Below are 72,089 nucleotides of genomic sequence, written 5' to 3' on the forward strand. Positions count from 1 at the left end.
ATACTTGTCCAATATAATATATATTAATGATTTAGATTCAGGTTTGAGTAGCAACATTTGCAAATTTGCCGATGATACGAAAATCGGTAGGGAAATTAATTCGGAGGAGGACTCACTATCTCTTCAAGTTGATCTAGATAGGGTTTTGAAATGGTCGAAGGATTGGCAGATGCAGTTTAATGCTGATAAATGTAAAGTTCTGAGGTTAGGTAATGATGATAGAGTTACAAGATACGAGCCCGATCGTGTTGAGATTGCGAAGTCGGATTGCGAACGGGATCTGGGAGTTATGATTAGTAAGAATTTAAAACAAAAGGATCAATGCATAAATGTTGTGTGGTTCTCAAGCTATATCTTGCTCTAGTTAGGCCCCATTTAGATTATGCAGTTCAGTTTTGGTCGCCATATTATAGAATGGATATAAATTCACTTGAACGTGTCCAGCGTGGGATGACTAAGTTAATTCCCCAAATTAGAAATCTTTCATATGAAGAAAGATTAACAAAGCTTAAGTTGCATTCACTGTAAAGGCGAAGAGATAGGGGTGACATGATAGAGGTTTACAAGTAGATGAATGGACATAACAGGGGGGATATTAATAGGGTATTAAAAATATCAACTCAAGACAGAACACGAAACAATGGGTATAAATTGGATAAGTTTAGGTTTAGGAAAGACTTGGGTAAATACTGGTTCAGTAACAGGGTTGTTGATTTGTGGAACCAATTGCCGCGTAACGTGGTGGAGGTGGGGTCCCTCGATTGTTTCAAGCATGGGTTGGACATATATATGAGTGGGATTGGGTGGCTATAGATAGGAGCTGCCTCGTATGGGCCAATAGGCCTTCTGCAGTTACCTTTGTTCTTATGATCGTATGTTCTTATGATGGCTGGTAGGCATCCCACTCTCATTGGATGGCTGGTAGGCTTCCCACTCTCCCTGGATGGCTGGTAGGCTACCCACTCTTCTATGATGGCTGGTAGGCTTCCCACTCTCACCGGATGGCTGGTAGGCCTCCCACTCTCCCTGGATGGCTGGTAGGCTTCCCACTCTCCCTGGATGGCTGGTAGGCTTCCCACTCTCCCTGGATGGCTAGTAGGCTTAAGAACATAAGAACAAAGTTAACTGCAGAAGGCCTATTGGCCCATACGAGGCAGCTACTTTTTATAACCACCCAATCCCACTCATATACTTGTCCAACCCGCGCTTGAAACAATCGAGGGACCCCACCTCCACCACGTTACGCGGCAGTTGGTTCCACAAATCAACAACCCTGTTACTGAACCAGTATTTACCCAAGTCTTTCCTAAACCTAAACTTATCCAATTTATACCCATTGTTTCGTGCCACTCTCTGGTAGTGGATGGCTGGTAGGCTTCCCACTCCCCCTGGATGGCTGGTAGGCTTCCCACTCTCATTGGATGGCTGGTAGGCTTTCCACTCTCCCTATTTGGCTGGTAGACTTCCCACTCTCCCAGGATGGCTGGTAGGCTTTCCACTCTCCCAGGATGGCTGGTAGGCTTCCCACTCTCACTGGATGTCTTGTAGGCTTCGCACTCTCACTGGATGGCTGGTAGGCTTCCCACTCTCCCTGGATGGCCGGTAGGCTTCCCACTCTCATTGGATGGCTGGTAGGCTTTCCATTCTCCCTGGATGGCTGGTAGGCTTCCCACTCTCCCAGGATGGCTGGTAGGCTTTCCACTCTCCCAGGATTGCTGGTAGGCTTCCCACTCTTATTGGATGGCTTCCCACTCTCCTTGGATGGCTGGTAGGCTTCCCACTCTCCATGGATGGCTGGTAGGCTTCGCACTCTCACTGGATGGCCGGTAGGCTTCCCACTCTCATTGGATGGCCGGTAGGCTTCCCACTCTCATTGGATGGCTGGTAGGCTTTTCACTCTCCCTGGATGGCTGGTAGGCTTCCCACTCTCCATTGGATGGCTGGTAGGCTTTTCACTCTCCATGGACGGCTGGTAGGCTTCCCACTCTCATTGGATAGCCGGTAGGCTTCCCACTCTCCTTGGATGGCTGGTAGGCTTTTCACTCTCCATGGATGGCTGGTAGGCTTCCCACTCTCCCTGGATGGCTGGTAGGCTTCCCACTCTCATTGGATAGCCGGTAGGCTTCCCACTCTCCTTGGATGGCTTGTAGGCTTTTCACTCTCCATGGATGGCTGGTAGGCTTTCCACTCTCCCAGGATGGCTGGTAGGCTTCCCACTCTCCCTGGATGGCTGGTAGGCTTCCCACTCTCATTGGATAGCCGGTAGGCTTCCCACTCTCCTTGGATGGCTGGTAGGCTTTCCACTCTCCCTGGCTGGCTGGTAGGCTTCCCACTCTCCCAGGATGGTTGGTAGGCTTCCCACTCTCACTTCTGTGGAAGACAAATGGAAACTTTTCTGACACGTATAACACATGACTGCACGTTGATTCGGTATTTGTGTATTAGTTTCAGTTACCGCAAGATCGTTGTTTATGGCCATATTGCTTTTGATGCTGTTTGTCTCGTATGCTTGTGTGTGTGTGGAGGGGAGCTGCTCTATAGTTGCTGAATGTGCTTTATTTGTGTGTATAGTAAGGGCTTGTTTTACTTGTTATTTAATATTGCACTTGTAATGCAATATTAGTATTGTGGTAATAATATTACCACATTCAATATGTAAGACCAATTTGTTTGTTCCTGTTATCTCAACACTATTTAGCTGCCTACTTCAGTATAGATGTGGTGACCCCCGGGTGTTGAAGCAGTCGGCCTCTCGCTGGGGCCTTACAGTTTCATATTTAATGTTTACTTAATTTCCCTTGCTTGGTTGCGTTCTATTATGGTAATTTATTTCCAGTCTTCTAACTTATCAAAGTCGCGTTATTATGTGTTCATCCCTGTATTCTCTTGTTCACTGAGGGAACAACCTATGCTGTACCGTGTATCACTAGCGTAGGCCTAATGGTGCCACACTCCCTTCCCTGTCAGACGTCTTGGTCTAGCTCTTATCTCACTATAGTTCCCACTAGCTTACGCGGTATTTTCTAGCCCTTAAGATAATTGTGATCTTAATGTTACACGTTGTGACTACACTGCATGGTAGCTCTACCCTCCACTATCTTATATATACAACGATATTATAAATGTATGTGCATTCCGTTTGTGCATTCTTAATTCTTAAGAATGTAAGAACTCTTGTATGTGGTAGTTCCCGTGGCGCAGTTGTAAAACACTCGCTCAGCGATCCACGAGCGCTTGGGTTTGGGTTCGAATCGTAGCCGGGAAGGATTGACTGGGCACCAATCGTTACCAGTAGCCTCTGTTCACCTAGCAGTGAATGGGAATCTGGTTGTTAAACGATTTGGCGGCTCATATTCCAGGGAAAAATTTTGATTAAGGACCTGCTCGAAACGCAATGCTTGCCAGTGGCTTTATAAAAATGTTTGAACTCTTGTATATATAAAAAATGATAAAAAATATTACAAAAATAAAACTAATGCGATCTTTCCTGGCACTGTTTCCCGTTATTACTCTGTTGTCGTACACGCAAGTGGTGGGTTATTGGCTATTTAACACAATGTTATGGTTTATTGTGGTGAATTATTACCACGGTTATTTTGGTGGCTTATTATGGAGGGTGTTTGTGGTGGATAAGTAAGGAGGGGTCTTGAGGTGGATTTTTAGGGGGGTTACTCTTAAGGATTTCATGGGGGGATTATTGTCGTGGAATATGATTTAGGGTAATTGTGTTGGATAATTATGGAGGGTTATTCTGGTGGATTATTAGGATGAGTTTTTTTGGAGGATTATTAACAAACGGAATGCATCAGGAAGTGATGTGGGGGGGGGGGGGTAGACTCCATACACAGTTTGAAGTGTAGATATGATAGAGCCATATTGGCGCATCAGCCTTTGCACCAGTAGATTCACCGTTGAGATGCGGGACCAAAGCGCAAAATCTCCACCACCGCAATCACAATTAGGTGAGTACAACTAGGTGAGTACAATATACAAGACCATATGGTTGACAAACAAGCAGCTCCACAGTATTCATGACCACTTGACTGTCAGACAAGCAGCTTTACAGTATACATGACCTCATCTTTATTGGGGTAAATCTGCATAATATACATAACCACGTTATTGCTAGACAAGCTAATCACGAAAACATATGACCTTGTTGATGCAAGAGCACCAACTCCACATGACCACGTGGCTGTCAGTCCAGAGAGCTCTACAGTATACATGACTGTGTGATCACGTGGCTGTCAGTCCAGAGAGCTCTACAGTATACATGACTGTGTGATCACGTGGCTGCCAGTCCAGAGAGCTCTACAGTATACATGACTGTGTGATCACGTGGCTGCCAGTCCAGAGAGCTCTACAGTATACATGACTGTGTGATCACGTGGCTGCCAGTCCAGAGAGCTCTACAGTATACATGACTGTGTGATCATGTGGCTGTCAGTCCAGAGAGCTCTACAGTATACATGACTGTGTGATCACGTGGCTGTCAGTCCAGAGAGCTCTACAGTATACATGACTGTGTGATCACGTGGCTGCCAGTCCAGAGAGCTCTACAGTATACATGACTGTGTGATCACGTGGCTGCCAGTCCAGAGAGCTCTACAGTATACATGACTGTGTGATCATGTGGCTGTCAGTCCAGAGAGCTCTACAGTATACATGACTGTGTGATCACGTGGCTGTCAGTCCAGAGAGCTCTACAGTACACATGACTGTGTGATCACGTGGCTGCCAGTCCAGAGAGCTCTACAGTATACATGACTGTGTGATCACGTGGCTGCCAGTCCAGAGAGCTCTACAGTATACATGACTGTGTGATCACGTGGCTGCCAGTCCAGAGAGCTCTATAGTATACATGACTGTGTGATCATGTGGCTGCCAGTCCAGAGAGCTCTACAGTATACATGACTGTGTGATCACGTGGCTGCCAGTCCAGAGAGCTCTACAGTATACATGACTGTGTGATCATGTGGCTGCCAGTCCAGAGAGCTCTACAGTATACATGACTGTGTGATCACGTGGCTGCCAGTCCAGAGAGCTCTACAGTATACATGACTGTGTGATCACGTGGCTGCCAGTCCAGAGAGCTCTACAGTATACATGACTGTGTGATCACGTGGCTGCCAGTCCAGAGAGCTCTACAGTATACATGACTGTGTGATCATGTGGCTGCCTGACAATTAGCTTCACTGTCCACGTGATCATGTGATATATACAACGGTGTTTATGGCTGATCTTTTAATAAAAATATAACTCCTTTAAATGTTGATTAATGGTAATATTATTATACACACACGGGTGACCTCTGATGACCCAGAGGTCATAACAGTCGTGTCACGAGTGATCGCTTTCATTCTTACCATAACAGGAGTGTTGTATTAAGATTTCTCTTTTAAGTACCATGATGGCAGTTGTCACTCCTGTAAGGTTATCACTTCCTTCAGATGAATGTTCTTGGTGTCATTGGAAATTAAAGCGTATACATGGTCTCTCAGGGTCACTTAAGGTGAAGGTCTATATAATACTTGGTGAGTCTTGACTAATTAGGAAGAGTCACGGCCTCAGAGTGGGGTCTGCCGCCGGGGGCCGGACGGTCGTCAGCTCGAACCCAGACCCATCAAACATATTCTTCCTTTTCCATAATTCAGACTATTAATATAATTTCCTTAACACGCAAAATAAATGATAAAAAAACACGGAGCTGCAACATTATGCCAGATTAGAATCTTGACAGAGTACAATATACATGACTCTGTAGTGGTCAAATAAGCGGGTTCACAGTATACACGACAGTATACATGGTTGAAAATCTAACAGCTCCATATTATTCATAACCACTTGGGTGACAAAAAAAGTAACTCCACAGTATATATTACCACTTGGTTGTCTGACCAGCAGCTCTAAAAGTATACATGACCACTTATTTTTCAGACAAGCAGTTCCACAATATGCATGACCACTTGATTGTCAGACAAACAGCACAACTGTATACATGATCACTTAGTTGTCAGACAAGAAGCTGTTTAGTATGTATTCCTGACAACTTGGTTGTCAAACAAGCAGCTCCAGTGTTCATGACTACTCTACTTGGTTGTTGTCACGAATAGGTGTGGTGTGGGAATGACTTTTAAATGTTTTCTAATTTGAGGCTTTTATTTGAGATAAGAGAAATTCAAGGAATAAGGAAACAGACAAAACATGAAATATATATTTATATGTATAAGACACATTATATAACATATGGACATAATTGTACTCCTTACAACTCAAGGTCAATCTGAAGATAACAACTTGGTTAATTAAATTTCCAAACGGGCTCTGGATACCCTATGGCTCTTAGTACCAATACTGGAACTGTGCTCACAGCCACTACACCTGTCATCCGGTGACGCACATATATAAACCACAAAGAAACTTGGAGTCTTACGGGCTCACCATAGCCCGTGCTACATGGACACTTCGTTCTGAGTAGCTAAATCTGAAACAACAACAACTTCGAGTCTTTCACAAAACAGCTCTCTAGACTGCCTGAGTAGTCAACCCTATCTTGCATCCCTATTAGGATAAAACTATGGCTTATCTGATTATACGGCCGGAGAAAAAACCCTCAGTAAACAAGGTCGGGTCGTCAACGTTCCACCTCCCCTCAAGTCAAGATGGCATCCACCACTCTTGCGTCATCGCCCCTTAATACTCCATTCTTTAACATTACCATTCAAACCTTTATATGACTTCATTTACCATATTCCCAGTGCATGCTTTTTGATTGAGTCAATTTTTCCTTCACATAGTTTGGCTATTCAGGTACACATTATTCCTAAACAATCTCCAGCTGAGAAGGCACTACTTTGCGTGGCTGAGTATTACTTGTGACTCGCAGCCTCCCAGTTATCAGCTACAGCTTTATTTCATGAAAACATTCTCCAATGTGTCCACCAATTTATAATAACTAACCTCCACAAGAGGTAAGGTTCGTAACAGTTGTCAGACAAGCAGCTTCACAGTATCCATGACCACTTAGTTGTTAGACAAGCAGCTTCACAGTATACATGTCCACTTGGTTGTCATACAAACAGCTTCACAGTATACATGACCACTTACTTGATTTGAGAAACAATTAGCTAGTATTGGTATTGGTTATTATTGAAGGGTAATGTGGTGGATTATTATGGGATGTTTATTGTGATGGATTATGATGAAGGTGATTTGCTGGATTCTTATGAGGGTTATTGAGGTTGAATATTATAAACGGTATTGTGGTTTATTAATATGGAGTTATATTGTTGGGGATTATTTTTTAGAAGTTTCGTGGGCAGATTATTATGGAGTAATATTGTGAGGATTATGGAGGGTTATTTTGTTGGATTTTTGGAAGGATTAATGTAGGGGATTATTTAGAGTTATTGTCGTGGATTATTAAGGATAGCTATTTTGGTGGATTATCATGGAGGGTGATTGTTTTGGATTATTAAGCAGGAAATATGAAACTATTAAGTATTATAAGAAACTATTAAGAATGGTTATTTTGGTGGATTATTGCGAAATGTTATTGTGATTATACATTATTGTAGAATGCTATTTTGCTGGATTATTATAGAGGGTAATTGTGTTGGATTATTAGAGACAGTTGTTGATAAGGATTATTAGAGAGGATTCTTGATGAGGAATATCATAGAGGATTTTTTGTGGTATATTATCATGGACGATTATTGTGGTGAATTATTTCGAAGAGTTAATATGAGGGATTATTAAAGCGAGTTATTGTGGTGGAATATTAAGGATGACTATTTTGGTGTATTATTATGGAGGCTGATTGTTGCGGATTATTAAGGAGGTTATTTTGGGAAAATAATAATTGTCTATTTTTGTCGACAATTATGGAAGGTTATTATTGTTCATTAATATTAAACAGTTATTGTGATAGATTATTATGGAGGGTGATAGTGTAGGCTTATTACAGAACGATATATATGAGGATTATTGAGGCGTATTTTAGTGGATAATTCCTGAGGGTTATTGATCTGGATTATTAGATAAGGTTATTGTGGAGGGTTATTATGGTCATTTATTAATGGCAGTCTCTGTGGTTGATTAATATAGTATTATTGTGCAGGATTACTACAAAAGGAAAATTTTGTGGATTTATTGTGGAGTATGATTATTGTGGCTTCTAGTGGAGGGATATTTTGGTGCACTATTATGTAGGGTAACTGTGGTGGATTATTAATTTATGAAATGCAGTACGATGTGATGTGGTGGCGGCATACTCTTTTCACGCTTCCTGAGTCCAATAGGCTCAGGAACCTGTGCACCAGTTGATTGACAGTTGAGATGCGGGAACATGGAGCAGAAGCTGAACCCCCGCAATCAAAACTAGATAACTACAATAAAGTGAGTACAATATACAAATTCATATGGTTTACAAACAAGAAGCTCCACAGTATACATGACCACTTGCATATGTTTGAAAAAAAAAAAGTTCCACAGTATTCATGACCACTTAGTTGTCAAAGAAGCAGTTCCAAAGTATTCATGACAACATGGTTGTCAGACAAGCAGCTCCACAGAATACAAGAACACTTCGTTGTTAGACAAAGCCAAAAATATTTATGGACGGTTATTCGTGTGGTTTATATTTAGATGGCTACTTTTGTGGGTTATTGTCAAGGGTTATTGTTGTTGACTATTAGGTAGGGATATTGTAGATGATAATTATTAAAAGTTATTATTGCAATTTAATATGGATAGTTTTTATTGTGGCTTACTAAGTAGGATTATTTTTGTGAGCTATTTTTGTTGGATATTTTGAATGAATATTACAATGGGTTTCTTTGGTGGCTTATTAACAAATGGAGTGCATTAGGAAGTGATGTGGTGGGGGCTGACTCTATATACATTTTCACGTGTAGATATGATAGGCTCAGGCACCAGTTGATTGACAGTTGAGATGCGGGGGCCATGGAGCAGAAGCTCAATCCACGCAATCAAAACTAGGTGCGTACAATGTATAAGATCATATGTTAGACAAACAAGCAGCTCCACAGTATATATGACACGTTGCTTTTCAAACAAGCACCTCCACAGAATATGCAGACAATTTTCCATCAACATTATAGCATAACATGTTTTGGTAATTGTCTGTGAAAGCATACACTGTGTTTTCTGTGAAAGCTGTGAAAGCACTGAAAGAGCCAGGCATGTTTATTTTAAGAATAAGCAAAGTTCTCTTGAGACAGAGAGTGTGTCAAATCAGCATAATACGACCATTTTATGAACACCGTCCCAAAAAGCCTCCGTAAATGAATCCATATCAGGATATGTAATTACATATAACAGCTATAAGCATATCACTGTAATGTGCAAAAATAAATGTTATACTCAATAAATAATTGTTTAGCCAAATACGTTTGGTTAACAATTTTATAAATTGATCATTAAAAACAGCAGAGCAACCTATGCTAACCTTGGGGTAGATAGCATTAGTGTTCAGAAACTGTACGACAGTAGTAAACAATACTCCCCTGCCGGGTAGACACACTCCATGAAGTTTAAGCTACTTTATTTGCCGCCGCTTAACATCTGTGGACCTGATTGGTAGTGTAAACTGCACGTACAATGTGCATAATAAGCCAGACACTCTGTTTATTATGAAACAAGTGTGTTTTTTCCCATAAACTGTGAGTGGATTGTGATCAACACCGGACTCCCCAAGCCAGAAGCCGGCGGAGCCTAGACATCACCATTCCAACATCAGCAGTGAACGACCCAACAAGCTCTGGCCCAACAAGAATGCTATAGTCTTAGTACTATAAGACATAGCTCCGTACCTGCATTCTAACAAAATAAGAAGAGGTTGAAGGTGAAGTAACTAGAGATTGGATCCAATGTCTTCTTTGTGCCACTAACCCTACTAATATTGCAGGTGAGGTTCCACCATGATCTTACGAGCTCACCTCATTAAGTAAATTACTGGCCAAGAAAATAAAACCTTATTAACTAGGTTATCAATGTTTAATTAATGTTGATATAAAGCAAATGCTAAAAAATAAATTAAAGTATACATATGCAATAGATAAATTCATATAATTACCTAATCTTGTCATTGTTAATAATAATTCATATGTGGCAAGATACCAGATTAAAAGCATATGCTAAAATAATTAGTAACCGTATCAGAGCTAGCTGCATTACATATAATACCTTTTACCAAGTGGTAAGAGCAGATGTTTTCATTTCAACAGGTTAATGTAAGCAGCCCCATTTCTGTTGAATCACTCTGAAAAATGAGCCAATTTGGGAACACAGAATACAGTCCACTACCCCAAGAAGAAAACAAAAGTTTCCCAGTGGCTAGTTAGTTTCTTATTTTATGGAATCAGAAGTTTAAAAAGTTCCCATAATATACATGACCACTACGTTGTCAGACAAGCAGCTTCACAGTGTTCATGATCACTTGGTAGTCAGGCAAGCAGCTCCAAAGGTATACATGGGCATGTTGTTGCTAGATAAAGCAACATCACAGTGCACGTGACCTCTTGGTTTACCAGACATGTGGTTCTTCAGAATATAGAAAATTGTGGTTGCCTGACATACCACCTTCGTTGTACACGAATCGTTTGTGGTTTTTATACAAGCAGCTTCAAAGTATACATGACCACATCCTTACCAGGTTAATATCTGCGGAGAATACATTGCCACACAAACTAGTTACAAAAATATATGACATTGTGGATAAAAGAGCATCAATTCCAAATGACCACATAGCTGTCAGTCCAGAGAGCTCTACAGTATACATAACTGTGTGATCATGTTGCTCCTGACAATTAGCTTCACTGTACACATGATATCTACAACGATGTTTATGTCTGATCTCTCAATAAAAGAGTAAATCCTTCCAATGTTGATTAATGGTGTATATAAGTAAACACACACACACACGGGTGACCTCTGATGACCCAGAGGTCATAACAGTCGTGTCACGAGTGATCGCTTTCATTCTTACCATAACAGGAGTGTTGTATTAAGATTTCTCTGTTAAGTACCATGAGGGCAGTTTTCACTTCTGTAAGGTTATCGCTTTCATCAGACGAATGTTCTTGGTGTCACTGGAAATTAAAGCGTATACATGGTCTCTCGGGGTCACTTGAGGTGAAGGTCTATATAATACTTGGTGAGTCTTGACTAATTAGGAAGAGTCACGGCCTCAGAGTTGGGTCTGCCGCCGGTTGCCGGACGGTCGTCAGCTCGAGCCCAAAGAGGTGAATACTCTTCCTTTTTGCCTATTCAATCGATTAATAAAAATTCCTAACACACGGAATAAATTATAAATTAGACAAAAGGATCTGGGACTCGATGCCAGATTAGAGTTTTTACTCATAATATCTCATATGGGAATATATTAATAACGTATTCAATTACAAACAAAAAGCGGATTGCAATACAAAATAATTTTCTTGAGAAAGATTATTACGGAAGAATATTACTGCGAGTTATTACAGAAGGCTGTTATTGTAGGTGATATCATAAGCAATTTCTGCAGGCGGTTACAGGAAAATATTGCAAGACTCGATAACGGAAATAATTCTGCAAGTTATTTTGGTAGATAATTAATGCTAATATAATGATAAAAATAATGATAATTAATTAGATAATTGATAATTGGAACCTGACAGCTGTGTGGACAGCGCTCGGGATTCATTTTCCTGAGGTTCCGGGTTCGGTCCCCGGTAGAGGCGGAAACAAATGGGCAGAGTTTCTTTCACCCTGATGCATCTGTTCACCTGACAGTACATAGGTACCTGTGAGTTAGACAGCTGCTACGGGCTGCTTCCTGGGGGCGTGTAACAAAAATGAGGCCTGGTCGAGGACCCGGCCTCGGGGGCGTTAAGCCCTGAAATCATCTCAAGATAACCTCAAGATAAATGCTGGTTTATATTATGTTAAAGGAACATGTTATAAGGGCTAGTTTTATTAAGCATTATTACAATAACTACTTCAACAAATCTTATAACAAATCTAACAGCCCAATAAATACATTTGGTTTCTGTGGTTGATTAAAATTGATAGTTATTATTGTGGATATTCATTTAAGGGGTTACTCAATTCAAGATGGCATTTGCGAATGAAAGCAGATTGCAGACGGAGTTTTATCAAGTGTTAGGCAAAAGAATAGTCACCACGAACGTGTGGCGGCTGACGCAATCAACCCTTTGCTTGTTATACAAATTCTAAACTATAAATAATTAGATTATTAGTACGGTTAGTTAAATTAGTGTCTTAAAACAATGGAATTTATCTTATTGTATCAAGGGTTAGTATTTGGGGTGTCAGAAATTTTCGACATAACTCTGGGGGAGAGAAAACACGGGTCCCAGTTCAATGTTTAGTACTAACGTACCTGATGCTCTTTCCCGAAATTATAACTTAACCTATGTTAGTAAATTAGTGCGTCAGTACGTACATGATGAATGTCCTGGATCTGTGTGACAGGCATGAAGACCTTAAGTCATTTGATCCCGTCATCCCGGGTACATCTACCACTTCACAAAGTGGTCATGTATACGGTGGAGCTGCTTGCCTGACAACAAAGTGGTCATGTATACTGTGGAGCTGATTGCCTGACAACCATGTGGTCATGTATACTGTGGAGCTGATTGCCTGACAACCATGTGGTCATGTATACTGTGGAGCTGCTTGCCTGACAACCATGTGGTCATGTATACTGTGGAGCTGATTGCCTGACAACCATGTGGTCATGTATACTGTGGAGCTGATTGCCTGACAACCATGTGGTCATGTATACTGTGGAGCTGATTTCAGAACCCAGTATGGAATTGTATATTTTTACTACCAATTTGAACTTACCTCGTTGTGATTGCGGGGGTTGAACTTCTGCTCTTTGGTCCCGCATCTCAACTGTCAATCAACTGGTGCACAGGTTCCTGTTGGGTTCAGGAACCGTGTATGGAATGTGCCTCTACCACATCACTTCCTAATGCATTCCATTGAAATAATATTCCAAATTTACCCTTTACAATAATAGACTATAATCGTACTCAGTATTAATCCACCAAAATATCTTTTTGTAGTAATCCGACACAATAACACTGTAATAATCCACCATAGTAACTGCTGTAGGAAATATCCAAAACTTAATCATCATTTTAGGATCTCAATACATCATCTTTGTATTAATAATAGTAATTTAGTAATATTACTAACTTGAAGACTAACCCTAATAATTCTTTTCTTACTGCGTAATTAATTCGCCAGATATTTCCTACTTCGTGGCGTGGTTGTGTCAAGCAACTTAGCAGCAGAAAGATAACATTTACATTTCAGAGAATTAAGTTCTATTCTCCTTTACATATCAGTATTTCTTCCTAAGACGTATTAACTGACACTATGTCTACCAACGATCAAATAATATCGCGTCATTAGCTAAAGATCACTACTTAACAGTAATCTCTGTTATCCTAGAGTAAACATGGAGGAACGAATTTCTCCAGTCGTTTTCGTATACGTGAACACAGTTGCATCGTAATAATTATAGGACGAGAATGCAAATAATATTACCTTCCTTATGACCAACCCTAGCCTTAATATCTCGCGTGATTGAAAAATTATTAGGAGAAAAATTCCCCATATTTAATGTCCGTGCCTTTGCGCATGCGCAGGCGAGACTGGGGAAGGAGGAAGAAGGAGCACCAGCCATATTGCTGAAGCCAGGTGGTGTCCAGGAGCTCACACATTTACCGCCCCGTAAAAGTGTCATTGCACAGCAGCAAGTTCCAGGGTTCAGGAGCGACTCCGTCAACTACTAGACACCAGTCCCGGCGAGAGTAATTCTATTGAGACCTACAGAAATTTAGTTATTGGTGCACTAAGTAACGAAATTGAGTAGGTAGCTCGTCGTCAGGATACGAAACCAACAAAAAATAAAAGTTAGTCTCATATAATATTGTGCCCTCCACTTCACTCAGAAATAGTGGTATATTTAATTTGGTATTGGTTTCTTTTACATAACAAGAGGAGTAACAAGAGGAGAGATAGCTTCCCCTCCATGCGTGTTCTGGAACAGCATGTTTCCACAAGCGGGTTGATGTGTCTGGTCCCTTACGCGTACAGCTATTTTTCCAATACAGCTAAACAGCTGTTTATATTTAGTTATATTTACTAACATTCATTTAACTCTTGGTCTCAATATAATTATTTTATTTAATCACCATTTCATATTTGCCATTTAATTATTACTGATATTTTTATATCTCCACGATATATTTTGATTTGATTCTGCATCTAATTTATTGTGCTAGTAACATAGCAGTTTATTAGTACTATATTAACCCCTCCCCCAAAGAGTATGTGCAAGTCGGACTTTCCTACAACTGCCAATAATAATTAACCATAATAACCCTCCACAATAACGTTACCTGATTATCCATAAAAATAACCATCAAGAATATTCTTCCAAAATACTCCTCCTCAATAATTCATAAAAATATCCTTCTGTAATAATCCTAAACAATAATCCATCATAATAACAGTCTATAATAATAATACATAATAACCCTCCATAATTGTCGACTATAATAACTCTACCTAATAATTCAGAGCAATAACCCTCGAAAACAATACACTTAAATAAACCTAAAAAATAATACACTTAAATAACCCTCCGCAATCATCCTTCAAAATAACCCTCCCTATATAATTATATGCAATAACCATCCATATTAATCCACCACAAAAAACTATTATAATCCACAACAATAACCATCCATAATGATCCACCTCAATAAGCTATCCTTAAAATCCCCTTTAATAACTATCCAGAATTATTTCCTCAGAAACCTTTTTTATAATCCACAACTGTCACCCTCCATAATAATCTGCCAAAATGGCTCTCTTTAATAATCCACCAAAATTCCTTTCAGTAATAATCACCCCATATAAAGCCTTTGAAATAATTCACCACAATAATACTCTATGCTACTAAACCACAATAACTCTCCATAATACTCTGGCAGAGGTCTCCAGCAACACACTGGCAGGGGTCTCCAGCAACACACTGGCAGAGGTCTCCAGCAACACACTGGCAGGAGTCTCCAGCAACACACTGGCAGAGGTCTCCAGCAACACACTGGCAGGGGTCTCCAGCAACACACTGACAGGGGTCTCCAGCAACACACTGACAGGGGTCTCCAGCAACACACTGGCAGGGGTCTCCAGCAACACACTGACAGGGGTCTCCAGCAACACACTGGCAGGGGTCTCCAGCAACACACTGACAGGGGTCTCCAGCAACACACTGGCAGGGGTCTCCAGCAACACACTGGCAGGGGTCTCCAGCAACACACTGACAGGGGTCTCCAGCAACACACTGGCAGGGGTCTCCAGCAACACACTGGCAGGGGTCTCCAGCAACACACTGACAGGGGTCTCCAGCAACACACTGGCTGGGGTCTCCAGCAACACACTGGCAGGGGTCTCCAGCAACACACTGGCAGGGGTCTCCAGCAACACACTGACAGGGGTCTCCAGCAACACACTGGCAGGGGTCTCCAGCAACACACTTTCAGAGGTCTCCAGCAACACACTGGCAGGGGTCTCCAGCAACACACTGGCAGAGGTCTCCAGCAACACACTGACAGGGGTCTCCAGCAACACACTGGCAGGGGTCTCCAGCAACACACTGACAGGGGTCTCCAGCAACACACTGGCAGAGGTCTCCAGCAACACACTGACAGGGGTCTCCAGCAACACACTGACAGGGGTCTCCAGCAACACACTGACAGAGGTCTCCAGCAACACACTGACAGGGGTCTCCAGCAACACACTGGCAGGGGTCTCCAGCAACACACTGGCAGGGGTCTCCAGCAACACACTGGCAGGGGTCTCCAGCAACACACTGACAGGGGTCTCCAGCAACACACTGACAGGGGTCTCCAGCAACACACTGACAGAGGTCTCCAGCAACACACTGACAGGGGTCTCCAGCAACACACTGGCAGGGGTCTCCAGCAACACACTGACAGAGGTCTCCAGCAACACACTGACAGGGGTCTCCAGCAACACACTGGCAGAGGTCTCCAGCAACACACTGGCAGGGGTCTCCAGCAACACACTGGCAGAGGTCTCCAGCAACACACTGGCAGAGGTCTCCAGCAACACACTGGCAGGGGTCTCCAGCAACACACTGACAGGGGTCTCCAGCACCACACTGACAGGGGTCTCCAGCAACACACTGGCAGAGGTCTCCAGCAACACACTGACAGGGGTCTCCAGCAACACACTGGCAGAGGTCTCCAGCAACACACTGGCAGGGGTCTCCAGCAACACACTGGCAGGGGTCTCCAGCAACACACTGGCAGAGGTCTCCAGCAACACACTGACAGGGGTCTCCAGCAACACACTGACAGGGGTCTCCAGCAACACACTGGCAGATGTCTCCAGCAACACACTGACAGGGGTCTCCAGCAACACGCTGGCAGGGGTCTCCAGCAACACACTGGCAGGGGTCTCCAGCAACACACTGGCAGGGTCTCCAGCAACACACTGGCAGAGGTCTCAGGCAACACACTGACAGGGGTCTCCAGCAACACACTGACAGGGGTCTCCAGCAACACACTGGCAGAGGTCTCCAGCAACACACTGACAGAGGTCTCCAGCAACACACTGACAGGGGTCTCCAGCAACACACTTGACAGAGGTCTCCAGCAACACACTGACAGAGGTCTCCAGCAACACACTGGCAAGGGTCTCCAGCAACACACTGACAGGGGTCTCCAGCAACACACTGGCAAGGGTCTCCAGCAACACACTGGCAGGGGTCTCCATCAACACACTGGCAGGGGTCTCCAGCAACACACTGGCAGGGGTCTCCATCAACACACTGGCAAGGGTCTCCAGCAACACACTGGCAGGGGTCTCCATCAACACACTGGCAAGGGTCTCCAGCAACACACTGACAGGGGTCTCCAGCAACACACTGGCAAGGGTCTCCAGCAACACACTGGCAGGGGTGTCCATCAACACACTGGCAGGGGTCTCCAGCAACACACTGACAGGGGTCTCCAGCAACACACTGGCAAGGGTCTCCAGCAACACACTGACAGGGGTCTCCAGCAACACACTGACAGGGGTCTCCAGCAACACACTGACAGGGGTCTCCAGCAACACACTGACAGGGGTCTCTAGCAACACACTGACAGAGGTCTCCAGCAACACACTGACACAGGTCTCCAGCAACACACTGACAGAGGTCTCCAGCAACACACTGGCAGGGGTCTCCAGCAACACACTGCCAGGGGTCTCCAGCAACACACTGGCAGGGGTCTCCAGCAACACACTGACAGAGGTCTCCAGCAACACACTGACAGAGGTCTCCAGCAACACACTGACAGGGGGCTCCAGCAACACACTGGCAGAAGTCTACAGCAACACCACTGGCAAAGGTCTCCACCAACACCACTGGCAAAGGTCTCCAGCAACACACTTGCAGAGATCTCCAGCAACACACTGACAGAGGTCTCCAGCAAAATTCTGGCAGGGGTCTCCAGCAACACACTGGCAGGAGTCTCCAGCAACACACTGGCAGGGGTCTCCAGCAACACACTGGCAGGAGTCTCCAGCAACACACTGGCAGGGGTCTCCAGCAACACACTGGCAGGAGTCTCCAGCAACACACTGGCAGGGGTCTCCAGCAACACACTGGCAGGAGCCTGCAGCAACAGCTGGCGGAGGTCTCCAGCAACACACTGGCAGGGGTCTCCAGCAACACACTGGCAGGGGTCTCCAGCAACACACTGGCAGGGGTCTCCAGCAACACACTGACAGGGGTCTCCAGCAACACACTGGCAGGGGTCTCCAGCAACACACTGGCAGGGGTCTCCAGCAACACACTGGCAGAGGTCTCCAGCAACACACTGGCAAGGGTCTCTGTTATACTCAAATTCTGTCAGTTGAAATGTAACCAATCACAGGCAAGTAGGCCTCTGACGTCATGCCAGACAGAGGAGCATCAAGCATGCTCCCAGCAGCCTCAGTTATCCTCACAGACCCAGAGTAGGTGGACCTCGGCTGGCCAGTTATACACCTGTTTGCCTCACTCAATAAATATATACAGAAGCGACTACTGTGTCTACATTCAACCCGAACAAGGCAAACGAATACTGGTAGCAGCAGTGGGATCCAGAAATTTTTTTCTGGAAGCAAAAGTTCCAGTACCCAGCATCGCCTCGTGTTCCAGCCAAAACCGCCGCCACCGCCACCGCCATAAGCCGCCATCCTGCCACCCACGCATCAAATATTGTGCCAGACCGGGGTCCTGCCATCAACCACTACTCCAGGCTAACGTTTTAGAAGTAAGGGTCAATATTTTCCTGTGAGAACGCTCACTCATCAGTGAGGAGGAAGGAAGCTTCCCGCGCCAGCCATTTTTGAACCTCGCGCCACCACGTGGGAACCACCTATTACACCCACCACCACCACCACCGCCACCCAAGCTGACAGTATCAAGCTTCGTGAGGGTGCAAGCTACTGCAATCGTCGTCAGCCATCGTCGCAAGTATCAACTGGTTATTCCATCGTCGCAATATTGTCGTCGTCAGAATTTATCTTCGTGCTTCTAGCCTGAACAGTGTGGGGTCCCTGAGTCTCGCGCCACCGCCGCCAGGAGCGCTGCCGTCGCATCCAGTTTGTAAACACGCCTCACATGGGCCTCTTCAGATCTTCACGACGCTTCTCCTACTTTGGCTACTGGTGATCCTCATAAATTACAACCCTGAGATAAGTAATTGCTAGTTGAGAACAGCGTGCCAAGTGTTAAAAAGTGACTTATGTAATAATTCCCATAATATCCTGTGAATTAACCATTCAGTGACTTGTTAAATATTGGAGCCGGTTTAGTACTCCAGAGGCCCACAGTTTCTCTGAGACATTTCAATATTCCCTGCATATGATTCCATTATTCATTAATTGTTACTAGTGTCATTACTGAATTCAAAGGTGAGAGAAGTAAGAAATAATTGTTCTAGCAGTTTATTTTTGCATAAAAGAAATTTGTTTTTGAGATTTCCATAGACAATAGAACATAGAAATTTTTTTTTATATTTCTCCAGACCTAACTTGAAATTTATCCTTTAAGCATTTTAATTTAAACTTTTACCATAGGAGTTATATACATTCCTGTGTCCAGTTTATGTGCTACATCCATATTTCTTGCATTGCCACTTGTTGTGTTGAATCTTTTTAATGAAATTTTGCAATTGCATTTCCCAGTTTTTATTCTAAATTGCTGTGCTTAGTCTGGTTTAATTAATTTACATACATCTAATTCCAGTCATTTTTTTAATGAAAGATTGCTAAATTTAGTTTACAATTGCTTGTTCTTGATTATTTTCTTGCCTAGCCCAATTTAATAATTTTATTTCTGCCATTTTTACTTTAGCCAAGTTGATATTTTTTTGTGTTTATTTTTGTGTATACTATTTCTGATGCCAGGTGCACTTAATTATAATCTGCGTTCAAATATTACTTCCACGGCTGTGACAATGCCTACCACTGTTGAAACCCCTTCAGAATCAATGGGAACAGTTGCTCGTCCCAATGGCCAGAGATCAGCTCAGGAAATGGCTATTCCTCTTTTTGCTGGGGAATCGCGTTTATTAGAATCATGGTTTAGTAAGGTTGAAGCGAAAACAGTTGCACGTTTTTCTAAGCCTACTGATGCCGAATACTTAGCAATTGCACGGTCAGCCGTGGACACAACCAAAGGTGATGCACGTTTTGTTGTTGATGAGAAAGCCATTGTTAGCCTCCAGTCTTGGCCTGAATTTAAGGATTTCTTTCGCCGTCGCTTTGTTAATAAAGGAGACCTTGACCCATATAGGTTAGTCAAGAAAATTGCCAATGCCACCATGCAGCCTGGTGAATCGTTTAATGCGTTTACTAGCCGTCTCGATCAGTATCTGTATGCCTTAGTTTCTGCTATGAATAATTCAACTTGGTTAGATAAAGACAATAATCTGTCCCCTGAGGCTATGGCCAAAATGATAGCATTTGGTACTTTAATGCATTTTGCCCCCGAGCATACAAAACCAATCGTTGAGCAACAAAATTTTGGTGTTAAACATGAAATTGGTGAAGTGTTTGAGGCTATTAACAATGCCGCAGATAAACTAGCTCCCCGAAGTGTTCAACTGTTGCCACCCTCTGATGCTGTAAATGTAGTCACAAGCTCTCAGCATCCTCCCACAAATTCTCAAAACTCTTGGTCGCAGAAGCGTACCCATGCTCGTAGCCCCCAGTCAAATTCGCCGCCTCATAAAATGCCGAAACGCCATAGTCCACAACCATCCACTCCCTCATGTTGGCATTGTGGTAAGAGTAACCACCTTGCAAGGGACTGTTGGTCCGCCCCTAGATCATCACCTCCTAGACAATTCTCTCGGCCCCCTCATCAATCTAATCATTCTAGGTTTCCATATTGCACGTACCATAAACAAGTTGGTCACCACACTGCGGATTGTAGAGCTAGGCAAAGGACATCTCCACCTCGTAACTCCCATGGTCAGTCTTGGCGAGGCTCACAGCGTCCAAGACATTATCAGAACTCTCGTAATTACAACTCCCAGCCCAGCTATAATGCAACTTCAAATTATAATGCTCAGTCACAGAATGCTGGAGCTCAGAATGTTCACTCCATGTCGTCGGGAAACCCCCAAGGCCATCCGCTAACCAATTCAAGCTAGCCAATCCTAGTGCCCTCCCTGTGTATTCAGTAGCTACCCAAAATAGATTTGGACACTTGACAGAGGAGGACACTGACTCTAGACCAGTTGTAGATGTTGACGGATCCACAGTAAATTTGACACAAACAAGACGCAGATATCCCAGACAACATAAGTCAAAAATAGTAACTTGTCCAGTCTCAAGTGATGGTCCCCTTGTATCAGCCATTGTACATGGTAGAGTTTTAAAAGTTTTTCTTGACTCAGGTGCAAAAATTAATATTGTCAAGCCCTCAGCTCTTAGAGACATTGAAAGTATGCACCCTACTATTTTAAAACAGTCACACATACCTTTTCTAAGTGGTATTTCAGGAAATAAAGTAAAAGTTCAGGGTGAAATTGACCTCCCACTCAAGTTCAATGATGTCACATTGTCTATAACATGTTTAGTTGTTGACATTATTCATTTTCCTGGAGACATTCTCTTAGGTCTGTACACCATGATTGATGAAAATATTGCATTGTTTCCCCATCGTTGGAACATAAGTATCAAAGACCACGTCATACCCTTGTGTAGCATGTATCGACAGGGCCACGAGTTCAACCTTCAATCAGATTATGTTAATTTTGTTGACACCCGCCTTGCTAGCGTAGGTTTGTCAGATCATTGTCGTGGTAGCATACCCGAGAAAACAGGCACTCGATTGAAGCATAGTAGTTGTACAGTTGTTAAGGAGAATGAGTATCGGGACTTTCTGGAAGGGGACGCCCTAACGGATTCTCGTTGTCTCGCTCGCCTGGCAGCTTCCATCTCTGAAGTCAGTGGTTCCATGGCTACTGACACTGTGCTACACCCTCATTCTCTCACCAGAATAAGAGTTAAGGTTCAGGGAGTGCCTGAGTTGTCGGATGTGATTGCGGAAAGTGAAACATGTAAAGTGAATGGTACATTTGTTGAACCCTCCTGGCACACAGTGCAGGATGGTACTGTCTCACTTTTTATCGCGAACACAAGTAATGCCGATATCCATCTCCAGTCTGGTACCCATGTTGTAGATTTTGCCCATTACTCGTTACCGGTGCGAGTTGTGGATGATGTCTCCATGGATCATACTGTTTGTACACTCACACCAGGAGAACAGGGATCTCAGCCAGAGGTGCAAGCGCAACACCTCAGTCCTACTGATTTTCCTGACTCTGTGGCTCAGCTTTTGAAAATTTTGAACAAGAATAGAGCTGTTGTTGCTCTACCAGGAGAAAAATTAGGTCTCACTCCTCTCATTACACATAAAATTCCCCTTGAACAAGGAACTACGCCTATTTATGTACCAGCTTACCGTCTTCCCCATTCTCAGAGAGCAGAAGCAGATAGACTTGTAGAAGAAATGTTACAGAGTGATGTAATTGAATCGAGTAATTCGCCATGGAACGCTCCATTGATTCTTGTACCAAAGCGAGATGGGACTTGGAGACCTGTAATCGATTATCGCAAGCTTAACAGAGTAACAATACCTGATCGTTTCCCACTTCCAGTTCTAAATGATTTGTTGCAAAGTATTGGTCGAAACAAAGTATTCTCAACGTTAGATTTGTTGCAGGGATTCTGGCAAATCCCCCTTGATGAGGAAAGTAAACAATTGACAGCCTTTAGTACTCCCAATGGTCATTTTCATTTCAAAAGAATGCCGTTTGGTTTGCGTAGTAGTCCAATAACCTTTTCACGGCTCATGACAAATCTATTTCGTAGATTGATAGGAAGTACGCTTCTAGTTTACCTTGATGATCTCATAATCATGTCGCAAGATGTTCAGACTCATTTCCAGAACCTTGAAAAAGTACTTGCAAAGCTCGCTGAAGCTAATTTAAAAATAAAGCTTGCAAAATGTTCATTTTTAAAGCAAAAGATTAATTTCCTAGGTCATACAGTTACACCTTCAGGTATTACATTGAATGAATCAAAAATTATTGCTGCCCGTGATTTTCCAACACCTCGTACCGCAGAAGCCGTAAGACAGTTCACAGGTCTTGTAGGATTTTATCGTTCATTTATTGCTGGATTCTCTATTATAGCCGCTCCGCTTTACAAGTTGCAAAGAAAAGATGAACCCTTTGTTTGGGGAGAGGCCCAGGATCAGTCATTCAAAAAAACTCAAAGCAGCCTTGATTTCGTCACCTGTCCTTAGGTATCCAGATTTTTCTAAACCTTTTACGTTGGTTACAGATGCTAGTGACATAGGTCTAGGTGCTGCATTACTTCAAACAGAAGGTCACAGAGATCACGCAATAGCTTATGCTAGCCGCACATTATCCAAAGAAGAGAAAAATTATAGTGCAACAGAACGAGAAGCCTTGGCAGTTGTTTGGGCACTTAAACATTTCAAGGATACAATTTATAATTACCCAGTTCATGTTCTTACAGATCACCAACCATTAATTCCCTTGTTCAAAAATAAGAATCCAGTTGGAAAGTTTGCTAGATATTTGCTCACAATTCAAGAATTCAATCCCACATTTGGATATATTCCAGGAAAGCAAAATGTTGTAGCCGATGCGTTTTCTCGACACGTAGCTGCGATTCAGTTAAATTACCCAGCATTAGATGCTACAGTAGTAGAAACGGAACAAAGACAAGACCCCATATGGGCACCTGTCATTAAATTTTTGACTAAGCAAGACACTCGCCCGATTCATAAACCGCCAGTACCATTGAAAGAACTAGTTATGTTGGACAATTTACTGTGTAGAGTAGTAAAGCTAGGGACAGCCCCGAGGAAATGTTGTCAGTTAGTTGTTCCAGCTGTCTTGGTACCAACTGTGTTAAAAATTATCCATGATGCTCCTGCAAGTGCACATCCAGGAAAGGATCGTACACTCCAACAAGGTCGATTGAAATATTTTTGGCCAAAAATGGCTAAGGAGATTGCTCATTATGTTGACAGATGTTTAACTTGTTTACAGCACAAGGGACATGTTTCAGGACCTAATCCAATTCAGGTGTACCCAGCAACTAAAGCTCCTTGGGAACGAATATCGATGGATTTATTGACAAATTTTGCGGAAACAGAGAAAGGGAACAAACATTTGCTTGTAATGGTCGATAATTTTTCACGGTTTTGCGAACTAGTTCCTATCCCGAACAAAACAGCAGAAACCATAGCCAGCGCATTCCATGACCAAATAATTTGTAGATATAGTATGCCTAAAGTAATCCTTTCAGATAATGGTCCGGAATTCAGTAATAGTATTCTAACTAGCTTGTGTGATTTATATAACATCAAAAAATGTAGCATCATGCCTTATCATCCGGCAAGTAATGGACTAGCTGAACGTACTAACAGGAAAGTGTTAGATGCCTTGAGAGTCACGTTGAATTTTGATAACAACAATTGGGATGATTTTATACCCTTAATTCAGTGTGCTATAAATTCTTCAATTAATGTTTCTACTGGTGACACACCTCACGCTATTCTTTATGGTACAGATAAGATCCTCCCTAATGAATTGATTAACGTACCTCCTACTCCCTTATATAACGTAGATGATTTTGTTCAAGTGAAGCGTAGACAAATGCAATTAGTATTCAAGAAAATACGAGAACAACTGTCCAAAGCAACAGCCGAGTTCACTCTAGCAAGGAATGCACGAGCTAAACCCAATAAAATAACTATTGGATCTGTAGTAATGATACTTAACCAACACAGGTCTGGTCCTATGTACAAGTTAACTAAGAAATTTTTGGGTCCATATAAGGTAATCGAGCTTATTAAAGGTAACAAATACAGACTTAAGAACTTGTTAACAGGAGAGTATATAAATGAACATTTAGACCACATGAAGTTAGCTAAAATGACTGTTGACGAGACTGATGAGGAAGATGACAATGAACTTACCCAGACAGATACTCCTACTCGGACACCACCTCCTGTGGTTGACAGACCACTGGATGTTCAGCAACCCCATACTAGCAATTATAATCTTAGATCTAGACCTCTCGTTTCAACCGTGCACTCACCACACGTCCATTGGCTAGATGTTAACGAGGATATCTCTCAAGATGATAGTTTGTCACATGAAGTTTCATCCGTTCCGGACCTTCAGTCAGAGCCAGAGTTGTATAGTGCTCTGGATGAGCTAGGTGTAGATATCCGCAGAATTTATAATTGATTGCACTCTGCAGTTATTCTGTTTGTTTTGAAAAAAAAAAAAATCATTTGCAGTATTTCTACCACATGTGTCTTATTATTACCATTATATATAATGTATAGTTTTTCTCAACTTTATTTTGTTATAAATTAGATGCCATTGTTAAGTCTACTACCATTTGTATTTTTACAGTGCTTGTCATAAGAGTTATTATTGTTCTAGCAACCACATTGTGGCCAGAGAATCCTGACTGCTATCACGCAGATGTTAGTCTTCTTGATCCAGGTCTTGTATATGCTTGTAAATATATTGCACATTATATATATTGTACATTGGTCTTGTAAATATATTGTATTATTTCCGAAAAAAAAAAAGAAAAAAAAAAAAAAAAATTATCTATCTTGAAATTCAATTGTGGTTGTTAGGTCAGAACTTTGTTCTATTAATGTAATAATTGTTTAATTTTGTATGGTTTTCAAGCACATGCCATTGACACATGTTAATAATTTTGTTTAGGCAATACCTTGAGTTGTATTGTTCATATCTGATCAGTAGACATACACATGTTCTTAATACTCTGATTTAATCAAAGCATTGTTACCATGATTTTCACCTATTATGATGAATTTTTTTTTTTGGTGCATATATGCCGAGTTGTTTGTATTACGCACACCTGATCTTCTTTCAATGTTTTATTATGCAAATTTCACATGTAAGCCATTATTGTATGCCACCGAGGTCCTTTCAGTATCATTGTAACTATATAGCTAGCCAGAGCTTGTCGACAAGGGACGTCGACTTGGTAGCGTGTCCGAGCGGTGTTATACTCAAATTCTGTCAGTTGAAATGTAACCAATCACAGGCAAGTAGGCCTCTGACGTCATGCCAGACAGAGGAGCATCAAGCATGCTCCCAGCAGCCTCAGTTATCCTCACAGACCCAGAGTAGGTGGACCTCGGCTGGCCAGTTATACACCTGTTTGCCTCACTCAATAAATATATACAGAAGCGACTACTGTGTCTACATTCAACCCGAACAAGGCAAACGAATATCTCCAGCAACACACTGGCAGGGGTCTCCAGCAACACACTGGCAGGGGTCTCCAGCAACACACTGACAGAGGTCTCCAGCAACACACTGGCAGAGGTCTCCAGCAACACACTGGCAAGGGTCTCCAGCAACACACTGACAGGGGTCTCCAGCAACACACTGGCAAGGGTCTCCAGCAACACACTGACAGAGGTCTCCAGCAACACACTGACAGGGGTCTCCAGCAACACACTGGCAAGGGTCTCCAGCAACACACTGGCAGGGGTCTCCAGCAACACACTGACAGAGGTCTCCAGCAACACACTGGCAGAGGTCTCCAGCAACACACTGACAGGGGTCTCCAGCAACACACTGGCAAGGGTCTCCAGCAACACACTGGCAAGGGTCTCCAGCAACACACTGACAGGGGTCTCCAGCAACACACTGGCAGGGGTCTCCAGCAACACACTGGCAAGGGTCTCCAGCAACACACTGACAGGGGTCTCCAGCAACACACTGACAGGGGTCTCCAGCAACACACTGGCAAGGGTCTCCAGCAACACACTGACAGAGGTCTCCAGCAACACACTGACAGGGGTCTCCAGCAACACACTGGCAAGGGTCTCCAGCAACACACTGGCAAGGGTCTCCAGCAACACACTGACAGGGGTCTCCAGCAACACACTGGCAGGGGTCTCCAGCAACACACTGGCAGGGGTCTCCAGCAACACACTGGCAGGGGTCTCCAGCAACACACTGACAGGGGTCTCCAGCAACACACTGGCAAACTTCCACACAGACTCCAATTATAACAAGCCTTAACAGACGAACATAAATCTCGTAACTCAACATGGCAATCTCGGGGAACATCAGTCCAATAACCAATACTAAGTACCACAGACAAATCACAGTCTGCACCAACTCGGCCACATGTTCCCACTGACACACCTCTTAAGATCAGGACTGCGCTAAGTGAACTGATTCCATTCCACCAAGATATCACCCAAACCACTAATGAGGACAAAATGTGATTAGTAAGACGGAAACTACACAGAGGTCAATAAGATCACAGCCTTCCATCGAGGAACAGAAAATGGGGTTGGGTGTGCTCAACAGATGGCGTCGACATCGTCACATACCTCAATAATTATCCTTTATTATTTCCTACAATTACCTCCTTAACAAACCACAACAATTACCCAATATAGTAATGCACTAACATAACACGCCTTAATAATAATCCAGCACAATAACTCTGTATTATTCCATCACAATGACATTATAATAATCCCCATATTAAACCTTCCAAATAATCCACCAAAATAATTCTCTGTAACAATAAACGACAATAATCCTTATAATTATCCACCGAAATTAACCTCCAAAGTAATCCACCTCAATATCACTCAATAATAATCAATTGTAATAAACTTGCCTATGAATCCCTCAAAATAACCCTTCATAATAATCACTCACAATATCCCTCCATTAATCGGCCAACAAAACCCCTGCATAATAACTACAATAACCCTCCATATTAATCAACCACAATAACCATTCATAATATTCAACCCTAATAACCCTTATAATAATCCACCAAAATGACCCTTATCATAATCCAGCACAATAAACATTCCATAATAATCGGCTTCAATAACCTTCAATAATTACCATTACCAATACCAGCTTCTTGTCTAACAACCAAGTGGTCATGAATACTGAGGAGCTGTTTGTCAATCACATGGTATTGTATATTGTACTCACCTAGTTGCGCTGGATGGGAGTTGAGCTTTTGCCGTTTGGTGACGCATCTATACTGTCAATCAACTGGTGCACAGATTCCTGAGCCTAATGGGTTCTATCATTTTTTTGTTTGAAGCTGTGTATGGAGACTGTCCCCACCACATCACTTTCAAAAGTATTCCATTTGTTATTAATCCCCCAAGGTAAATCTCCATAATAATCCACCAAAACATTTACCCTCAATAATCCACAAAATTATCTTCAATAATAATCCACTAGAATAACTGTCCATAATGATTAACAAAATCAATACTACATAATTTACTACTATAATAACCCTGCCTAATACTCCAAAAGAATTACCCTCCACAATAATCAACCAAAATCCTCAATATTAATCCAGCAAAAGCACTTTCTACAGTAATCCAATACAGTAACACTCCATAATAAACTACAACGTTAGCTGACAATAATAATTGTTAGGTTTAAGGTATATTTTTTGATTAAGGTCACTTAAGTTTATGTTCTTATGTCAAGAGCCGATACTTATTTGTGTATAATTTATGCAATTATTATATTCATGATACCTATACCCGGTGTGAAGCCAAGGTCGGTATAAGGTATGTAATGTGTATATATATATGACACCTATACCCGGTGTGACGTCATGGTCGGTATATGGTATGTAATGTTTATATTTATGGCACCTATACCCGGTGTGACGTCATGGTCGGTATAAGGTATGTAATGTTTATATTTATGGCACCTATACCCGGTGTGACGTCATGGTCGGTATAAGGTATGTAATGTTTATATTTATGGCACCTATACCCGGTGTGACGTCATGGTCGGTATATGGTATGTAATGTTTATATTCATGGCACCTATACCCGGTGTGACGTCATGGTCGGTATAAGGTATGTAATGTTTATATTCATGGCACCTATACCCGGTGTGACGTCATGGTCGGAATAAGGTATGTAATGTTTATATTCATGGCACCTATACCCGGTGTGACGTCATGGTCGGTATAAGGTATGTAATGTTTATATTCATGGCACCTATACCCGGTGTGACGTCATGGTCGGTATAAGGTATGTAATGTTTATATTTATGGCACCTATACCTGGTGTGACGTCATGGTCGGTATAAGGTATGTAATGTTTATATTTATGGCACCTATACCCGGTGTGACGTCATGGTCGGTATATGGTATGTAATGTTTATATTCATGACACCTATACCCGGTGTGACGTCATGGTCGGTATAAGGTATGTAATGTTTATATTCATGGCACCTATACCCGGTGTGACGTCATGGTCGGTTGTCAATAAACACCATGTGGGTCATACGAGCATTTCCCTTCCCGCCTAATTATAACAATAATAATCCATAATAACCCTCCGTAACTATCCACTACAATACCCCACGTAATAATCTGCATCAATAACCATCCACAATAATCCACCAAAATAACGTACCACAATATTCCACAAAATAACCCTCTAAATACATATTACCAGAAAATAACCCTCTAAATACATATTACCACAAAATAACCCTCTAAATACATATTACCACAAAATAACCCTCTAAATACATATTACCAGAAAATAACCCTCTAAATACATATTACCACAAAATAACCCTCTAAATACATATTACCACAAAATAACCCTCTAAATACAAATTAACACAATAACCGTCCATAGTAATTCACTACAAAAACATTTTAAAATAATCCACATCAATTACTCCATAAATTGATCCACCAAAATAAACATCTATAATAATCCAACAAAATACCCCTCCATAATTATTCAGCAAAATAAACCCTCATTGATAAACCTCAACAATAACCCTCTCTAATAATCCTCACAATAACCTTCAGTAATAATTCACCAAAATATCCCTCATAATAATCCACAATAATGGACCTCGATTATAATTCAACAGAATAATCCTCCATAATAATCCATCACAATACCATTCAATATAATCCACCACAATAACCCACCATAATAATTTTCAACAATAACCTTCTTTATACTCCAACACAATCACTTCAGTAATAATCCACTAAAATCCTAATAATCCATTAAAATAAACCATCATAATAATTTAACAGAATAGTCATCCATAATAATCTATCACAATAACCTTGCATAATATTCGACCACATCCATCAACAATTACTTTAGAGAATAACCTCATTAATAATCCACTACAATCACCCTCCATAATAATCAACCCAAAAAAATTAATAATAATCCACCACAATAACCCTTCATAATAATCATAAAAAATAATCCTCTCCAATAACCCAACACATTAACCCTCCATAATAACCCACCAAAATAACCGTACAGAATAATCCACCAAAATAACCATACATAATAACCCACCAAAATAAATCTCTGTAATAATCCCACAGAACATTCTTCCATAGTAATATATCAAAATAACCCTTCACATTAATCCTTCTCAACATCCCTCCATTATAATTTCACATAATAACACTCCATAATAATTTCACATAATAACACTCCATAATAATTTCACATAATAACACTCCATAATAATTTCACATAATAACACTCCTTAAGAATAACACATAATAACCTCCTTAATCCCTCACAATTACCCCTTCATAATAATCATGAACAATAACCCTCTCTGATAACCCACCACATTAACCATCCATAATAATCCATGATAATAACCCTCCACAATGAACAACCGAAAGAATAATCGATAACAACCAGCACAATAACCATCCAAAATAACCCTCAACAATAACCTTCTGATAATATCAATAACATATACAAATAAACATCCATAATAATCCTTCACATCCATAATACCCCCTCCCCTTCGTAATAATCCACCACAATAAACCTCCACAATAATCCACCACAATAAATCTCCATAAAAATCAACCACAATATCACTGAAAAATAACCATTGAAAATAAACATGAAGATAATAATCCACCACATTAACCTTTCTTAAAAACCAATAACCCTTCATAATAATCTTCTACAATATCTCTCCATAAAAATTATAACTAAAGCCGTCGATAATAATTCTCCACTTTAACCTTAAAAATAATTTCCTACAATAACCCTCCATTAAAATTCACAACAATAACCCATATAATAAATCACAACAATAAGCCTAATTACAATCAATCACTATAACCCTCCCTAATTATTAACCACAATAATCCCCCATAATTAAAATTCACAATAGTAATTTGCAATTTTTAATCAACAAAAATCATACATATATATTCCGCTGTTAGAGTTGTCGATTTGTCGAAATAGTTTGTTGTAATAACGCCAATGCATAACCATAACTTCTTAATAACTAGAAGTAATAACCAACGTTAACTATCTGTCAAAATAACTTGTAGAATTCTTGTTATCGCGTTTTGCAATATTTTACTGAAAAATCCTGCAGAAATTGTTTATCATATCACCTACAATAACATTCTTTTGTAATAACTCGCATTAATAACCTTTTGAAAAAATCTTTCTTAAGAAAATTATATCTGATTGCAAGCCGTTTTTGTTTGTTATTGAATACGTTAATAACATTATCTCAAATGAGATATTATGATTGACAACTCTAATATGACATCGTGTTTGAGATCCTTATATATATTTTATAATTTATTCCATGTGTTCGGAATTTTATTAAAAGGTTGTATAGAGAAAAAGGAATAGTTGTTAGGAATTTTATTAAAAGGTTGTATAGAGAAAAAGGAATAGTCACAAGAACTTTGGGCTGGAGCTGACGACCGTCCGGCTACCGGCGGCAGACCCCACTCTGAGGCCGTGACTCTTCCTAATTAGTCAAGACTCACCAAATATTATATAGACCTTCTCCTCACGTGACCCTGAGTGACCATTCATCTGAATTCATCTGGATGTAGTAGTTTGAGTGGGGAGGGAGGGAGACGTGTCTGCCTGCGCTCCGGAATAAAGCCGCATCACTCCATTTTTTGGGGTCATAGAAATAGAAGTCAGATCACAGACATCATCAAGTGCATAGTGACTCGTACGAAAATAAAGTGCAGTGATTAACATTAGAACTTTATGTAAAATAGAGATTAAACGCCACACAGGTCAACGTGGGAGAGTGCCACGAGGCCATGTTCACAAATGTTCATGTAAGGATAGGCGATATATTTGGACTATAGTAAACAGTGATTCAGTGAAGTTGCAGTGAAGTGTAACACGACACACATAAAAGTTGAAACGTAGGAATATTGTCATGTGAAAAAGTGGAGATGTATAAGAGAGTGCCAAAATCAGGCAACCCCCTTCAACGTGTATACAATAGCCACAAGGTGACCAGGGTTAGAGTCGTCCTCAGTGAGAATATACTGTGAATTTATACTGAAATGCGGGAATGTGAATCTAGAAATAAATATTAGAGTAAGTCAATAGAGGAAGCCAGAAAGTAAGTATAAAATTCCTATGGTAATGGATACAGCCAATAAGTCTTAATGGTTTAAGAACAATGACGTGGTAACTGGACACATCCACCCAGAGACCTGAGGGGAAGGTTACGGTCAACAACAACAGCTACTTGTTCTCCTGTACATGCGATAAGTACCTGCTTGACTTGGGAGTAACTCCTCTACGTAGGATAAGTACCTGCTGGACTCTTTATATACGATAATTTCCTGCACATAAGGGTTAATCATATAAATTTAAATATATACATATACTGTAATATTAGAAATAGTAAAATACTGAGGACAGTGAACTAAATAATTAAATACTAAGGACACCAAATAGGAAACTGGCACCTCTACACTGGTGGTGACGGTGACCCAGGGAACAGCCAGGGAGTTAAGCCACCCACTAAACTCCAGGTTGCCATCTCCAGTACATCCTGGTGCATGATGCTGGGTAGGGTTTGAGATATTGGGAAGAGACAAATCGGTCTTACAAATTAGATGTTGTAATACACACTTGCAAGATTAGATAAGTACAAGAGCTTGGCATTCGTGCATTCGTCACTCGCAACACCATTCCAAGCGTACAGCAAAACAAGGCAAAAAGGCAGTAAACAAACTAATTTGTGGTCACTGTAATAAAACCTTAAAGTCGAAGACAACGGGAATTGAATGTTATATATGTAAAGGAGTGAGTTACACCACGGGACTGAGAGCTGGCCATTTGCTCTGGTTATGTGAAAATTACCTGCCATCTTGGAATATCCTAAAAAAAACTAGACATCATGAAGCTTGACCAGAAAATATAGTTCATTAAAAGCTTACCGGCCATCCAAAAAGAGTGGGGAACGAACAACAATAATTCTAATAGACAGGGGGCTGAGACTATAGTCAGGGAGGAAACTGAACCGGAAACTCAGGCAGTTGTAAACTCTGATTCAGTATACCTGGATGCAGACGACAGTAGACTAGAAAGTGTAGCAGACAGCAATGACAGCTCGATAGGTTCAGACACTACAACGGTCCCTGTTAGAGTGAGTCAGACCAGAAGGACAGACTTATGCAAATTTTATGCAAAGGGCATATGCAGACATAGATGTGCTGGTAATAAGAAAAGATTAGAATGCAGTTACCACCATCCAAAAAAAATGTTCAAAAATGCTTAGGAAAAGACAGTATCGATAATATAGGTTTTTCCATCCTGACATGCGCCAAACCTCACTCGAGAACTGAAAATGCTATGACCTCAGCTGCCCATACTTTCACGTGAATGGCACGGAACGCTACATAAAGAGTGGCAAGCAAGATAATAAATTTGGAGGAAACTCAATAATTTTTTATACCAATCCGGAAGAGATTTCAAAGAGAAGAACATAGAGAATGTATGGAACTGTATGCCAGACCCACTTACATATCAGAATCACAGATACAACTACACACCAAAAAGAAACTACAACTTCGACACGCAACTGCCTTACAACAATCAGCACTGGTCAGAACAAACTCAATATGTCCACGCATAATGGACTTGCCAAAAAAGTCTCCCAGTCAAACTATCCCAAACAGAGTAGCCTCATTCATCTTTGCCAACATACAAGGACTAAATGCAAGAACAAAAAACAAAGTATAATTCATAAACTGTACTTTGTAAATGAATTCATAAATTAAATAGCCTCCTCACGGAGTCAAATGCAGTATTCGGAGCATTGTCCGAAACCCATGCAGGGGAATTCTTGGACAGTGAGATCTGGATACCAGGATAGAATCTATACAGGTGTGATAGGGTAATTAACTCACATGGAGGAGTGGGTCTGTATATTAGGGAAGACCTTGTATGCTCAGAGATCCTTAACGTTACAAATGAGGTGGTAGAGGTACTGGGAGTAAAAATAGAGAAAATGAACTTAGTTATTATTATAATACTAGCAGTACCCGGCCATAGCAACCTTCCCTGCCCCACAGTCTTCCCCACCATTCCCCCTTCACCCGTCTCCTCGGCCTCCAAACCATTCCCCACTCCACCGTCCCCTTGTCTTCCCACTATTCCACACTCCACCATACCCTCTTCCTTCCCATTATGCCCCACTCCCCTGTCCCTTTGTCCTCCCCACCATTCTCCTATTCCCCCCATCCCCTCGTCCCCACCATCCCAAAACCCCCGTCCCCTCATCCTTCCCCACCATTACCCCCTCCCTTGTCCCCTCGTCCTCACCACCATCACTCAATTCCATCCCCTCGTCATCCCCACTCCTTCATCCGATGCCTTCCTCAAATGATTTGATGTTCCCATCAGAAAATTGGGAACATCAAGTGATCTGATGTTCCCTTCACTGAAATATAAGATAAACATTTAAAAAATTAAATGAAAATATATATAAATTAAAAAGCTATGCTCACAAATGAACGGTATGGTAAACAACACTGCTCAATTCCAATGCAATTCACACAAAATAATTAAATCAAAATGAAAATAAATAAAAATCTATGAAAATTCAATTTATCAATGCAATCAGAAATGGAATTGTAACATATTTAGTATAGCATGAGTGTTGTTCTTACATGCAAAAGATAGTGCTGTTTTTCAAGAAAAGTTTTACCTGTCACAGGTGTGGCATTTATACTTAAACTTACGAAATGAAAGGTATGGTAAACGACACAGCTCAATTCCAACACAAAATAATTCCATAAATTAAAATAATTCAATATCACACAAAATAATTCAATAAAAAAATAAAATAAATCGAAATCTTTGAAAATAAACTTTATCAATGCATTTGGAAACATTAAAATGGAATTTGTGACATATTTAGTATAGCGTGTATGTTGCTATTATGTGCAATAGATGGCGCTGTTTTTCAAAAACGCACGTTTTTACCTGTCACAGGGGTGGCATCTATATAGTAGGTATATAAAAAAAACGCGCTAATTCAAATGCAACGTTGTATCAAAATTTCAAAGCAATCGGTGAAGAACTTTCGGATATTACAGCGTGTGTTGCTCTTACGTCTAACAGATGGCGCTGTTCTTCAAAAAAAGAATGTTTTTTTCCTGTCACAGGTGAGGCATGTATATAGTAGATATATAAAAAGACGCGCCTATTCGAATGCAACGTTGTGTGAAAATTTCAAAGAAATCGGTAAAGAGGTTTCGAAGATTTTCCTCACATGAAAAAAACAGTTTTTCAGAAAAAGCATGTTTTTTTTACTGTCACAGACGTGACATCTATATGGTATGTATATAAAAACCTGGCCGGATGCGAATGGAACGTTGTGTGAAAATTTTCAATGCAATCGGTGAAGAACTTTTGGAGATTAGCGGTTATGCACAAACGAGCATTTCCATTTTGATTTAAATAGATACAAATCGCCAGATGCATCGGCTGAGGAATTCGAAGAACAGATAAACAGAATAGAGAATAGCCTTGATAATTTGACGAACCCGATACCTGATATTATCTTATTAGGTGACTTCAACTTGCCAAGTCTAAGATGGTAAATAACAAACAATAATATTATACCAGGAAATCTATCGGGGCATAACCAACCACAGATTAGAGAACTGCTTAGATTCTGTGACAAATTTTCACTGAACCAGCCCAATCACAGCCAACGAGAAATGGAAATACTCTAAGTCTGGTCTTTATAAACAATGAAGACATAATCAGGGACATTACGATATCAGATACCACATACTCAGATCACAAGCTCATTGAAGTGCTAACTACCATCAATACTCAGAATAGACCTAAAACAATGATCAAGCGAGACGGATTATTCAATAAATTCAATTTAAATATTAAAAGAATAGACTTGGAGACAATAAACAGGGAACTTACAAACAGTTCTTGGTAAGCTGTTCTAAGTAATAAAAATTCTTCAGAATGAATAGAAAAACTGACTTCGGAAGCATATCAAGTCTGTCTAAAACATGTTCCTTTGAGGAAAGCCGGAAAGAGGTCCAACGTAGCAAGAGAACATAGATTACATTATAAAAGAAAGAAAAAATAACGGAAATGCTTAAGCAGACACAACTTTTCCTACAAAGAAGGAATAATTTAAACAGGAAGACTGAAAAAATCGAGCAGAAATTGAAAAACTCATATCAGATTAAAGACAGGCAGCTAGAACAGAAAGCAATACAGGAAATAAAGAAAAACTGAAAATATTTTTTCACATATGCAAAATCCAAAGCAAAAACTACTGTCTGTATTGGACCTTTTTTTTACGAGTGAAGGTTCATACACGGAGGATGACAAAGAAATTAGTGAAATCCTAAAAAGCAGTATGAGGACATGTTTAGCACTCCAATAAACAGCATGAAAGTGGAAGATCCCGACAATAACTTTATTCGAGATATCCAAACCCCCTGTAAATATAACTGATATCAACACGAGCGTGGCAGATTTTGAAAGAAAAAAATGAAAACATGCCCATGCACTCAGCCCCGGGTCCAGATTCGTGAAATTCAATATTTATAAAGAAATGCAAGGTGCCAGTAGCACAGGCACTCGGTATAGTGTGGAGGAAGAGCTTAAACACGGGTTAGATACGAGATGCGCTTAAAACAGCAGACATAGTCCCTCAATACAAAGGAGGGAGTAAAGCATTGACAAAGAATTACAGACCAGATACACTAACCTCCCATATAATAAACGTATTTGAGAGAGTGATTATGAGTCAGGTCACCAGTTTCATAATTAGGTCATAATCCAATGACCTTCACAACCCAGGCCAACATGGATTTCGAGCGGGAAGATCATGCCTCTCACAGCTACTTGACCACTACGACAAAGTCACTGAGGCATTAGAAGAAAAACAGAATGTAGATTTTGTATACACGAACTTCGCAAAGGCATTCGATAAATGTGACCATTGAGTACTCGCACACAAAATGCGGTAAATGGGAATAACCGGTAAAGTAGGACGCTGGATACTCGGCTTTCTGTCGAACAGAAAGCAAGGAGTAAGAGTCAACTAAATAATAAAATCGTGTCGATGCGCAGTTAAAAGCTCGGTACCTCATGGTACAGTCCATGCACCACTGCTTTTCCTGATTCTCATATCAGATATAGACAAAAATACAAGTCCCAGCTTCGTATCACATCCTTTGCAGATTACACAAATATCAGCATGGAAATTACCTCTGCTATAGACATTGAAAAACTTCAAGCAGATATTAATAACGTTTTCGACTGGGTAACAGAAAATAACATGATGTTTAACAGTGATAAATTTCATATACTCAGGTATGGTAAAAATGAGGACCTTAAACATAATACAGGGTTTAAAACACAATCAAATGTGCCCATAGTAGGAAAGCAGCATCTAAAGGATTTGAGAATAATGATGTCTGACGACCTAACGTTTAGGGAGAATAACCAAGGAAATATTGCGACAGCCAGAAAAATGATAGGATGGATTACGAGAACTTTCAAATCCAGGGATCCCATCACAATGGTTGTACTCTTCAAGTCACTTGTGCTGTCTCATCTTGAATACTGGTCATTTCTCACTTCCTCCTTCATAACAGGAGAGATTGCTGAAAAAGAGGGAATTCAGAGATTATATTTGGCACGCTTAGACGCGATAAAGCACCTACATTATTGGGATCGTCTCAAAGCACTCCTAATGTACTCACTAGAAAGGAGACGGGAGAGATATCAAATAATATACACGTGGTAAATACTGGAGGACCAGGTCCCAAATCTACACAGTAAAATAACGTACTGGAATGAACGATGTGGACGAAAATGCAGAATAGAACCAGTGAAGAGCTGAGGTGCCATAGGCAAAATCAAAGAACACTGTATAAACATCCGAGGTCCACGGTTGTTCAACATCCTCCCACCAAACATAAGAATTATTGCCGGAACAACTGTGGATCATCTACAAGAGAAAACCGGATCATTTTCTCCAAGGACAGGTTATCGCTTCCTTCAGATGAATGTTCTTGGTGTCACTGGATATTAAATCGTAAACATGGCCTCTCGGGGTCCCTTGAGGTGAAGGTCTATATAATACTTGGTGACTCTTGAATAATTAGGAAGAGTCACGGCCTCAGAGTGGGATCTGCCTCCGGTGGCCTGACGGTCGTCACCTCGAGCCCAAGAAAGATCTCTTCCTTTTTATATTTTCAAAATATTAATCAAATTTACTAACAAAAGAAGTCAATTATCAAATAGACTGATGGATCGCGAACACGATGCCAGATTAGAATTTTGGCTCATAATATCTCAAATGGAGAAACATTATAAATAACAAACATTATCAATAACCTCCATTAATAACAAGCACAAATTGGGGTTGCAATAACTAATAATTTTCTTGAGAAAGATAATTACGGATAATTATAGAAGGCTGTGATTGCTGGTGTTATGATAAGATATTTTTGCAGGTCTTATAGAAAAATTTTGCACAATGCGATAACAGCAAGAATTCTGCAAGATATGTTGTCAAATAATTAATCAATAACAAGAAGTAATAACCAGCCTTATTTAACAGGAACAAAATTTCGGAACTGGTTATGTTGGCAGTTATTACAACAGACTATTACGACATGCATTATGACAACGTTAACAGCAGAAGTAGGGGGTAAGAGCCACAGAGGATTTTTTTCTGGGGGAAAAAATCCCCTGTGGATCTTGGGGGTTTTCAGGTAAATTTAGAAAATCCCCTGTGGATCTTGGGGGGTTTTCAGGTAAATTTAGAAAATCCCCTGTGGATCTTAGGGGGTTTCAGGTGAATTTGGGCGGTCACAGATTTGGGATTAAGGATTTCTTATGAGTGAGTAATTTCTGAGATTTTAGAAGTTTGTTAAAGTTCTTATGATGTAAAATAATGTCATACGAGTTTGATAAAGTTCTTATGAGTGAGTAATTTCTGAGATTTTAGAAGTTTGTTAAAGTTCTTATCATGAAATAATGGCATACGACTTTTGTTAAAAGTTCTTATTTGTTTCTTACATAGAAACTAGTATATTGCCATATATCTGAATCATTTCACTGCCCCCTCCCCCCACCCCTTCATCTCCTGCTCGTACATCACACCCCTCCCTCCCCCCTTACCTCGCAATCTGTCGCCTCACCTGTGTTTACTTTAGACCGTCAGCCAGACGCGGCCTTCAGGTTACCTCTTATCTTATCTTATCTTCTCCATAATATCTGGACCGCCCCTCTCTCTCTCTCTCTCTCTCCTCTTCATATTATTCTCTCTTTCTATTTTTCTGACATCGTAATGTTTTATTCCTTTTTTCATTAACCAGTCAGTTTTACACAAATCAACCGAAGCATCTCAATGTAACCTTTATTACTGAAACTGCCTCCGAGACTATCTAAGCTGGCACCAGCTACCTGCTCCAGGCTATCTGCCCGAGGCAATCATCACCTGATTACCTGCCCTGTCATCTACCAGTCATTGTCAGCGTTCGCCACCGTAATAATTTATATATATATACATTAGGCGTTAATAAAACATATTTATTTATTTATAATTCATTTAGTCATCTAATTCTTAGTTTACACAATTTATAATAAACGACTCATTTAGCCCGAAGTTCTAAGAAGCTCGCTCCTCAATCCGCTTGTATAATATCCGTCCTATTCACTCTTCATCTCTGTAAATAAAGAATAACAGTTTCAGATAGCGTCTACACATGTACAATATTTATCAGACACTTAAAACCTCGAAACAAATGTACTCACCATTTTCCGTTAGATAATTTTGTTATAGCCTCATTCAGCCAGTCGTCTCCAAGCACATTTTCCAACAAATATCGCTCTTATCATAACACAGCGTTTCATAGCAGCTCGGCATATTTTTAAATAAAGCATAAGATAGCCTCATTACGTTCCTATCATTCTCCTATATTACGTTCCTATATTCTCCGTAAGTAAAACTAGTTTCAAATAGCTTTATTGCAGTTTTTAGATCCTTGTTTGAAAGATGGTAACAGAAAAACATCGCATATAGCCCACATACGTAAGTATTTAAACTCTGAAGTCTCTCTGTAAACGTGTATACATCACAGTCTTTATAATAATTTAAAAACTCCGAAATGTATGGCGAATACACATTTATTCCATATGGATCTAGTATAACTATTTTCCGTTTAGATTTATATACAGCAATCCAGTGACCCATTACTTCCTTAGAGTCTCTTCCTAAGGTATTTATTATAAACATAATCGGTTTATCCCGTATTTGCTTCATTATTCTATATATATCCGTCGCTATATAGCATCCAATATATTTAGCTTTACTACCTTTCATATCGTTCAATGCCGTATTAATTTGTTTGCAGTTCATGCTCTTGTATCACACACAACTCGCCTATCGGAATAAATTCTCAATACTCCCGTTGTAATTCCGAATAAAATAATAACTTTTTTTGATTTCACTGGAACAGCAAATTCTAATGTAATTCTCAGGTTTCCCGAAGCCTCTATAGGAAGGGTATCTCTCAATTCCTCAGGCGTTAGTCTAAATGCCAGTAACGTTCTTCCTTTTATAAATGAATTATATGTCAAGGTATTGCAAGCATTAAAGCCTACTGTATTTTGAGTCTCGTAGTATAGTTTCGAACATTTATTCGGGAACTTGCAAGTTATATTAAATAAGTTTGTCCCATCACGTGTAATATATACATTAGATAAATCGCAGTGATCGAAATAAATTGGATTAAGTGTATACGCTCCTGATATTGCTTCCATATCCATCATCATAATAAGTAATTTATCTGGGATAATGCTCCCCCATGGCTGGTCAATACTTAATCTCTGCTGCCCATTACCAAGAATGAACGTCTTGTGGAGTGTCTTATCAAACGTATATGTAACTGGCGTATTTTGTTCAGCCAGAGCTCTATTAATAGCCTCCAATCCAGATGCAAATGGAGTTATCCGATCAATCCACATTCTAGCTAGTTTTATGTTAAACTTATATCCAGATTCAATACTTTTATAACCCACGGATCACTGTTAAGTTCTAATCTCAAACGAATATCAATTCCATCCAAAAGATATTCGCTCAAAGTTGTAATGTCCAATAGCAGTTTAAAGCAACAATTTACTCCCTCAGTTTTTAACTTTACAAATCTAGATTTAAGGTCTTCTGAGGCATTCTTAAAATAATCTACATCATATTTTTCAGGAAAAACATCATTATAGAAATACGTCAGTTCTTTAAATCTTTCAGCTTTACATTCAGAAAGCGTTGTCATTAGCTTTACATATGATAAATATGAAAATAGTGAATTAGTTTCCACCACTTGCTCATTTAAATAAACAGTTACAGCTTTAAACATTGTCTGGGACAAACCATTGACTATTGATGCATTTTTAATATCCGCTAAAGCCGTAATTCCGTCAGGTCCCGTTAATTCAACCATCAGTTCTAGCGTCAAGCTCGAAAGATCAATAAATTGTCCCTTAACTCCCGGGATACGGAATTCAATATAAGAGTCTTTAAATTTATTGTTAATACTTGAATTCACAGGTAAAATATCCTGTGTCTGTCTTGAAAATATCGTACTTTCAACCATTCTATGCGGATTAACTTTAGGAAAGCCATCGCTTATAGCAGCTGTATAATTTTCTAAAGGAACTTGCAATGCTGCACTAGGAGCATTTACACTCATCATGTCTGCGTCTAGCATACAACTAGTACTGTTTTATGAAAACACGTCTTTATATCTATCCATTTTCTTTATATAGGCAGGTCTTTTCGTTTTTCTTTTCGTTATTCGGCCACCTGCTAACAATTTAGGACCTATACTTTTCAATGTTTCCATACCGCGTTTTCTAATTGAATCTTTCAAAGTACCTTGACCAGCATTTATATCCTGCAAAACATTCTGTCCCATTGTCAATGCTGCTGGCATGATAGTTTTTAATAGGAAAGGAGTTGCTCTACGAGCTAGACCAGTTAAGAAACTTAATATTCCACCTCCTCTTAAATGTCTTCTATCAAAAACAGTAATATCGCCCAGTGCTCCACCTCTCTTCCCTCGAGGAGCGATAAATCGCCCTACCTCGTCAACAGACAGCGGTACAAACCCGACCCTCATGTTTAAACAGGCCAGGAGAGAATGATAAACTCCCTCTACTCACGCCATTATATATCAACGGGTCTAATATGTAATACTGCAATCGTACATCCATCCTTTTCAAAATATACAGGCTCCCCATCTTGATCTGTTAATCTAATACTGATGCCATCAATATTAGTCGTATTTAAAGGTTTATATAATTTCCTGTGTGTTACATTACTTTGAAACGAAACAACATCCAAGATATTTACAATCTGATTACCAAACATGGTGGGCTGCACCTTATCACAATATACACACAAGAAATCTATACGGCCTCCCGGCCTAGGATGATAATAGCATGTATCTTGTACAGATAACCTGTTATTAGGTAGTTTATTCATAATAACAATATCATAAGCTTTACCTACTTCAGCTCCAATAACTTTACATATATTTCGACCGAAAGATAAAGAAATTCGAACAACTAATTTTCCATCCTTTGTAATAAATAATTTTAACAACTTCTCACTAAATGCTGCATTAAACTTAATTCGATTAATACTCGAATCATATTTCATATAAACGTCCCCGTGATCTGGGAAATTATAATTAAGTACGGGTCCTATAAAACTCAGTGAACCTTTTGAAAATATGGTAGAAATTTCTCTATTTAAAATAGTCGTTAGCTCTATGCAATTATCACTGGCTAAAATATCCGACTTTAAAGTGAAAGATGTATTCACCGTACTCAAATCAGATAATTTTTTATTAGACACTAGAAGTTGAACTGAAATAAAACTTTCCGGGTCATTCCTCCTAACAGCGAAATAAGATGGAGGCAGGAATATATTCTTAAGGCACACTTCATAAACTTTATTCGGGTCTAAAGGCAGCTGATTATGTAATCTATTTTCAAAAGCATTGGGAGCATTGTTTTTAAATACATCAGTATCAGAGTTACTCGCTGTACATATAACGTAACTATCCATCCTGTAGACTAATAGTAAATGAAAAAAAATAAACAGAAACTCACCTTAATATGGTATCCAGGTAGACTCTCCTTCATCTCCAGCCTTGATCTTCCTCTTCAAACTCGGAGAAAACACTTGATTTTTCGCATCTACATTTCTAAATAAATTCTTAGGTGTAGAGGTCAAAGAAAAAAACAACTTTGCTATGGGCAGTTTATCTTCTGGGAATAACAATTTCGGAGTGCACATCCTGCCTATAACGTCATCAACAATATTGATCCCAGTAACTGGCGATGTAATGTTCCCTTCCTCATCCCACTTCACAAGTCCAGTTGTATTAAAATAATTTAACAAGGAGACAGCAAAATCATAATCCTTAAGCTTTAATCTTAAGTCTATCAAGTGTTGTATAACAGGATTTGTTCTCACTGTCATCGTAGGCTTCTCAACACTTACTGCCGTAGGCTTCTGTTGATCAATAGCTTTTCGTGGTACAAGATAGAATTCTTTCATTATTCCTTATTAAATAGCCTTGAAATAAAATTTATAGCTATGGGAAGTAAAATGCCCAATAAATTACCTCCTCTTTTACTTGTTAATATGTCTTTCTTGAGTGAAATAGCCTTATTCTTACAGGCTAATGTATGGAGTAGAGCTCTATATTTAGAAAGTCTCTTTAAAATAGGCTTCCCAACTTCAATTTTATTTTTTAAGAAATTATTAAATATTTCCGATAAGCAAAGTATATGTTCCTTTTTAAGAGTCTTAATTAACTTTTTCCTAGAATTATAACCTAATCTAGCTAATAGTTCAATAAATCCACGATACTTGCTAACTAAGGGCTGCTTCTTCATAGTTTCTTCACGTCATCTGAATTCACCCACTGATCAAATGAACTGTCGTAACCGACGTATCTAACTTTATATAAAGTAGTATTACCAACTTTACGTTTACTTATAATTCTCTCAATTTCAAATGTATCTGACAAGTAGGTGGGAGTCAACTCCTCTCTATAAAATCCGCCTTCTATAAGTATATTATTTAAGTCCTTTAGATAATATAAAGGCGCGGGTTGTTTAGTATCAATTTGAGCAATTGTAAATATTTCCTTAGTGTTCTGTTGATGAAAACCTCTTTTGAACTTTGAAATACGATTAGATAAGGCAAGCCGTATTGTATCTCCTACAGACAGATGATTACTGATGCGTGGCTTAGTCTGCTGCTCTCCTTTATACATGAGCTTAAATTGCCTAGTCACATCTTGAGGCGAAGATAAAGCGTGTACATCAATAGGTATTTTCCCCTTTAATCCTCTATGTGGTGTTCTATTATACGTTTTAACCATATCAGGTAAAACATTTATATAGGTTAAGGTGTTATAAGCCGCTAAATATTTATATATCTTAGTTTTCAATGTTCTTATAAATCTCTCTGCAATGCTGGCTTTATTTTCCTGAGAAAATACACTGTACAGATCAATGTTTTTACTGTCTAACAATCGTTTCATATATTTATTATAGAATTCACCGCCCTTATCAGTGTTAAGCTTCCTTACACCTTTTGATGAAGGTAAATCCAGAGTAGCTTTCATGGCTTCACTTACACTCTGACCTGATTTAGTGGATAGTGGAACTACATGTGCAAACCTTGAAAATATATCAACACAAACTAATAAATATTTAATATCATTGTTGTGCTTAGCTAACAATGTCATATCAGCCAAGTCACTGGTAAAGAAAGCTACAGGGCTAGGTGCTAAGATACGTCTTCGTTTAAATTTACGTTTTTTTAATAGATGTAAGGTATATGCATTAGACGTTTTTAAATAGTCTTTCACATCTTTTATAGTTAATTCAGGGATTGTTTTCTTTGCTGTCTTATACAATTTTAAAACGCCACCAAACCCACCTATGGACTTGGGGTCATTGTATATCTTATTAAGAGTTTGTGTAATGTTCACCATTGATACACTATTTCATATGGGGGTTCATTTACAATATTTCCCCTAAATATTATGGATTCAGGTGTTTTAGCGCCCAAGTCAACAAGTAAATACCCATACTGTCGAGAAATCACTTTCTTATATATATCTAAAAATTTCTTGGCATCTTGTTTTTCGAATATTTGTCTGCCTAATGTTTCTATCTGGGACAAGTCTCTTGATTTAAGCAGAATAAAATGAGAAGCATTTAAACTTATAGATCTAGAAAATTTCCCACTGAAAAATATATTTTGGGTTATAAAAATAACAGAGATGTTCTCATGCCGTCCCTTAGTAAATATATCACTTACTATTTTAGAGTTTGTAGATTCAACATACAAGTCATCATAAACAACTAATATATGAGATGTGTCCTCTGGATCACGATCGTCTAAAGGGTTTACAATTTCAGAGTAAAAAGATATCTTATGTTTAATAAGTGGATTAGTTCTCAACTCTTTATACCCGCTTCCACAGATAATTATTTTTGCAAAGTTCTGCTGATATTTCTCTATCATTTTAGCACATAAATAGCTCTTCCCACCATTTGAAAATCCAGCAATAATAATTCTTGACGGTTCACTAAATATATTCAACTGGGATTCAGTAATAGCTTTTTTCTGCCCTTCCATGTTGCTAGGATTCAATAGACTAACTACAAATATATAATGAAAGGAGTATTTAAACGAAATCTACATTCGAGTTTTTATTTTAAACATAGCCAATAAAATCATAGTCATAACATATCCAATACAGTAATAAAAAATCATAGAATATACAATATCAAAATAACAGGCATTAAATCATAGTCATTTTCATATCAAATACAGTAACAAATCATGCCAATACAGTAACAAAATAAATTATAGTCATAACATAGCAATTTGAACATAGCAATTTGATCATATCCAATACAGTAATAAAATCATAGAATATACAATATCAAAATATCATAGACATTTGAATATAGTCATTTCATATCAAATACAGTAAGAAAATCATAGCCAATACAGTAACAAAATAAATCATAGTCATAACATAGCCATTTGATCATATCCAATACAGTAAGAAAATCATAGCCAATACAATATTATAGACATTTGAATATATTACAGTAACAAATCATAGCCAGTACCGTACCAAAATAAATCATAGTCAATAGAATATAGTTATAGATAATACACAGACAATACAGTAACAGACTTAGTTGTTGTTAGGGAATAATTGCTGAGCGACTCTATCCCGCTTTTCCCAAAGATTAAAAATGGGGAACAATTGACGTCTTGGTTGGGGATTATCTACAATTACTGGATCCTCTACCTCTACCTGAACCTCTTCCTGCACCTGTACCTCTTCCTCTACCTGTACCTCTTCCTGTACCTCACGCTCTGGAATGTCTGGGTGACCGTACGCTAATGACTCTGTGGGACTAATGAGGTACCTCTTGTCATCAAAAGCTGACAGACCACGCTTAGTTGTTTTACACGTGCATATCTGTCCATTAACATTACGAATGGATCGGCATACAAAATTAAAAGTTGTATTTGTCTCTAGTGTGTTCTGAAAAGATGCATGTGTTATTTTCTTTTGTTGGTGATAAGGAATCCCTTTACATTTACATAAATGTTCTTTATGAAGGGTTAGGAGAGAGTAAGTTTTAGGCTTGAGTGCAATTAATTCAGTTATAATTTTCTGCTTTACTTCTGACTTGAGGAGTCCTAGTTCACCTTTGCGAGTAGCAGAATACATGGGATGATCTTTGTCAAAATTACTGAAATCCATATAATCTACTAGAGGAGCTTTTGTCATTTCTTGGAAAGCATCTTTACAGGTCAGAGTAAATATGAATGAGTCTGTATCCGTATAAATTTGTCTAGCTCTCTCCCCATAATGGGCTTTAACTACATTATACCAGAACTCGTATAAACGCCTCTTGGCTATCTGCAAGATTTGATATCCCATGTAAGAAGGAGTGGTAACTTTAAGGATGTCTTTCATTACTGTACAGAGAACCCTATCTGGACCCAAAGAGACAGCTCGTTTATACAAAGGGTTTCTTGCATGAGTTAAGAATGAATGTTTTGTCGTTACTAGATGGTGAGTATTAGCATATCTAGATATATTTGTCATTGATTTCCCGTACAGACTATTACTTATGAGTTTAAAGGCTTTTTCTTTAACTTTACAGGTGGTATTGGCTCGTTCTCGAATGTTGGTTGAAATAAAATCTTTTAAATAGGGAGCCTGTTTAAATTCATAGATTGTTTTTACTCGTTCAACTTCTAGTCCAAGTTTTAATAGCAATTGCAGGAAATCAAGGCTTACTAAGTAGTTGTTTTGGGGCAAGTGGGATGCAATTAACTTAGTATTTTTAGGTGGGAGTTTACGTTTTTCATCATTAAGGGTTTTCTTACTGTACTCTGACAAAAACTCCTCAGTTATATTAGTATGAGACAGTACAAGGGGCAGATCATCAGTATACCTGGCTACCTCGGGAGATACATGTTTTGTATCGCATAAAATCCAATAGCCTTTGTCTTTATCACAGGGGATATGTTGTAACCCTTGCCCTAATAAGGTATCCCGCTCAAGGTCAGTTAATTGTCTAATCCTTCCCTGGGGAAGTACCTCAGCCATGCACGCTGCATATAGGCTGTTGAAGTCGAGGTACAAAATGTGAGTATCGTCATCAGAGCTAGGGTTAGATGTAGTGTGTTCGTTAACAGCCTTTGTAAATTGTCTTATGGAAGATGTGAACCCCCCTCTAAGATTCCTTCTCAACAAATCATATACATTCTGATCATACACATAGTCAAGTACAACTTTTGATTTAAATAAGAACGCGTCCCAAGCGTAACTAGGAAGTGATACATAGAAAACAATATCTAGTTCATAAATTTCTTTCAGTGATGTTCGCCAAAGTGTAAATATATCAACTTACATTCCCACGTCAACTTTTAAATATAACATGAGGTAATCCTTGATGTTTGTACAGTTCCCTATATTAAATTCTTTAAGAGCATTGTTATAATCTTCTTCAGACAGTGGAGCGTCATGTAAAACATTGTAAAACTTATCTCGAGATGGGAGCTGAGGTTCGTCTAACACGTCCATGGAAGAAATATAATCATAACATAGGCTTTGTTTACCTTTAATTAACAGAGCTTTAGCTTCATCGGATACGCCATTTAGTATGTGTTCAGTGTACTTGGTGGGTTTCTTACTGGCAACGTGCTCTTTTGCTAAGGTTCCTAATGACCCATTAAGGAGAGCTAGGCTATCTAGGAATTTAAGGTCACCTATGATGACTTGCATAAATTTCAATCCTTCCTTGGTTAGAATTTCTACATCGCGGTGAGGATTTTTGGGCAGTTCTTTAAGTATAATTCCAAGATCATAGGCAGCATTATGGGAAAATGTGGTCAAGTATCTACGAGCATTTTTACATTGTAAATTGCAACGAGCACAATAAGCACCTAAGTAATTATTTTCCTGAATAGCATGATTATGATGTCTATGTTTATCTTTCTTATTCTTGAAAGTTTGATGACACAATTGACACGTATTTTGTCTTTGAAACATTCTTTCCTGTTCTCTAGACAAGTTCTTAGGGAAGTTGGGGAGCTGAGCATGAATAGCTTTCCATGAGGCTTCTAGCTTTGTAATAAAATGATTAACCGCGTCTGGACCTACGTATGAATACGTTTCTACGACATTGAATTCCCTGTCTAAAATCATGTAAGCATAAGCAATTGCTTTATGCTTACATTCCACCATGCCTCTAGGATTTTGACGGTCAAAAAGACATTCAAAATCGTAATAGGCGGTGTGAGTTGGGCTATAGGTCCTACCGTAATTTTTAAAACTGATTTTATCATTATTATTATAGAACGAAAATACTTGGGATACAGTGCATGACTCTTCGTGAGCCTGAATTTCATCTAAGGGAGCATGCAAAAGACAAATTTTGCAGAATTTGTGAGTGTTAGGAATATTATACTGATTATGGTTAATATTCTTTACAAATTTATCAAAGTCCTTGATCAGACAGAGATGCTTGCCTTCTAATAACAACAAAGGGACTTTATCGGCATACTTTTCCTGGCTTTTCCTAGCTAAACTAAGATAGTATCTGTTACTTTCATGAGTTACTGTATAAATATAAATAGAAATTTTGTTAGGCTTCTCTATTTTCTTAAGGTTATCGAATGATACGGGGAATCTGATTTCATCTGCCCATACTACGAATCTTCTACACCATCGAAGGTTTTTGTAATGATGTCTAACGTTATTCATAGTCCTGCCCAATGCTAAGTTTTTATACGCTGCAATGCACTGTAACAAACACTCATCTCCTTCACTTTCAGGATTAAATACTGATTCTTTACCCTTTAATTTTGCAGGATATGGTACGTAAGATCCAAGGTGCATAGGGTGGCGAATATATGAAAAATTAATGGCAAAGCCTGACATGGAATGAATTCCTACACTTGAGGATTGGACATTTTTTAGGCATTCGTCAATTTTAGCAGACATTTCGTCAACCCATGAATTTACAAGAACTTCCACCTCTTCCTGTGTAACAGTCTGAGTTTCTCCTCTAATTGAAAATACTTCGTCTAATATTTCATATTGATCGTCGGCATGATTAAGTTTTTGCAAAATTAGGCTTACGTCAGGGTAAATGTGAAATGAGGGAGGGAATTCTTCCTGTATTTGTCTGAACTGATTGTCTATATATTCTATAAAAAATTCCCTATACCTATTTATATATAAGCTGGGGTCAGCGTCTAAATGACCGGGAATGGAGAACGAATGTCTCGAGAATGATCCTTCGCAATGGTTAATGACTTCTAACACTCGCGGAACAACGTTATCTAAGTTAAGTACCTCTGGGGAATCTGGAGCGTTGACTTCTTCATCTGATATGTCGTGAACAGGGGGTTGATTGTCTTCTTCTTCTTCATCTGAGGATGCCTGCTGGTTGCCGTCTGGTGCATCTTCTTCTAGCTCCTGGGACAGCTGGGGTTGACTGCGTACAGGCGTGCTCCACTCAGAGGGTTGGGTTGAATCCAGGGGCGATTCTGTAATATAATATTAGCAATGAATAAACGTTAAGAGGAAAGCAAATTTGAAAACATTAAGAGGATTTGAAAACCTTAATAGGAAAACAATGTTTGTAAATTTAAGAGGAAAATATCGTCTAAATAAAAGGATTTATTATTAAGAGGAAAAACAAAAGTCTAAATAAGATGAAAAACAGAATTACAGATAAATAATAATATTACTTACGAGCTGGGATGTTGATTCCACCAAGTATGAGATTCTCTTGATCACGAATAGGAACTCCTATTCGTGATTCGTAATGGAAACATTTTTCTGTATGAGTACATATTACTTATTTATACACTTGTTTAAAAAAATATATATAATTATTAACTTTTTAAATTACGAAAATTATTGTGAAAACGTACGGTTATTTATGATGCGACGGCGTTTGGGTGGAGGTTCAATGACGTTTCTGGCATCGGTGGGAGGTTCCTGGTTAACGGACCAACGACAGTACGGGCAGGAAGTAGAACCATGAACTGAAATAAGAATAATATATATAAATTGACTGTCTGTATGTATGTATGTGTGTTTCAGATATATATTTTCTTTGAAAGTTTATTGAATGTGCGAGAAAAAGCGGTACTTACGATTTGCACAATAGAGTTGTCCACAGCTGGTACAGGTTACGTCAAAATGTCCAGGCGGTGTAGGCCCGTTGCATCCTATACAGTACAGTCTGCATTCTTGAAGAGCGTTGATAGACATTTCACCTAGGCATGTTAAACACCGTGTTTGACACACATGCCTGATTTCGTTGTTGAGAGGAGACAGGCACAGGGGACACACTGACATGATGACGATATGACTGGGCTGGGGAAACCTTGTGAACAGGATGAAGATTGAATGATGACTGAAAGTGTAGGCCTCTAAGACTTTGGCCTTAGGCGATCTGAGGGGGCCCCTGAATGAGCGTAATAACGATAGTGAGCCCCTGAGTGAGCGTTTGGCTGTTTTATTCATAGCGAGAATGATTGGCGAATACTGGGAATAAACTCTTTTATTATACATTGAGTAAACTAAGAATTAGATGACTAAATAAATTATAAATAAATAAATATGTTTTATTAACGCCTAATGTATATATATATAAATTATTACGGTGGCAAACGCTGACAATGACTGGGCAGGTAATCAGGTGATGATTGCCTCGGGCAGATAGCCTGGAGCAGGTAGCTGGTGCCAGCTTAGATAGTCTCGGAGGCAGTTTCAGTAATAAAGGTTACATTGAGATGCTTCGGTTGATTTGTGTAAAACTGACTGGTTAATGAAAAAAGGAATAAAACATTACGATGTCAGAAAAATAGGAAGAGAGAATAATATGAAGAGGAGAGAGAGAGAGAGAGAGAGGGGCGGTCCAGATATTATGGAGAAGATAAGATAAGATAAGAGGTAACCTGAAGGCCGCGTCTGGCTGACGGTCTAAAGTGAACACAGGTGAGGCGACAGATTGCGAGGTAAGGGGGGAGGGAGGGGTGTGATGTACGAGCAGGAGATGAAGGGGTGGGGGGAGGGGGCAGTGAAATGATTCAGATATATGGCAATATACTAGTTTCTAAGTAAGAAACAAATAAGAACTTTTAACAAAAGTCGTATGACATTATTTCATGATAAGAACTTTAACAAACTTCTAAAATCTCAGAAATTACTCACTCATAAGAACTTTATCAAACTCGTATGACATTATTTTACATCATAAGAACTTTAACACACTTCTAAAATCTCAGAAATTACTCACTCATAAGAAATCCTTAATCCCAAATCTGTGACCGCCCAAATTCACCTGAAACCCCCTAAGATCCACAGGGGATTTTCTAAATTTACCTGAAAACCCCCAAGATCCACAGGGGATTTTTTCCCCCAGAAAAAAAAAATCCTCTGTGGCTCTTACCCCCTACTACTAACAGCGAAGTACTAAGTTGGGTTTCTGTGGTTGATTGAAATTTATAGTTATTATGGTCGATTATTTTGAGTGTTATTGAGGTGAATTTTATGGGAGGGTTATTGTAGTAAATATATTTTATATATAAAGAGGTGAATTTACTTTCATGGAATTATTATGCCGGGTAACTTTGGTTGATTAATAAAAAATGGAATTAATTAGGAAGTGATGTGATGGAGGCCGATTACGTACACTGTTTGAAATTTATATATTATAGAGCATAATAGGCTAAGGAACCTGTTTTCCAGTTGACTGACAGTAGAGATGCGAGCCCAAAGAGCAGAAGTTCAATCCCCACAATCACAAGAAGGCGAGTGCATTATAGTGAGAACAAAAACATGGTTCTGTGGTTGTCAGACAAGCACCTCCACTGTATACATGACCACTTGGTTGTCAGACAAGCAGCTGCACAGTATTCATGACTACTTGGTTGTCAGACAAGCAGTTCCACAGTATTCATCACCACTTGGTTGACAGATAAGCAGCTCAACAGTGTTCATGATCACTTGGTTGTCAGAAAAGCACCTCCAAAGAATGCATGGCAACTTGGATGTCAGACAAACAGCTCCACAGTATTCTCGTCCACTTGATTATCAGACAAACAGCTCCACGGTACATATGACCACTTGGTTGTTAGAAATGCTAATTACAAAAATACGTAACATTGTGGATGTAAGACTACGTCGCTGCGTAGCCACGCAGTAAAACAACGTGGCTTCCTGACAATTTGCTTCACTGTTCACGTCATCACGTGATATCTACAACAGTGTTAATGACTGATTTCTTAATAAAAGAGTAAATCGTTCAAATGGTTATTAACGGTAATATAAGTAAACACACACACACGGGTGACCTCTGATGACCCAGAGGTCAAAACAGTCGTGTCACGAGTGATCGCTTTCATTCCTACCATAAAAGGAGTGTTGTATTAAGAGTTCTCTGTTAAGTACCATGAGGGCAGTTTTCACTCCTGTAAGGTTATCACTTCCTTCAGATGAATGTTCTTGGTGTCACTGGAAATTAACGCTTATACATGGTCTCTCGGGGTCACTTGAGGTGAAGGTCTATATAATACTTGGTGAGTCTTGACTAATTAGGAAGAGTCACGTCCTGAGAGTGGGGTCTGCCGCCGGTGGCCGGACGGTCGTCAGTTCCAGCCCTCATCAATGTAGTTACGCTTCCTTTTTATGTTTTCAAAATATTAATATAATTTACTAACATAAGAAGTTAATTATCAAGTAGATTAAAGGATATCGAACACGATGCCAGATTCGAATTTTGGCTCATAATATCTCACACGGAAAACATTATTCCTCTATTATTAATAAAAAAATGATGTTTTTAGTTATTATGCGAGTTATTATGGAAGGCTGTTATTGTTGGTGTTATGATAAACAATTTCTGCAGGCTGTTATAGGAAAATATTGCACCACGCAATAACAGCTAGAATTCTAAAAGTTATTTTGTCAGATAATTAAGACTGGTTATTACTTCTTATTGTTTATATTACAGGAACAGACACCAAACAGAACGCCTTAAAGGAAACCAACGTCGTCTATGCCTTCAAATGCCCACTTGGGGACTGTAGGCCCCAAAGAACTCAGTATATAGACAAGACAACAACGTCCCTTTCTAGACGATTAACAATGCATAAACAACAGGGCTCCATGAAGGAACATATAATCTCTTCTCACAACCAGACAATCACCAGAGAAATCTTAACAAACAACAAAGAAATCATCGATAGATACAACGATAGCAGGAGGCTCGACATCAGCGAGGCACTACACATCAAAACGTCAACACCAGCAATCGATAGCCTATTATGCACAACTATATTCTACCCACTTCAAGACCCCGAACCAACATAGAAGCAACAAGAGGAGGTATGGGCCAATAGGCCTTCTGCAGTTACTTCCAGATACATTATACCGAATTTATACCCATTGTTTCGTGTTCTGTCTTGTGTTTGTCACCTATTCATAAGGATATGTACAAGGGTAAATTAGATTAAGAGAGAAAATGGAAAGTTGAAAGAGAAGGTGAACCTCAATCAAATATTTAACTCAACATTCACAGGAGAAAAATGCATGAGTTTACTTAAAAAGATATCTGAATGGTTAGGTTATGGATATTATATTCAACGAATATGCCCAACACATGCATAAACATCACATCTTTAACAAACACCCCATGAAATGCATAACAAAGAAGTTAACCCCTGAATCGAGTAAAATCTTTATTAACAAAATTTTACGCGATAATGCTTCAGTACTCAATCTTTGACAAAAATATCTTGAAATGCCTAAGCTCCTTTCTTAAACAATACCTCCTTGAAATGCATAAACTCCTATTTGTTCAATTATCCATTAAAATGAGTAAATAACCATATATAACACATATTCCTTGATAATGCTAAAATATCACTTCTTAAACAAATACCCTTGAAACCGATAAACACATCTTAAACAATTAGCTCTTGAAATGCATAAACACCATATATATCACTTATATATTGAAAATGAGGCAAAATGTATATGAAACACAGATTAGTAAACATAAATGAACTGAAGAAAACATATGCCTTTGATTAGATGTTAAATTTAAAAAGAAACTGGTAAAGACTAGATGTTGTAAAAGAGTTCTCTATAAATTATTGAAAAAAAAGAAAGTGGATATATAAAATAAGTAAAGGTTGAGTGTGTGTGTGTGTGTGTGTATTCACCTAGTTGTACTCACCTAGTTGTAAACATGACCACTTGGATGTCAGACAAGCAGCTCCACAGTATACATGACCACCTTAATGTTAGACAAGCAGCTCCACAGTATACATGACCACCTTAATGTCAGACAAGCAGCTCCACAGTATACATGACCACTTTAATGTCAGACAAGCAGCTCCACCGTATTAATTGTTAGAGAAGCAGCTCCAAAGTATTCATGACAAATTGGTATGTCAGACAAGCAGCTCAAAGTATTCATGGCCACTTAGGTATCAAACAACCTGTTTTTAGTATGTATTCCTGACCACTTGGTTGATAAACCAGCTGCACCTCGGTATTCATGACTACTAGGTTGTCAGTCACTTTAATTAAAAATATGGATGCAAGAGCAGTAACGCCTCATGACCACGTGACTGGCATTCCAAAGAGTTAAGAACATAGGAACAAAGGTAACTGCAGAAGGCCTATTGGCCCATACGAGGCAGCTCCTATTTATAACCACCCAATCCCACTCATATACTTGTCCAACCCGCGCTTGAAACAATCGAGGGACCCCACCTCCACCACGTTACGCGGCAATTGGTTCCACAAATACACAACCCTGATACTGAACCAGTATTTACCCAAGTCTTTCCTATATCCAAAGTGGATAACAAAGAATTTGAAGAACCTTATAGGTAAAAAGAGAGCTTGGTACAAAAGGATTAAAAATGGGGAGGTCACTTTAGAACAGGAATTCGTACAACTGGTTAGAAATGTTAAAAAAGAGATAAGGAAAGCAAAAAGAAACTATGAAGTTCGCATAGCAGGGCAAGCAAAGACAAATCCTAAAGGGTTTTTTCAGTTATATCGTACTAAGACTAGGGAAAGGATAGGTCCATTAAAAACTGAGACAGGTCAAATAACAGATAGTGATGAAGAGATGAGTAGTATTTTTAATAAATATTTTGTATCTGTATTTACTAAAGAGGAACTTAACAATATGCCTTCAGCCGAACAAGTCTATGTGGGTGGGGACGAGGACAGGTTGACGAGTTTAGCAGTTACCAGGGAGGATGTTCTTAAACAAATAGTAAAACTCAAACCAAACAAATCCCCAGGGCCGGATGAAGTGTTTGCCAGGGTGCTTAAAGAATGCAAAGAGGAGCTTTGTGACCCACTGTCAACCATATTTAATAAATCAATAGAGTCAGGCAGAGTGCCAGAGTTTTGGAAAGTTGCTAATGTGATACCAGTTTTTAAGAAAGGAGATAGATCACTTGCGTCTAACTATCGACCAATTAGCCTAACGTCTATTGTGGGAAAGTTACTCGAATCTATAATAGCAAATAAAATTCGTCTTCATCTTGAAAAACATAAATTAATAATTGAGTCGCAACATGGTTTTATAAATGGCTGTTCATGTTTAACAAATTTGTTATCTTTTTATTCTAGCATTGTTGAGGCAGTTGATAGTGGTAAGGATTGCGATGTTGTATACCTTGACTTTAGCAAAGCTTTTGATACAGTGCCACATGAAAGACTGATTAAAAAGATAGAGTCTCATGGTATTGGGGGTGCTATATTAAGCTGGATTAGGGCATGGCTATACCAAAGGAAACAGAGAGTTAGTATAAATGGAATCAAGTCAGAGTGGGAAAATGTTGTAAGTGGAGTGCCTCAAGGCTCTGTCCTGGGACCTCTGTTGTTTATAATATATATAAATGATTTAGATTCAGGTTTGAGTAGCAACATTTGCAAATTTGCCGATGATACGAAAATCGGTAGGGAAATTAATTCGGAGGAGGACTCACTATCACTTCAAGTTGATCTAGATAGGGTTTTGAAATGGTCAAAGGATTGGCAGATGCAGTTTAATGCTGATAAATGTAAAGTTCTGAGGTTAGGTAATGATGATAGAGTTACAAGATACGAGCTAGATGGTGTTGTGATTGCGAAAGGGATCTGGGAGTTATGATTAGTAAGAATTTAAAACAAAAGGATCAATGCATAAATGTTCGTAATAAGGCAAATCGGACACTTGGATTTATTAATCGCAGCGTTAGTAACAAGACACCTGGTGTGGTTCTCAAGCTATATCTTGCTCTAGTTAGGCCCCATTTAGATTATGCAGTTCAGTTTTGGTCGCCATATTATAGAATGGATATAAATTCACTTGAACGTGTCCAGTGTAGGATGACTAAGTTAATTCCCCAAATTAGAAATCTTTCATATGAAGAAAGATTAACAAAGCTTAAGTTGCATTCACTGGAAAGGCGAAGAGTTAGGGGTGACATGATAGAGGTTTACAAGTGGATGAATGGACATAACCGGGGGGATATTAATAGGGTATTAAAAGTATCAACACAGGACAGAACACGAAACAATGGGTATAAATTGGATAAGTTTAGATTTAGGAAAGACTTGGGTAAATACTGGTTCAGTAACAGGGTTGTTGATTTGTGGAACCAATTGCCGCGTAACATTGTGGAGGTGGGGTCCCTCGATTGTTTCAAGCACGGGTTGGACAAGTATATGAATGGGATTGGGTGGTTATAGAATAGGAGCTGCCTCGTATGGGCCAATAGGCCTTCTGCAGTTACCTTTGTTCTTATGTTCTTATATCTAAACTTATCCAATTTATACCCATTGTTTCGTGTTCTGTCTTGTGTTGATACTTTTAATACCCTATTAATATCCCCCCTGTTATTTCCATTCATCCACTTGAAACCCTCTATCATGTCACCCCTAACTCTTTGCCTTTCCAGTGAATGCAACTTAAGCTTTGTTAATCTTTCTTCATATGAAAGATTTCTAATTTGGGGAATTAACTTAGTCATCCTACGCTGGACACGTTCAAGTGAATTTATATCCATTCTATAATATGGCGACCAAAACTGAACTGCATAATCTAAATGGGGCCTAACTAGAGCAAGATATAGCTTGAGAACCACACCAGGTGTCTTGTTACTAACGCTTTGATTAATAAATCCCAGTGTCCTATTTGCCTTATTACGAACATTCATGCATTGATCTTTTTGTTTAAAATTCTTACTAATCATAACTCCAAGATCCCTTTCGCAATCCGACTTCGCAATCTCAACACCATCTAGCACGTATCTTGAAATGGTCAAAGGATTGGCAAATGCAGTTTAATGTTGATAAATGTAAAGTTCTGAGGCTAGGTAATGATGATAGAGTTACAAGATACTAGCTAGATGGTGTTGAGATTGCGAAAGGGATCTGGAAGTTATGATTAGTAAGAATTTAAAACAAAAGGATCAATGCATGAATGTTCGTAATAAGGCGAATAGGACACTGGGATTTATTAATCGAAGCGTTAGTAACAAGACTCCCGGTGTGGTTCTTAAGCTATATCTTGCTCTGGTTAAGCCCCATTTAGATTATGCAGTTCAGTTTTGGTCGCTGTATTATAGAATGGATATAAATTCACTTCAACGTGTCCAACGTAGGATGATTAAGTTAATTCCCCAAATTAGAAATCTTTCATATGAAGAAAGATTAACAAAGCTTTGACGAGTGCTGTGTTGAACCTGTTGTTCAACGAGATGGCAAAGACAATGTAACGAGGAGCATTAAAGCGCAGGTCCCTCAAACTGCTTGAAAGGAAAAGGGAGAATCGAAGCGAATTTTGGTTGTGGGAGATTCCCAGGTGAGGTATTTAGACAGAACGTTTTGTGCCAGAGATAGGGGGAACAGATTAAGGGTTTGCTACCCGGGAGCTGGAATTGGTGATATTGTTGGAAACATGAATGATATTATGACAGGAAATGGGAACAAACCCATTATTTGTATTAGTGCAGGGGGTAATGATGTTGGACGAGTTAGGAGTGAGGAACTAATACAGAGATTCAGGACAGCCATTGAATTAGTTAGGATCAAGGGAGGAATCCCGATCATATGTGGCATTCTTCCAAGAAAGGGAGTGGGAAATGAATGGATGTCAAGGGCACTTGGTGTCAATTGCCGGCTGGAAAGATATTGCAAATCAAATGCAATATCTTTCATAGACAACTGGGAACACTTCTATGGAAGAAATGAAATGTATGCTCGTGATGGGGTGCATCTATCGAGAGCTGGTTTTGTTGCTGTTGCGAACTCGTTGGAAGAAGTGGTTACAGGTGTTTGTTTGGATTTAAACTGTTAGTAGATAGAGGTATGGGAATTGATTTGGAGGAAGGAGATAATAAAAGTATGTTTTTGTGGGAGAAAGGAATTGGCAAAATGATCAGGGAAAGAGAAGGGCCTCAAAATAACAATTCACTTAGGGTATATTACACTAACAGTAGAAGTCTAAGAAATAAAATTAACGAATTAAATGCTCTTGTCTGCACTGAAAAAATAGATATTATTGCACTTACCGAAACGTGGATGAATGTAGAAAATAGAGAACTATTAGCTGAATATCAAATAAATGGATTTAAACTATTTCACACAGATAGATATATTAGACGAGGAGGAGAAGTAGCCATATATGTTAGGGACAATTTGAAATGTAGTCTCAAAGAGGGAATCAAAACTGAGCCACACTCAGAAACTATTTGGATAGAACTATACGAAAAAGCAAATAATATTATAATAGGAGTTATATATAGGTCACCAAATTTAGACAGAATGGAAGCAAAGCATCTATGGGATGAAATATCTAGAGCATCTAGATCTAACAGTATTTACGTCATGGGGGACTTTAATTTTAGTGGAATAAACTGGTTGAACAAAACAGGGAATAGTGAAGCAGAAGATTTTCTAGAATTAATTGACGATTGCTTTCTTACGCAACACATTAAGGAACCAACACGGGAAAATAATATTTTAGATTTAGTGTTAACCAACAGGGAAACACAAATTAATGACATCGAAATAGGGAGTGAGCTAGGGAACAGTGATCACAAAGAAATCAGATTTAGCATAGAATGGAATAGACCTATAGGAGAAAATTCTGTTAAAGTGCCAGATTTTCGAAAAGCTGATTTTAATAGCCTAAGAAATTCTTTGGGTCAAATTGATTGGAAAGTCTTGGGTATGGGGTGGGGGCCGGTCTTGGAGCGAGACATGAACCCTGCGATAGGTGACGTAAATGGGGATTTCGATGTGGATTCAATATATAACTTATTTAAGAATATTCTAAACAAAGCACAGGAACGTAGTATACCATACAAATTGAATAGATCGAATACTAATGGCCCAAAGTGGATAACAAAGAATTTGAAGAACCTTATAGGTAAAAAGAGAGCTTGGAACAAAAGGATTAAAAATGGGGAGGTCACTTTAGAACAGGATTTCGTACAAATGGTTAGAAATGTTAAAAAAGAGATAAGGAAAGCAAAAAGAAACTATGAAGTTCGCATAGCAGGGCAAGCAAAGACAAATCCTAAAGGGTTTTTTCAGTTATATCGTACTAAGACTAGGGAAAGGATAGGTCCATTAAAAACTGAGACAGGTCAAATAACAGATAGTGATGAAGAGATGAGTAGTATTTTTAATAAATATTTTGTATCTGTATTTACTAAAGAGGAACTTAACAATATGCCTTCAGCCGAACAAGTCTATGTGGGTGGGGACGAGGACAGGTTGACGAGTTTAGCAGTTACCAGGGAGGATGTTCTTAAACAAATAGTAAAACTCAAACCAAACAAATCCCCAGGGCCGGATGAAGTGTTTGCCAGGGTGCTTAAAGAATGCAAAGAGGAGCTTTGTGACCCACTGTCAACCATATTTAATAAATCAATAGAGTCAGGCAGAGTGCCAGAGTTTTGGAAAGTTGCTAATGTGATACCAGTTTTTAAGAAAGGAGATAGATCACTTGCGTCTAACTATCGACCAATTAGCCTAACGTCTATTGTGGGAAAGTTACTCGAATCTATAATAGCAAATAAAATTCGTCTTCATCTTGAAAAACATAAATTAATAATTGAGTCGCAACATGGTTTTATAAATGGCTGTTCATGTTTAACAAATTTGTTATCTTTTTATTCTAGCATTGTTGAGGCAGTTGATAGTGGTAAGGATTGCGATGTTGTATACCTTGACTTTAGCAAAGCTTTTGATACAGTGCCACATGAAAGACTGATTAAAAAGATAGAGTCTCATGGTATTGGGGGTGCTATATTAAGCTGGATTAGGGCATGGCTATACCAAAGGAAACAGAGAGTTAGTATAAATGGAATCAAGTCAGAGTGGGAAAATGTTGTAAGTGGAGTGCCTCAAGGCTCTGTCCTGGGACCTCTGTTGTTTATAATATATATAAATGATTTAGATTCAGGTTTGAGTAGCAACATTTGCAAATTTGCCGATGATACGAAAATCGGTAGGGAAATTAATTCGGAGGAGGACTCACTATCACTTCAAGTTGATCTAGATAGGGTTTTGAAATGGTCAAAGGATTGGCAGATGCAGTTTAATGCTGATAAATGTAAAGTTCTGAGGTTAGGTAATGATGATAGAGTTACAAGATACGAGCTAGATGGTGTTGTGATTGCGAAAGGGATCTGGGAGTTATGATTAGTAAGAATTTAAAACAAAAGGATCAATGCATAAATGTTCGTAATAAGGCAAATCGGACACTTGGATTTATTAATCGCAGCGTTAGTAACAAGACACCTGGTGTGGTTCTCAAGCTATATCTTGCTCTAGTTAGGCCCCATTTAGATTATGCAGTTCAGTTTTGGTCGCCATATTATAGAATGGATATAAATTCACTTGAACGTGTCCAGTGTAGGATGACTAAGTTAATTCCCCAAATTAGAAATCTTTCATATGAAGAAAGATTAACAAAGCTTAAGTTGCATTCACTGGAAAGGCGAAGAGTTAGGGGTGACATGATAGAGGTTTACAAGTGGATGAATGGACATAACCGGGGGGATATTAATAGGGTATTAAAAGTATCAACACAGGACAGAACACGAAACAATGGGTATAAATTGGATAAGTTTAGATTTAGGAAAGACTTGGGTAAATACTGGTTCAGTAACAGGGTTGTTGATTTGTGGAACCAATTGCCGCGTAACATTGTGGAGGTGGGGTCCCTCGATTGTTTCAAGCACGGGTTGGACAAGTATATGAATGGGATTGGGTGGTTATAGAATAGGAGCTGCCTCGTATGGGCCAATAGGCCTTCTGCAGTTACCTTTGTTCTTATGTTCTTATATCTAAACTTATCCAATTTATACCCATTGTTTCGTGTTCTGTCTTGTGTTGATACTTTTAATACCCTATTAATATCCCCCCTGTTATTTCCATTCATCCACTTGAAACCCTCTATCATGTCACCCCTAACTCTTTGCCTTTCCAGTGAATGCAACTTAAGCTTTGTTAATCTTTCTTCATATGAAAGATTTCTAATTTGGGGAATTAACTTAGTCATCCTACGCTGGACACGTTCAAGTGAATTTATATCCATTCTATAATATGGCGACCAAAACTGAACTGCATAATCTAAATGGGGCCTAACTAGAGCAAGATATAGCTTGAGAACCACACCAGGTGTCTTGTTACTAACGCTTTGATTAATAAATCCCAGTGTCCTATTTGCCTTATTACGAACATTCATGCATTGATCTTTTTGTTTAAAATTCTTACTAATCATAACTCCAAGATCCCTTTCGCAATCCGACTTCGCAATCTCAACACCATCTAGCACGTATCTTGAAATGGTCAAAGGATTGGCAAATGCAGTTTAATGTTGATAAATGTAAAGTTCTGAGGCTAGGTAATGATGATAGAGTTACAAGATACTAGCTAGATGGTGTTGAGATTGCGAAAGGGATCTGGAAGTTATGATTAGTAAGAATTTAAAACAAAAGGATCAATGCATGAATGTTCGTAATAAGGCGAATAGGACACTGGGATTTATTAATCGAAGCGTTAGTAACAAGACTCCCGGTGTGGTTCTTAAGCTATATCTTGCTCTGGTTAAGCCCCATTTAGATTATGCAGTTCAGTTTTGGTCGCTGTATTATAGAATGGATATAAATTCACTTCAACGTGTCCAACGTAGGATGATTAAGTTAATTCCCCAAATTAGAAATCTTTCATATGAAGAAAGATTAACAAAGCTTTGACGAGTGCTGTGTTGAACCTGTTGTTCAACGAGATGGCAAAGACAATGTAACGAGGAGCATTAAAGCGCAGGTCCCTCAAACTGCTTGAAAGGAAAAGGGAGAATCGAAGCGAATTTTGGTTGTGGGAGATTCCCAGGTGAGGTATTTAGACAGAACGTTTTGTGCCAGAGATAGGGGGAACAGATTAAGGGTTTGCTACCCGGGAGCTGGAATTGGTGATATTGTTGGAAACATGAATGATATTATGACAGGAAATGGGAACAAACCCATTATTTGTATTAGTGCAGGGGGTAATGATGTTGGACGAGTTAGGAGTGAGGAACTAATACAGAGATTCAGGACAGCCATTGAATTAGTTAGGATCAAGGGAGGAATCCCGATCATATGTGGCATTCTTCCAAGAAAGGGAGTGGGAAATGAATGGATGTCAAGGGCACTTGGTGTCAATTGCCGGCTGGAAAGATATTGCAAATCAAATGCAATATCTTTCATAGACAACTGGGAACACTTCTATGGAAGAAATGAAATGTATGCTCGTGATGGGGTGCATCTATCGAGAGCTGGTTTTGTTGCTGTTGCGAACTCGTTGGAAGAAGTGGTTACAGGTGTTTGTTTGGATTTAAACTGTTAGTAGATAGAGGTATGGGAATTGATTTGGAGGAAGGAGATAATAAAAGTATGTTTTTGTGGGAGAAAGGAATTGGCAAAATGATCAGGGAAAGAGAAGGGCCTCAAAATAACAATTCACTTAGGGTATATTACACTAACAGTAGAAGTCTAAGAAATAAAATTAACGAATTAAATGCTCTTGTCTGCACTGAAAAAATAGATATTATTGCACTTACCGAAACGTGGATGAATGTAGAAAATAGAGAACTATTAGCTGAATATCAAATAAATGGATTTAAACTATTTCACACAGATAGATATATTAGACGAGGAGGAGAAGTAGCCATATATGTTAGGGACAATTTGAAATGTAGTCTCAAAGAGGGAATCAAAACTGAGCCACACTCAGAAACTATTTGGATAGAACTATACGAAAAAGCAAATAATATTATAATAGGAGTTATATATAGGTCACCAAATTTAGACAGAATGGAAGCAAAGCATCTATGGGATGAAATATCTAGAGCATCTAGATCTAACAGTATTTACGTCATGGGGGACTTTAATTTTAGTGGAATAAACTGGTTGAACAAAACAGGGAATAGTGAAGCAGAAGATTTTCTAGAATTAATTGACGATTGCTTTCTTACGCAACACATTAAGGAACCAACACGGGAAAATAATATTTTAGATTTAGTGTTAACCAACAGGGAAACACAAATTAATGACATCGAAATAGGGAGTGAGCTAGGGAACAGTGATCACAAAGAAATCAGATTTAGCATAGAATGGAATAGACCTATAGGAGAAAATTCTGTTAAAGTGCCAGATTTTCGAAAAGCTGATTTTAATAGCCTAAGAAATTCTTTGGGTCAAATTGATTGGAAAGTCTTGGGTATGGGGTGGGGGCCGGTCTTGGAGCGAGACATGAACCCTGCGATAGGTGACGTAAATGGGGATTTCGATGTGGATTCAATATATAACTTATTTAAGAATATTCTAAACAAAGCACAGGAACGTAGTATACCATACAAATTGAATAGATCGAATACTAATGGCCCAAAGTGGATAACAAAGAATTTGAAGAACCTTATAGGTAAAAAGAGAGCTTGGAACAAAAGGATTAAAAATGGGGAGGTCACTTTAGAACAGGATTTCGTACAAATGGTTAGAAATGTTAAAAAAGAGATAAGGAAAGCAAAAAGAAACTATGAAGTTCGCATAGCAGGGCAAGCAAAGACAAATCCTAAAGGGTTTTTTCAGTTATATCGTACTAAGACTAGGGAAAGGATAGGTCCATTAAAAACTGAGACAGGTCAAATAACAGATAGTGATGAAGAGATGAGTAGTATTTTTAATAAATATTTTGTATCTGTATTTACTAAAGAGGAACTTAACAATATGCCTTCAGCCGAACAAGTCTATGTGGGTGGGGACGAGGACAGGTTGACGAGTTTAGCAGTTACCAGGGAGGATGTTCTTAAACAAATAGTAAAACTCAAACCAAACAAATCCCCAGGGCCGGATGAAGTGTTTGCCAGGGTGCTTAAAGAATGCAAAGAGGAGCTTTGTGACCCACTGTCAACCATATTTAATAAATCAATAGAGTCAGGCAGAGTGCCAGAGTTTTGGAAAGTTGCTAATGTGATACCAGTTTTTAAGAAAGGAGATAGATCACTTGCGTCTAACTATCGACCAATTAGCCTAACGTCTATTGTGGGAAAGTTACTCGAATCTATAATAGCAAATAAAATTCGTCTTCATCTTGAAAAACATAAATTAATAATTGAGTCGCAACATGGTTTTATAAATGGCTGTTCATGTTTAACAAATTTGTTATCTTTTTATTCTAGCATTGTTGAGGCAGTTGATAGTGGTAAGGATTGCGATGTTGTATACCTTGACTTTAGCAAAGCTTTTGATACAGTGCCACATGAAAGACTGATTAAAAAGATAGAGTCTCATGGTATTGGGGGTGCTATATTAAGCTGGATTAGGGCATGGCTATACCAAAGGAAACAGAGAGTTAGTATAAATGGAATCAAGTCAGAGTGGGAAAATGTTGTAAGTGGAGTGCCTCAAGGCTCTGTCCTGGGACCTCTGTTGTTTATAATATATATAAATGATTTAGATTCAGGTTTGAGTAGCAACATTTGCAAATTTGCCGATGATACGAAAATCGGTAGGGAAATTAATTCGGAGGAGGACTCACTATCACTTCAAGTTGATCTAGATAGGGTTTTGAAATGGTCAAAGGATTGGCAGATGCAGTTTAATGCTGATAAATGTAAAGTTCTGAGGTTAGGTAATGATGATAGAGTTACAAGATACGAGCTAGATGGTGTTGTGATTGCGAAAGGGATCTGGGAGTTATGATTAGTAAGAATTTAAAACAAAAGGATCAATGCATAAATGTTCGTAATAAGGCAAATCGGACACTTGGATTTATTAATCGCAGCGTTAGTAACAAGACACCTGGTGTGGTTCTCAAGCTATATCTTGCTCTAGTTAGGCCCCATTTAGATTATGCAGTTCAGTTTTGGTCGCCATATTATAGAATGGATATAAATTCACTTGAACGTGTCCAGTGTAGGATGACTAAGTTAATTCCCCAAATTAGAAATCTTTCATATGAAGAAAGATTAACAAAGCTTAAGTTGCATTCACTGGAAAGGCGAAGAGTTAGGGGTGACATGATAGAGGTTTACAAGTGGATGAATGGACATAACCGGGGGGATATTAATAGGGTATTAAAAGTATCAACACAGGACAGAACACGAAACAATGGGTATAAATTGGATAAGTTTAGATTTAGGAAAGACTTGGGTAAATACTGGTTCAGTAACAGGGTTGTTGATTTGTGGAACCAATTGCCGCGTAACATTGTGGAGGTGGGGTCCCTCGATTGTTTCAAGCACGGGTTGGACAAGTATATGAATGGGATTGGGTGGTTATAGAATAGGAGCTGCCTCGTATGGGCCAATAGGCCTTCTGCAGTTACCTTTGTTCTTATGTTCTTATATCTAAACTTATCCAATTTATACCCATTGTTTCGTGTTCTGTCTTGTGTTGATACTTTTAATACCCTATTAATATCCCCCCTGTTATTTCCATTCATCCACTTGAAACCCTCTATCATGTCACCCCTAACTCTTTGCCTTTCCAGTGAATGCAACTTAAGCTTTGTTAATCTTTCTTCATATGAAAGATTTCTAATTTGGGGAATTAACTTAGTCATCCTACGCTGGACACGTTCAAGTGAATTTATATCCATTCTATAATATGGCGACCAAAACTGAACTGCATAATCTAAATGGGGCCTAACTAGAGCAAGATATAGCTTGAGAACCACACCAGGTGTCTTGTTACTAACGCTTTGATTAATAAATCCCAGTGTCCTATTTGCCTTATTACGAACATTCATGCATTGATCTTTTTGTTTAAAATTCTTACTAATCATAACTCCAAGATCCCTTTCGCAATCCGACTTCGCAATCTCAACACCATCTAGCACGTATCTTGAAATGGTCAAAGGATTGGCAAATGCAGTTTAATGTTGATAAATGTAAAGTTCTGAGGCTAGGTAATGATGATAGAGTTACAAGATACTAGCTAGATGGTGTTGAGATTGCGAAAGGGATCTGGAAGTTATGATTAGTAAGAATTTAAAACAAAAGGATCAATGCATGAATGTTCGTAATAAGGCGAATAGGACACTGGGATTTATTAATCGAAGCGTTAGTAACAAGACTCCCGGTGTGGTTCTTAAGCTATATCTTGCTCTGGTTAAGCCCCATTTAGATTATGCAGTTCAGTTTTGGTCGCTGTATTATAGAATGGATATAAATTCACTTCAACGTGTCCAACGTAGGATGATTAAGTTAATTCCCCAAATTAGAAATCTTTCATATGAAGAAAGATTAACAAAGCTTTGACGAGTGCTGTGTTGAACCTGTTGTTCAACGAGATGGCAAAGACAATGTAACGAGGAGCATTAAAGCGCAGGTCCCTCAAACTGCTTGAAAGGAAAAGGGAGAATCGAAGCGAATTTTGGTTGTGGGAGATTCCCAGGTGAGGTATTTAGACAGAACGTTTTGTGCCAGAGATAGGGGGAACAGATTAAGGGTTTGCTACCCGGGAGCTGGAATTGGTGATATTGTTGGAAACATGAATGATATTATGACAGGAAATGGGAACAAACCCATTATTTGTATTAGTGCAGGGGGTAATGATGTTGGACGAGTTAGGAGTGAGGAACTAATACAGAGATTCAGGACAGCCATTGAATTAGTTAGGATCAAGGGAGGAATCCCGATCATATGTGGCATTCTTCCAAGAAAGGGAGTGGGAAATGAATGGATGTCAAGGGCACTTGGTGTCAATTGCCGGCTGGAAAGATATTGCAAATCAAATGCAATATCTTTCATAGACAACTGGGAACACTTCTATGGAAGAAATGAAATGTATGCTCGTGATGGGGTGCATCTATCGAGAGCTGGTTTTGTTGCTGTTGCGAACTCGTTGGAAGAAGTGGTTACAGGTGTTTGTTTGGATTTAAACTGTTAGTAGATAGAGGTATGGGAATTGATTTGGAGGAAGGAGATAATAAAAGTATGTTTTTGTGGGAGAAAGGAATTGGCAAAATGATCAGGGAAAGAGAAGGGCCTCAAAATAACAATTCACTTAGGGTATATTACACTAACAGTAGAAGTCTAAGAAATAAAATTAACGAATTAAATGCTCTTGTCTGCACTGAAAAAATAGATATTATTGCACTTACCGAAACGTGGATGAATGTAGAAAATAGAGAACTATTAGCTGAATATCAAATAAATGGATTTAAACTATTTCACACAGATAGATATATTAGACGAGGAGGAGAAGTAGCCATATATGTTAGGGACAATTTGAAATGTAGTCTCAAAGAGGGAATCAAAACTGAGCCACACTCAGAAACTATTTGGATAGAACTATACGAAAAAGCAAATAATATTATAATAGGAGTTATATATAGGTCACCAAATTTAGACAGAATGGAAGCAAAGCATCTATGGGATGAAATATCTAGAGCATCTAGATCTAACAGTATTTACGTCATGGGGGACTTTAATTTTAGTGGAATAAACTGGTTGAACAAAACAGGGAATAGTGAAGCAGAAGATTTTCTAGAATTAATTGACGATTGCTTTCTTACGCAACACATTAAGGAACCAACACGGGAAAATAATATTTTAGATTTAGTGTTAACCAACAGGGAAACACAAATTAATGACATCGAAATAGGGAGTGAGCTAGGGAACAGTGATCACAAAGAAATCAGATTTAGCATAGAATGGAATAGACCTATAGGAGAAAATTCTGTTAAAGTGCCAGATTTTCGAAAAGCTGATTTTAATAGCCTAAGAAATTCTTTGGGTCAAATTGATTGGAAAGTCTTGGGTATGGGGTGGGGGCCGGTCTTGGAGCGAGACATGAACCCTGCGATAGGTGACGTAAATGGGGATTTCGATGTGGATTCAATATATAACTTATTTAAGAATATTCTAAACAAAGCACAGGAACGTAGTATACCATACAAATTGAATAGATCGAATACTAATGGCCCAAAGTGGATAACAAAGAATTTGAAGAACCTTATAGGTAAAAAGAGAGCTTGGAACAAAAGGATTAAAAATGGGGAGGTCACTTTAGAACAGGATTTCGTACAAATGGTTAGAAATGTTAAAAAAGAGATAAGGAAAGCAAAAAGAAACTATGAAGTTCGCATAGCAGGGCAAGCAAAGACAAATCCTAAAGGGTTTTTTCAGTTATATCGTACTAAGACTAGGGAAAGGATAGGTCCATTAAAAACTGAGACAGGTCAAATAACAGATAGTGATGAAGAGATGAGTAGTATTTTTAATAAATATTTTGTATCTGTATTTACTAAAGAGGAACTTAACAATATGCCTTCAGCCGAACAAGTCTATGTGGGTGGGGACGAGGACAGGTTGACGAGTTTAGCAGTTACCAGGGAGGATGTTCTTAAACAAATAGTAAAACTCAAACCAAACAAATCCCCAGGGCCGGATGAAGTGTTTGCCAGGGTGCTTAAAGAATGCAAAGAGGAGCTTTGTGACCCACTGTCAACCATATTTAATAAATCAATAGAGTCAGGTAAAAAAATCAGGTATCTCTTAGCTAGAGATAGGGGGAACAGGTTAAGGGTTTGCTATCCCGGAGCTGGCATTGGTGATATTATAAACAACATGAATGATATTATGGCTGGTAATGGGAACAATCCCATTATTTGCATTAGCGTGGGAGGAAATGATGTTGGTCGAGTTAGGAGTGAGGAACTGATTCAGAGGTATAAAACAGCCATAGAGTTAGTTAGGAGCAAGGGAGGAATCCCGATCATATGTGGCATTCTTCCAAGAAAGGGAGTGGGAAATGAATGGATATCGAGGGCACTTGGTGTCAATTGCCGGCTGGAAAGATATTGCAAATCAAATGCAATATCTTTCATAGACAACTGGGAACACTTCTATGGAAGAAATGAAATGTATGCTCGTGATGGGGTGCATCTATCGAGAGCTGGGGTTGTTGCTGTTGCGAACTCGTTAGAAGAAGTGGTTAGAGGTGTTTGTTTGGGTTTAAACTGTTAGTAGATAGAGGTATGGGAATTGATTTGGAGGAAGGAGGTAATAAAAGTATGTGTTTGTGGGAGAAAGGAATTGGCAAAACGACCAGGGAAAGAGAAGGTCCGCAAAATAACAATTCACTTAGGGTATATTACACTAACAGTAGAAGTCTAAGAAATAAAATTAACGAATTAAATGCTCTTGTCTGCACAGAAAAAATAGATATTATTGCACTTACCGAAACGTGGATGAATGTAGAAAATAGAGAACTATTAGCTGAATATCAAATATATGGATTTAAACTATTTCACACAGATAGATATATTAGACGAGGAGGTGGAGTAGCCATATATGTTAGGGACAATTTGAAATGTAGTCTCAAAGAGGGAATCAAAACAGAGCCACACACAGAAACTATTTGGATTGAATTAAACGAAAAAGCTAATAATATTATAATAGGAGTAATATATAGGCCACCAAATTTAGACAGAATGGAAGCAAAGCATCTATGGGATGAAATATCTAGAGCATCTAGATCTAACAGTATTTATGTCATGGGTGACTTTAATTTTAGCGGAATAAACTGGTTGAACAAAACAGGGAATAGTGAAGCAGAAGATTTTCTAGAATTAATTGACGATTGCTTTCTTACGCAACACATTAAGGAACCAACACGGGAAAATAATATTTTAGATTTAGTGTTAACTAACAGGGAAACGCAAATTAATGACATCGAAATAGGGAGTGAGCTAGGGAGCAGTGATCACAAAGAAATCAGATTTAGCATAGAATGGAATAGACCAGTAGGAGAAAATTCTGTTAAAGTGCCAGATTTTCGAAAAGCTGATTTTAATAGCCTAAGAAATTTTTTGGGTCAAATTGATTGGAAAGTCTTGGGTATGGGGTGTGGGCCGGTCTTGGAGCGAGACATGAACCCAGCGATAGGTGACTTAAATGGGGATTTCGATGTGGATTCAATATATAACTTATTTAGGAATATTCTAAACAAAGCACAGGAACGTAGTATACCATACAAATTGAATAGATCGAATACTAATGACCCAAAGTGGATAACAAAGAATTTGAAGAACCTTATAGGTAAAAAGAGAGCTTGGTACAAAAGGATTAAAAATGGGGAGGTCACTTTAGAACAGGAATTCGTACAACTGGTTAGAAATGTTAAAAAAGAGATAAGGAAAGCAAAAAGAAACTATGAAGTTCGCATAGCAGGGCAAGCAAAGGCAAATCCTAAAGGGTTTTTTCAGTTATATCCTACTAAGACTAGGGAAAGGATAGGTCCATTAAAAACTGAGACAGGTCAAATAACAGATAGTGATGAAGAGATGAGTAGTATTTTTAATAAATATTTTGTATCTGTATTTACTAAAGAGGAACTTAACAATATGCCTTCAGCCGAACAAGTCTATGTGGGTGGGGACGAGGACAGGTTGACGAGTTTAACAGTTACCAGGGAGGATGTTCTTAAACAAATAGTAAAACTCAAACCAAACAAATCCCCAGGGCCGGATGAAGTGTTTGCCAGGGTGCTTAAAGAATGCAAAGAGGAGCTTTGTGACCCACTGTCAACCATATTTAATAAATCAATAGAGTCAGGCAGAGTGCCAGAGTTTTGGAAAGTTGCTAATGTGATACCCAGTTTTTAAGAAAGGAGATAGATCACTTGCGTCTAACTATCGACCAATTAGCCTAACGTCTATTGTGGGAAAGTTACTCGAATCTATAATAGCAAATAAAATTCGTCTTCATCTTGAAAAACATAAATTAATAATTGAGTCGCAACATGGTTTTATAAATGGCCGTTCATGTTTAACAAATTTGTTATCTTTTTATTCTAGCATTGTTGAGGCAGTTGATAGTGGTAAGGATTGCGATGTTGTATACCTTGACTTTAGCAAAGCTTTTG

At 39.0% G+C, this 72,089-nt stretch overlaps 1 protein-coding gene across 1 annotated transcript; it reads right to left on the reverse strand.

The window, feature by feature from the left end:
* Positions 1 to 2,039: 2,039 nt before the first annotated feature.
* LOC138370872 (uncharacterized) lies at positions 2,040 to 50,992 on the reverse strand. The gene is made up of 5 exons (XM_069335489.1): positions 50,799 to 50,992; positions 50,574 to 50,687; positions 50,392 to 50,448; positions 49,862 to 50,183; positions 2,040 to 2,370 (listed from the first exon to the last, which is right to left on the reverse strand). The coding sequence occupies exons 1-5, from the start codon at positions 50,914 to 50,916 to the stop codon at positions 2,040 to 2,042; spliced, it is 942 nt and encodes a 313-aa protein (XP_069191590.1). The 5' UTR covers positions 50,917 to 50,992.
* Positions 50,993 to 72,089: the final 21,097 nt, after the last annotated feature.

Source organism: Procambarus clarkii, chromosome 4 (genome assembly GCF_040958095.1).
Source record: "Procambarus clarkii isolate CNS0578487 chromosome 4, FALCON_Pclarkii_2.0, whole genome shotgun sequence".
Taxonomy (NCBI): Eukaryota; Metazoa; Arthropoda; class Malacostraca; order Decapoda; family Cambaridae; genus Procambarus; species Procambarus clarkii.

Excerpts from the sequence above, each read along its gene's own strand:
- LOC138370872 (XM_069335489.1), bottom strand. The coding sequence starts at position 50,916 with ATGTCTATCAACGCTCTTCAAGAATGCAGACTGTACTGTATAGGATGC. Across the intron at positions 50,449-50,573 it reads CCGTCGCATCATAAATAACC|GAGTTCCTATTCGTGATCAA; the intron begins GTACGTTTTCAC and ends AATCACGAATAG. Across the intron at positions 50,184-50,391 it reads TGGAATCAACATCCCAGCTC|AATCGCCCCTGGATTCAACC; the intron begins GTAAGTAATATT and ends ATTATATTACAG.